This window comes from Azolla caroliniana, unplaced genomic scaffold (assembly GCF_043228905.1).
Source record: "Azolla caroliniana isolate FFs.n. ecotype wild unplaced genomic scaffold, voAzoCaro1.0.p SCAF_1, whole genome shotgun sequence".
Lineage (NCBI taxonomy): Eukaryota > Viridiplantae > Streptophyta > Polypodiopsida > Salviniales > Salviniaceae > Azolla > Azolla caroliniana.
In genome coordinates, this window is record NW_028230436.1 from 25,810,195 (window position 1) to 25,882,283 (window position 72,089).

Consider the following 72,089-nt stretch of genomic DNA (forward strand, 5'->3'; position numbering starts at 1 on the left):
AAAACCCTCGAGCTAATCTCTCGGGGGTATTGGTGGCCACAACCATGGAAGCTGGTCAAAGAATACATAAAGAGTTGTGAGGTTTGTGCTCGCTCCAAAGCCATTCATCATCGGCCATACGGCTTACTACAGCCGCTTCCATGTCCTCGTCGTCCTTGGGCCTCTATCTCTATGGACCTGATAACTGATCTACCCTTGGTCAATAGCTATGACTCGGTGTTGGTCGTTGTCGATCGGTTTACGAAGATGGCTCACTTCACTCCATGCTCCAAAACCATTTCCGGAGAAGGAATGGTGCATCTCCTACTCAACAATGTAGTACGCTTGCATGGACTCCCCGATGATGTCATCTCGGATCGCGGACCCCAGTTTGTCTCTCACTTCTGGCAGCGCCTGCTACAAACTTTAGGCATCTCTGTCAAGTTTTCCTCCGCTTATCACCCCCAAACTGACGGGCAAACGGAGCGTGTCAACCAAATCCTTGAGCAGTATCTTCGGTGCTCGGTTAGTTACCAACAAGATGATTGGGTCAACTTACTTTCGCTCGCGGAATTCGCCTACAATAATTCACTCCATGCATCGACTGGCGTCACTCCCTTCTTTGCCAACTACGGTTTACATCCTCGCTTCAACATTTCCCTTCCTACCACTTCCGTGAACCCTTCGGCGGAGGATCGTGCCCGCATTTTGGAAGAAGCACATCATGATTTATCCTTGGAGCTTAGTCTTGCTAATGAACGATACAAGAAGCAGGCTGATCGCCATCGATCTTCCACTCCACACTTTGTCGTTGGAGACATGGTCTGGTTGTTACGTCGACACATCTCTACTACTCGTCCATGTGCGAAACTTGACTACAAGAAGTTGGGACCATTCCGTATCATCGAGTGCATCAATCCCGTCGCCTTCCGGCTCGCCCTTCCATCCCACTTCCGGATTCACGATGTTTTTCATGTCTCCCTCCTCGAACCCCATTATGCTTCACAACTCCCAGGACGTCAAGCCCCACCACCACCACCTGTGCAATTGACGACAGGGGAGGAATACGAGGTCGACCAAATCCTTGACTCGCATTGGCACCGTCGACACTTGCAATACCTCGTCCTATGGAGGGGTTACCCCATGTCTGAGGCCACATGGGAACCATTGGAAAATTTACAAAATGCCCCAGAGGTCGTCCAAGATTTTCATCACCGATATCCCCACAAACCAGCGGCCGATTTGGGAAGGCGGCGGCGTAAGAGGGGGGATAATGTCAAGATTCGAACTCTTGACACGACCATGTTATAATCTACTATTATGAGTTAACCAAGATATCTAGTACTAGTTATGTATGTAATTGTTCCTTATTATTTTGCTAGCATCATGTGCATAGTTGCTCCCTTGTAGTATTTACACTTGGCACATGCATGCATACCGACATGCTCTATTGTAGATTCACATGCGTGCAACAAGTATGCATGCCATGTAGTATAAATAGAGGAGTTCACCTTGAAGGAATTCAAGGTGAACAACACCAGTTATGGAGTCTTTCCTTTAGTACTATCTTCTTTCTTGTCCATTTGGTTATCTTCTTCGTTGTCTCTTGAGTTTATGATCCGTGACATGAAGTATGCGTTGTCGTGAAGATTTTCGGCAATAGTGTGAAAATCCCATAAAACGTACAAAATCGAGTATGAATCATGTAATACAATAATTGTGAAGATAACATTTTTAATATCTAAAGTACAAAATGATGGAGGTTTCGAATGCACTTTATTACACGAGAAATGGACAACTAAATGTCAAGATATGAGGGTATAAAGTTTGTGAAAAGAAAAGAGAAAATTGTGAGATATCCCACATAGGCACGACAAATACGGCTCTCATCATATATAAGGTGGAGCAAAAGATATTATCTTTGTGTCTATGTGTGGAGCATAGAGAGTTCAAGGTAACTTGAACTTAGAGTGGAGGTGGCTAGCTACTCGTAAAGGGTTTTGGCCAACCAAAACCGGACCCGCGATGGAGCCGGTGATCCGACGGCATCCGACCGCAATCCGATGGCGGCATGCGGCACCGGTATCCGGCGTCGGCATCCGGCGACGGTATCCGGCGGCGGCGTCAGCATCCGGTGGCGGCACCGGTATCCGGCGGCGGCATCCGGCGTCGGCGTCGGCATCCGGCGACGGCATCCGGCGAACCGGCGACTAGATAAAATAAATATATAAAAATATATACATATTTACATATACAAGGAGGGCAAGTATGGATTCGAACCTTGCACCTCCAAGTTAGGAGTCAAATGGCTTACCATTAAGCCATAGTATTTAGTTGAAATTACATTTCTATCATTGTACTTTTACATGTAAATTCTCATCCATGAGTGCTAAAATGAGTGACATGGTTAGCATGCACCACATGTAATACTTAAGCGCCAAATGGCAAACATGCAATTTATGCATGCCTTGTATCCTCACATGCATCATATGCATGAGAGCATCTATAAAAGAGGGAAGGGGGAGGAGAAAAACACGGTTTTTTTTTATGAAAATTAAGAAGAAGAAATTCGTTATCAAATCAATCGTGTAATCTCATCTTCTCTCTTTCCCAATCTTTCTTAAGTACTTTCTCGCCAAACGACTCTAAATCCTTCTGGTCCAGAACCCCGGCGGTTCCGCCTCACGATCCGCGCGTAGTGACGGATCTTCACGACAGCGTCATTAGTGGTGAACCCGACGTGAAAGAGGCGGTAGGAAGGATCAAGTCGAGATTAATACTTGGAGATGGCGTCCTCAAGCAACCAAGCAGGAGAGCTCGAAAAGATGATGCTAATCGTCGAGCAAATGATGAGATCTTGGGACAACGACGCGAGCGTGGAGAAGGCTGTCGATCGTGTCATAGAGCTCGAGGGCCAATTCGATGGAAGGAACGTTACGAAGTTCCTTGATGCATATAAGAGGGAGATGAATCAAAGGGACGTGTCCGAGGCACGTCAAATCGCAAGCTTCAAGAGAGTTGTCGCCAACAACATCCAAAGACGCGTCATCGAGCTTCAAGAAGGAAAGACAACATGGTCCGAGTTCGAGAAAACGATACTAGCGGAGTTCGTGACTGAAGACTCAACGAGGATGACTCGACATGCCCTGATGAAGTGGATAGAGAAGAAGAATAAGAAGATGAGCGTCTCGAGGGTGTACGACGAATTCGACCAGATGTTTAGTCGTCTCCCCAATACGGACCAAGTATTGCTTGAAGAGGACAAGACTTTGTACTTCTTGAAGGCCGTGGACATAAAGGATAAACGGGAGTTGGGGACTCTTCTCGAAGATGATACCCAAGCAAATGGGCCGACTTGACGGGACCGACTACCACGGAGAAAGCAAGACCGCTGAAAGTAGCTGAGCCGTTGAGACAAAGTAACGTGGAAGAAAAGAAGATTGATGACGACATCATTGAAGAGCTAGCGAAGAAGTTCGAGAAGGTCACTCTAGCCAACATGAATCGTCAGGGCCCTAAAGGAAAAGAACCCTTTAGATGCGTGTGGTGCGATAGCATGGACCACATGAGAAGGGATTGTGCGAGCCTTCGAGAGGCGATTCGACAAAATATCGTATACATAGAGGACAACATGATCTGCTCAAGCGAGACTAGAAGACCCCTACGGGTGAATTTCGGAAGAGGAGGAATGAAGAAATCTATGGAGGATGCCGATGCGACTCATGTGGATGCGATGCACTATGCTACGTCGGCCGGAATAAGAGTCGGGAAAGACAAGACTGAAGCTGCTAGAGCGGGAGCAAAGTTTTGGACTTCCGTTCTCGAATATGAGAAGAAGGGAAAAGTCACATTGAACGAGGTAGAGCTTGCGGACCGAAGCGTTCAAAGCATAACCGAGTGGTCGGATCCGGTGGATGACAACACCATACTCGCAGAGGTGATGTGCGACAACCACGAGGTGTTCGTCGAAGAAAAGAGAAAGAGAATAGAAGAGCAAGGCCCATCTAAAAGACATGAAACAAGGAACGCGAAAAAGAAGGACGATGCGGAGACGAGTCGACCTTTACAAACGGAGGAACGAGAATCAAGCCGAAAAGGGGAGCCGAGCATACGAGTTGAAGAAACGGTTCGGCCCATGAAGGTTGGTGTCGAAGACCCCACTCGGAGGACAAGGACCATACCTACCTATAAGCTAAGGTCGGACATAGAGCAGACGACGGACCTAAAGAAGATTCTCGAAGAACGAGTTCTTGATAGCCACGTAACTTTGTCCTTGAGGGAATTGCTTGGCATTACGAAGAAGGAGTTCCATGACACGATCGTGGACCTTGTTAAGAGAAAGAGACAACAATCGGACGAGGAAGAAGAGAAGCCGCAGAAAGCAAAAACGAATGCCATAACGATGGCAAGAGACGAAATCGATGAAGATATGGTGGACAGCCACTACACTCGATCTCATTGGGCACGAGCGACAACGGAGACGCCGGTGAAGATCGGGGAGAAGAAAGAGACCGTCGTAGCCTTGATCGACCACGGTTCGGAGATCAACCTCATGTCAACCGACTTCTACAAAAAGGGAAGATGGCCAATCAATACAAACCACGGATGGAAGATTCGCGCGGCAACAAAGTCTACGGAGGACTTGTACGGAGCTTGTCCCAATGTCAAAGTCACGATCGGGGATGTGGAGATGGATCAACACTTCTTCGTACAAGAATCGGCGTCGCATCCTGTCATCCTAGGGCAACCTTATATCACATCATCTCGGATGGAGACCAAAGTGTTCGATAATGGAGTAGCCTTCGCACGAATAAAGAGTCTTGACAACCAAAGATTGGTCCAATTCCTAACAGTGCGAGCCAATCATGAAAGGAATCGAGATAGTCTCGGAGGCGAATCCTCGGATTTTTAGAGCGGACTATTGAAGCATGGGGCACAAATAGTCCGAGCAATCACAAGACCCCACAAGAAAGAAGAGCACGTGGATTGCAAGGAGAAGCAACATGTGTCACACCTAGTGGCGCATGTAAACTAGTACTACCCGACAAGAAGCACAAGAGCCGGATACAAGAATTTGAGAAGATGCTGAAAGAAGAGAACATAATAGAAGAAGGGGAGTTCGTGACTCATATTATGGAAGAAGCCTCATTTAACGACACCATCGGCGAAATCGAGGACGTCGTGGACTTGAGCTATCATCACAACCAATGCGTGATTTCGGTTAACTCTGTCAACATGTACGCTATCATCGATGAATACCGTCATGGCATCTCGATGAAGGAAGCTGACATCAACACGAAATATAAAACGGTGCATAAGAAGATCAAGCTAGTTGCGGTTCCGCTACCGGAAGATAGCTGGCAAAAGATGAAGGAAGTCGCTAACGATCCAAGCTTAAGAGATCCGAAGAAGATAGGTCATGACTTCACCAAAGAGACGAAGGGGAAGCTACGAGTTGGAAAGGAGGATTTCCTTCTCCCTGAAGAGGAGCGAATGTTTCGCGATATGCTTGAGAGACATGGGAAGGCTTTCGCATTCTTCCCACGAGAAATCGGATGCGCCGACACAAAGGTTATAGAGCCAATGGTGATCTTCACGGTGCCTCATGTGCCTTGGAATTTGAAACCGATACCGGTTCCGAGAGCACACCTTCCGAAGCTGATCGAGCTCTTAAAGGAGAAGGTGAGTATGGGAATTCTAGAACCGTCGAATGCTCCTTATTCCAATAGGTGGTTCACGGTGCCGAAGAAGAATGGATCATTGCGATTCATCCAAGATCTTCAACCCGTCAACAAGGTGACAATTCGAAATGCCGGAATCGGTCCGAGCGTGGACGAATTTGCCGAAGCGTTTGCGGGCCGGTCCATCTACTCCATTGGCGATCTCTACTCCGGATATGACCAATTCCAGTTGGCGATCGACAGTCGGGACATTACAACCATGAGGACTCCGATCGGGCTTGTGCGGATGTGTACCTTACCCCAAGGCGCAACGAACTCGGTGGCTCATATGGTGAATGCCATGAATAAAGTCTTGAAGGATTGCATTCCGGACATCACAATGCCATTCTTGGATGATATTCCGATAAAAGGATGTTCGGATGAGGAGAAAGATGAATCGAAAGATAAGGAAGGTTGTAGAAAGTTCGTTGCGGATCATATGAAAGATTGCGAGAAGGTGCTTCAAAGGCTCGAAGATGCGAATTTGACATTTTCGGGAGAAAAATCCGCATTCGGGCAACCAGAGATCTTGGTGGTAGGTCACTTGTGTGGAGCATACGGCCGAAAGCCCTCGCCATCCAAAGTGAACGCAATCCAAGACATGAAAGAAGAATGCGAAAACCAAACGGAGGTTCGAAGGTTCCTTGGAGCGTGCGCGTTTTATCATATATGGATTCTTCACTACGCTCATGTCGCCGAACCGTTATATGGACTACTAAAGAAAAGAATAAAGTTCGAATGGCGAGACGAGCACACAGAGGCGATGCAAAGATTAAAGAAACTGCTTCTTGAAGCTCCGGCACTAAGGAAGGCCGACTATGCCGAAGGGAAGCCAATTTACGTGACCGTAGATACGAGCCCAACCGGAATCGGGTGGGTCATCAATCAAGAAGGTGAAGATAATGCGCGATATGCCGTCCGGTTCAGAGCAAAGGTTCTCAGCGAACGGCAACAAAGATATGCCCAAGTCAAGCGGGAACTTTGGGGTATTGTGTCGGCAGTGAAGACGGACAAAGATTACCTAATCGGGTCAGAAGTGATAATAGAGACAGATTGTCTCCCAATTCTCGGAATGGTCTCGGGATGTGCGACCCCAGATCTTGCTATGCTAAGGTGGATCGCCTACATCAAGTCTTTAAACCCAGAAATCCGTCACATCGCAGGGAAGAAGAACGCCATGGCTGACATGCTATCGAGGGCAAGATTTTCAAACGGAAGTAACATGGTTTCGGAAGATGAAGATGTCGCCCTCGACTTCTTCAAGATGGCTCGATTGTCGGCGGAAGACCAGGACACGCAAACCCTCCACGCCTTCAACGAGAACGAGTACGAAGGAGAGTGGTTACTCATCAGTAGATTCCTAAGAACATTGACGGCAGATGCTTCGTTGACAAAGGAGGAGGCCCTACGAATCCGAAAGAAAGCTTACCGATACTTCTTGAAGGGAGGATTCCTTTGGCGACATCCAAAAAGAAGGACAGGAATACCACGTCGAGTGGTGGTAAAGAAAGAAGAGCAAGAGACGCTAATGACCGAATTCCACGAGAGTGCTTGGGCAGGTCATAGAGGAACATGGGCGACGTTCGAAAAGTTGAAGGAGAAGTACTGGTGGCCAAGCATGTACAAAGATGTACTCCATTTCGTGTCCACATGCAAAACTTGCCAAGTATATTCAAATATATGTCATCGTGATGAGTTAAAGCCGACATACCCACTCACCATTCATTTCAAATGGATGGTGGATCTGGTCTCGATGCCAATGGGAGTGGGACAAATGAAGTACTTAGCGCTCGCAAGGGAAGACTTGACAAATCAAGTGGAAGGACGAGCCTTGACAAATAAGACGACTTCAACCGTTTGCAAATTTCTACTTGAAGATGTTGTTTGCCGATATGGATGTGTAGGGAAGATAGTGGCCGACCGAGGGGAGTTGGACGCGCACGAAGCGACGGAGCTCTTCGAAAGACTAGGCGTGAAGCTCTCCCTCACGACTGCCTACAATCCGGAAGCAAATGGGAAGATCGAGCGAGGGCATGGACCTATCGTTAAAGCCATCGTACGGGCATGCAACGGTCGAGTCGGGAATTGGCCACGACTATTACCCTATGTCTTGTGGGCCGATAGAACGACACATAGCTCGGTGACAGGGTATATGCCGACGGAGCTTATGTATGGACAAAAGCCGATTATGCCCATCGAAAGGACGATCGCCTCATGGGTAGCGATACCGTGGGAGAACGAGATGAACCGAGAAGAGTTATTAGCGGCGCGGATAAGGCAACTTGAAAGAAGACCTGAAGATTTAGAAAAAGCGCGAAAGATGATGAAGGCAGCCCGAGTAAAGAACAAAGTTCGGTTCGACAACACGCATCGACTTCGTCCCAAGAAGATTGAAGAAGGGGATTGGGTTTTGGTCTACGACAGCACCCTTGACAATCAACATAGTACAACAAGGAAGTTCGCAAGAAGATGGTTCGGGCCGTATGTGGTGACAAGTGCCAACGATAATGCCACATACCACCTTGCGGAACTAGACGAATCAAGGTTGGTCGTACCCATTGCGGGAAAAAGAGTAAAGCTTTTCAAGAAAAGACAAGACAAGGATCCTGACCTCGATTACCTCGACGATGAACATAATAGGCCAGATGAAAATGAAGACATGGAGGAATCTAATTGATCATCGTAGCCGAAATCTCACTTCTTCTCTTCTTGGCACGTACCGAAGGACGTGCGGTTTGGTGGGGGTGGATGTCGTGAAGATTTTCGGCAATAGTGTGAAAATCCCATAAAACGTACAAAATCGAGTATGAATCATGTAATACAATAATTGTGAAGATAACATTTTTAATATCTAAAGTACAAAATGATGGAGGTTTCGAATGCACTTTATTACACGAGAAATGGACAACTAAATGTCAAGATATGAGGGTATAAAGTTTGTGAAAAGAAAAGAGAAAATTGTGAGATATCCCACATAGGCACGACAAATACGGCTCTCATCATATATAAGGTGAAGCAAAAGATATTATCTTCGTGTCTATGTGTGGAGCATAGAGAGTTCAAGGTAACTTGAACTTAGAGTGGAGGTGGCTAGCTACTCGTAAAGGGTTTTGGCCAACCAAAACCGGACCCGCGATGGAGCCGGTGATCCGACCGCAATCCGATGTCGGTATTCGGCGTCGGCATCCGGCGGCAGCACCGGTATCCGGCGTCGGCGTCGGCATCCGGCGACTAGATAAAATAAATATATAAAAATATATACATATTTACATATACAAGGAGGGCAAGTATGGATTCGAACCTTGCACCTCCAAGTTAGGAGTCAAATGGCTTACCATTAAGCCATAGTATTTAGTTGAAATTACATTTCTATCATTGTACTTTTACATGTAAATTCTCATCCATGAGTGCTAAAATGAGTGACATGGTTAGCATGCACCACATGTAATACTTAAGCGCCAAATGGCAAACATGCAATTTATGCATGCCTTGTACCCTCACATGCATCATATGCATGAGAGCATCTATAAAAGAGGGAAGGGGGAGGAGAAAAACACGGTTTTTTTTTATGAAAATTAAGAAGAAGAAATTCGTTATCAAATCAATCGTGTAATCTCATCTTCTCTCTTTCCCAATCTTTCTTAAGTACTTTCTCGCCAAACGACTCTAAATCCTTCTGGTCCAGAACCCCGGCGGTTCCGCCTCACGATCCGCGCGTAGTGACGGATCTTCACGACAGCGTCATTGACTTCAAGATAAGTATTATCTAGCACTAGCTTGTACCTAGGGAGTTGGTCATATTAAATGACAAGTCAGTTGACAGAAAAGGAATATCTCCACTACTATCAACTGACTTGCACATTTAATGTTATACTTAGACCAAACATAGAAAGCAATCCACTTTCTTTTCATAGTGGTTGGCTTGATTATCAGTCCCCACTAATTTTGTAGTGAGCTGGTCCATATCCTATCTAAGCTCTAAGGTGTGAGTGCATGGGAAAATTACCATTGTGAGCTACTCTCATATGTAATAGAAGTTTTGTTTTCATATATCTCATCTCTGTAGTTGTAACTCTATATACCTATCTAATCGATTCTCAATATTTCTAACAGATGAAGAGCGAAGTGTTTACACACTTCCAAAAATTCAAAAGCGAAGTTGAAAAGACAACTGGCTGCCATGTACGATGTCTTCGGTCAGATGGAGGAAAGGAATACTTCTCCGATGCGTTCACGACATACCTTCAACAAGAAGGAATTCGGCGAGAATTCACTTGCCTACACACACCACAACAGAACAGTGTAGTTGAACGCAAGAATCGACACATCCTCGAAGTAGCAAGGGCCATGCTAAATGAGAAGCATATGCCCAAGTCATATTGGGGCAGAAGCTGCAAATACCGCAGTCTACCTCATGAACCGGTGCACAACATCTAGAGTGCACGAGGTCACCCCGCACGAGAAATACTATGGGAAGAAGCCGGATCTATCCCATGTAAGGATATTCGGTTCCATTGCATATGTGCACATTCCCGATGAGAAGCGGCAGAAGCTTGACCCAAAATCAGAGAAGTGCATCCTCGTGGGGTACTCACTCGAGAAAAAGGGGTACAAGTGCTTCAACCCCTCTACTCGGAAGACTCGTGTAAGTTGGGATGTCGTCTTTGACGAATCGACATCATGGTACAAACCCGAGCCGACTCCTCCCAAACCATCTACGAACGACCTCAACAACACAAAAGATGATGATCAACTAAGGTCAATACTCGAAGAGAGTCCGATCTCAACCAGATTGAGCGGACCACAAGAGCCTCTCAGCAACCAAAGCACATCTCGGCCAAGTCCAAAGATGGACAAAGGGAAGGCCAAAATGCCGGAATATGAAGACGATCACTTCGACGGCAACGAATCGACTCATTCACTCGATAGTAAGTTCGATGGCTTTGATGTGCCTCTTATGAGGTCATCTGGAGTTGAGAAAGCACTCACATCGGCAAATGAGAAACTTCGTCGCTCCACCCGAGAGAAGAATCCAGTTAGCTGATTCGGCTACAACGACTATATGGCATACCACTATGCCATTATCATGAAGGTGGCAGCAGTTCGAGAACCGGAGAGCTTTGCCAAAGCCGCTAAAGATCCGCAATGGGTCGAAGAGATGAATGAGGAGATGCAAGCTCTCAGCAAGAATGAGACATGGGATCTCATCCCTCACTCACTGCACAAGAAGGCAATCGGCTGCAGATGGATATACAAAGTGAAGTACAATGCCGACGGTTCCGTCAACCGCTACAAAGCTCGACTTGTAGCAAAGGGCTACACACAAGCATAAGGCATCGACTATGAAGAGACCTTTGCCCCGGTGGCAAAGATGACAACCGTGTGAACCATGATAGCGCTTGCAGCAGCGAAAGGGTGGCACCTCCACCAGATGGATGTCAAGAACGCCTTTCTTCAAGGTGAATTAGAAGAGGAGGTGTACATGGTACAACCACCCAACTTCAAATCCAACATTCATCCAAAAGACGTCTGCCAACTCAAGAAGCCTCTCTACGGCCTTAAGCAAGCACCACGTGCTTGGCACTCGAAGATAACACAATATCTTCATCGAATCGGTTTCCGAATGAAAAAATCCGATAGCTCTCTATATGTAAGAAGCAATTCCGAAAGTCTGATCGTCATCATTGTATGCGTGGATGATCTAGTCATTGGAGGTGAGCATCTAGTCGACATTAACAAGGTCAAGTCCCTCCTCTCCAGCAAATTCGAGATAACGGACATGAAAGAGCTCCACTACTTCCTTGGCATCGAGTGTTAAGAATCTATTCCTAATCAATAGACCAAACTAAAGTAAAAGAAGGAAAATAGAATGGATAGAAGAACCCGTTCCACCCGACCACCCCCGAGCTATGATCGAGACATAGCCAACCTACCACCAACATCCCATACCGCCGGATATTAGGATGACTAATACCTTGGAAGAGATAAACACGATCGTCGAGACGAAAGCCTAGGCCGCACCACCGGTGTCTAAGACATCAACCTTCCGACGTAATGTGATTACGAGGGTAGCTAAGCCTCACATTTATACCTTTTCCTAGGCCCCTTGAATAGATGTGCCTTTCTAAAAGGCTCTCCATTCATTGGTTGTCCAAATCATGATAGTGCATGCACCTATCATTCCTTCTATCCAATCATTAGTCCCCTTTTTAACATTAGTGAACATACCCTTCACTAATGTAAATATTGGTGACCTACCCTCGCCAACGTTGTGTACATAACATACTCCCCTACTTCAAAAGATTACACTCTTGCAATATAAAGTGAGGAAATTGTGCCTTAAGAATATGCTTGCATTCCCATGTGGCATCATCAATAGGTTTATCCATCCATTTGATCTTGAATAGCCGAATCTCTTTAGAACGTAAACGTCTAGTACGAGAATCAAGAATTCGTTAAGGAACATGAGGTTTGTAAGAAAAATCCTCTAATGTTACAAGATCTTGGATTGTGATGGTGTTATCACCAGAGCCTAAAAATGGTTTTAGACAACGAATGTGAAAAACTGGATGAATACCAACGTTACGGGGTAAGGCAAGGTGATAAGCAGATGACCCAACTCGCTTAAGGATTTCAAATGGGCCACAATATCGTGGGTCTAACTTAGTGCACTTGCCCGTAGACAATGACGTAGAGTCAGTAGGGACACGCAAAAAAACTTTTTGACCAATAGTAAATGCACGAGGACGTCTATCCTTATCAGCATAAAATCGAGCACGAACTTGAGCCGCCTTGACATTCTCTTTGGCAATATGCAACATTTGGTTCATGTCTTGCAAAAAATTGCATGTACTGTCTAATGTATCACGATGAATCGTGACATGAACTCGAGCACGTGGCTGAAAACCATACATCAACATAAAAGGATTATATCCAATGGATGTATGTTTAGAGCTATTATAGGCAAATTCTAAGATAGGAAGGTATTGCTCCCACTTAGAAGGGGTTTTTGCTACATAAGCTCGAAGCATGTCCGCAATAATTTGATTAACTCGTTCAGTTTGTCCATCAGACTGAGGATGATCTAAGGAACTCATGCTCAATGTAGTTTCTAGTTTCTTAAAGACTTGAGTCCAAAAGTCATTAGTAAACTTGGAATCTCGATCACTAACAATATCCATCGGTAATACATAAAAACGAAATAACTCATCAACAAATTGATAAGCCAATTGTTGAGCAATTACCATGGTTTTGGTAGGAATAAATCTAGCCAATTTTGTTAGTCTATCAATGACAACCCAAATGGCATCATGACCCCTTTGTGTACGAGGTAAACTAACAATAAAATCCATCGAGATACTTTCCCATTTGTTGTAGGGAATATCTAAGGGATGTAAAAGGCCAACAGCTTTAAGTCGTTCCGACTTATTAATCTGACATTGGAAGCATTGAGTTACATATTTATGCACGTTAGAGCGCATCTTAGGCCAGAAAAAATACTCAAGATGAGAACGAGTGTGCGTTGTATTCCAGGATGACCAGCGGATGGTGCATCATGACATTCATGAAGAATTTTTTGTTTTACGTTTGGTAAATGTGGAACACAGACCTTTCCACTACGGTAGAGCAAACCGTTTGTAATGTGAAAGATCGCCTTCGAGGGTAGGGTGCTAGTATCGGCATCTAAACCAAATTTGGCTTTCGTCCAATATTTCGAAAAATAATTGTCATCAAGGTATTTCCCTCAAAGGTGATCTAAAAGATCAGATTTTATTTCCGTGAAGCTAAGCATGTTAACTTCTTTAATGCGACTAAGAGCATCCGCAATAGTGTTCATTAAACCCTTGCGATACCGTATGGAAAAATCAAAATCTTGCATAAGGTTAGCCCAACGGCCTTTATGACCAACAAGATCTAGCTGGTCACAAAAATACTTCAATGATTGATGGTCTTTTGTAACCACAAATTTATTTCCATAGAGATAGTGCCTCCATGTTTTAAGTGCATGTATTACCACAAACAACTCTTTCTCTTGAACTGAATGCAGAAATTGAGCAGCATCAAGCTTTTTACTTTCAAAAGCAATAGGGTGACCGCCTTGATAAAGAACGGCACCAATAGCATAATCACTAGCATCGGTTTCGATTGAGAAAGGCTTAGAAGGGTCCGGTAATAGAAGAGTGGGAGCCAAACACACATGCTCTTTGAGTGTCTCAAATTATTTGTCAAGTTGTTCATTCCATGCAATTGGTTTGACATACTTACGTGGATAACCTTTTAAAAGTGGTCAGTTAATGGCGTAGTCAATTTGGAATAGTTACGAATTGATTTTCGTAAAAATCCAACAAACCCTAAGAATGATCGCAGTTCACGAATATTACGAGGAATGGGCCAAAGTTTAACCTTTTCAATACAAGAAGGTTCAATTTCAACACCATTTTCCGTAATTAAATGACCTAGGTACACAATAGATTTTTGGAAAAAATCACATTTTGAATGTTTTGCATAGAAATAGTTGTCACACAACTTTTGCAAAACAAATCGAACATGTTGAACATGATCTTGCAAGGTACGGCTATATATCAAAATATCATCCAAGAAGACAACAACAAAATCACCAAGTTGATCTCAGAAAACGTCATTCATCGCTTGTTGGAATGTGGCTGGAGCATTAGTCAACCCGAAAGGCATGACAAAAAAACTCATAATGGCCATAGCGCGTACGAAAAGCAGTTTTAGGAATATCATCCTCATCAATGCGAATCTGATGATAACTTGTCTGTAAGTCAATTTTCGTAAAATATCGAGCCCCATGCAAACGATCAATCAAATCATCGCCACGAGGTAATGGATATGCATTTTTAATTGTCACTTTATTCAAACGGCGATAATTGACACACATTCGCCATGAACCTTCCTTCTTATTAACTAATAGAACCAGCGCACCCCAAGGTGATTTACTATACCTAATGTGGCCCATACTCAAGTATTCCTTAAGTTGTTTAGCGATCTCATCCTCTTCTAATCGACTAAGTCGGTAAGGTGGAATGCTCACAGGAGTAGCACCAGGAATGAGTTCAATTTGATGGTCCACATTACGTTTTGGTGGTAAAGTAAGTGGCAATTCGTTAGGAAACACGTCTTGAAAATCATCTAAAATAGAGTCGAGTAATCGTTGTTCATAATGTGGTAATGGTGTGGCGTCAATATTAAAATAATAAAATTGAAGCGTAGGATCAATTACACACGAATAAATTAATGAACTTGAATACTCACTTAAAGATTTAGAAGACACAAGTGAATGAGAAGGAAGTTTGGAACAGTGAATAAAATGTTTACAATTACTAAGTTCAAATGTGATTGAGTGATTAACCCAATCAATGGAAAAAGAAGGGTTTTTATTAAAAAATCAAGGGTATCCTAAAATGACATCTGTGGATTGTAGTTTCATAACATGAAAGTCAAGCTTCTCCAAACAATGCCACTAATGTATTTGAATTGGCAGTTGACAAACAATGCCACTAATGTATTGAACACTTACATTTGCCATTTGGACTTGATAGATATGATCACTTGCGTTTATGTGGAGTTCCATTTGCTGCACAAAGTGATCATTAAGAAAATTGTGAGAACTACCGGAATCAAACAAGAAATGTGCTTGTGTTCCATTGATATACCCGGCTACTCAGAGTAAATCATTAGGTTCAAGTAAATGTGAAGGAAAAGTGCATTCACATGAACTTAAGTGGTTGGTATGAACTTCAACAACATCAAAAGACTCACCTGTGTGACTCATAGATTTGTCTTGAGGAGGGGTGTTCATTGACTTCCTCTCAAGACGACGACAGGTATCCTTTGTGTGGCTCCGCTTCTTGCATATGCACAGAAGAGGTTAGGTTTCTTGGAGTCGCGGTCAAGAGTGTCATTGGATTGCTTACGATTCCCAGTGAACTTGACATTCAGAGTTTTGGCGAACTTGGGTTTATTGTGGTATTTCTTGGAAGTCTTATGGTACCGAAGTACAATGTTGACGGTTTCCTCGAAAGTTGTGGGGTCCTTGTCATGGACAATCCAATGGTAATCCCCATTGCGAATACCATTCAAAAAGCAAGCAACAAACCATTTCTCACCCGTAAGTCCCGATTTTTGGATCTGGGTCCAAGCATGATGCACATAATCCTCGAGAGAGGTAAATGGCTTACTCGACAACGTGAACAAGTGTTGCGCTTGTTCAGTTTGAGAAGGTGGCTGCAAAAACTGTTTCTTAAAAACATCAACAAAACCTTCCCAAGTTGTGGGTAAGTTCTTTGTAGTCCTTAGGCCGCGCCACCAAGTAGCAGCTCGACCACCTAACTCACGACCGACGTAACCAATTTTTACAGCATTGGGCTTGGGGTGGACCTCAAAGTGAGACTCCCAACGACCAAGCCAAGTGCTAATGGCCTCCTCGGTTCTTTCTTTCTTATCTCCCTTGATTGGCATTACTACGAAAGAAGGGTCACCTTCTTTCTTGGACGCAATAGTCAATTCTTGGAATTTCTTTTCCAATGCCATATTGGCCTACCTCATTTCGGCCAATTGATTCAAGGTAGTAGTGAGCAATTGCTCAATAGTGATCGCAACTTGTGTGTGAGATGCGGATTGGAGTTGAGAGGTCTCGGTCGGAGAGATTGCTCCAACAACGTTCAAAAGTTGTTCCATGATGCAAGTTGTGGGTATGAAATATAAATAAGGAGGTTCAAAAAATACACAAGCAAAATGAATGCTTGAAATTTTGATTGTAAGAACTTTACCAAGAAAGCATGTCACGTCTTTACCCCTCTAGACATATGAGATGTGATTCGAGATCCGATAACTATGGTAACACTATGGTGTTTTAAAAACCATGGGGGGAAACATAGCTAAGATGTCTTTCTCGGATCTCTATCTTGAATAATCATGGCGGCTCCCCGAGGCTCAACCATGGTTCTAACATCAACGTAGTTTCCTAGTTAGCCTTATATTAGAATGCCAACCTAACATGTATTGATATGGTCGAGAAAGTGTATTACGTGAAAAAACAAGTGCACTCGCGAGTAATATTCTAGTCTTGCGAGTAACAAGCAAATGTTATGGCAAATACGATAAAATAAGGCACTACCCATAAGAATAAAGCAGTGACGAAAACAAGGGTCAAAAAACCCATGTGTTACCTACTAAAAAAAAATGTCACAAATAAATGGATGGTGCGAGGTATGCACATATACATCCCAATATGGTGGTTGTAATTTGCGCAATTGTGACATAAGCCACAAATTGATACATGTGGCGGTGGTGTTGTGCGCAAAGATGTAGAACTCAAATCTATGAGTAAAACATCAATAGGGGAACTCATGTGGTTTTACTGGAGTTCTAAGGCTCAATAATATGAGTTAAACCTAGATGAGCCGTTGGAAAAAATCGTTCAAAAAACGGCATGATGCCCACTCAATATTAAAAAATAGTCTACATGAATCGTTACACCATTAAACGTACGTAAATAGTGTAGATGAACTTAAAATAAGGGCAAGAAAGAGAGTTAATTGTGGGTGGGTAAATGACAATTACTAGAAAATCATACAAAAGTGAAACGAAAATTTGTGTAATTAGAAATTAATTAGAATAATAATCAATTAGGTGTATGAATCATTAAGCATGCCTTAAGGTATGAAACCCTAAGGTAGTCGACATTCACCTCCTCAAGACCACCATCTCCCTAGAATCGGCCAATTGATGGCTCAATAAAGAGTAAAGTGGCATAGGTAAGCGACATATACCTCGTTAAGGCCACAACATCCCATAGAATTGGCCAAGTGATGGCTCAATAGAGAGTAGAGTGGCATAGGTAGGCGACATACACCTCGTCAAGACCACAACATCCCATAGAATCAGCCAAGTGATGGCTCAATAAAGGGAAGAGTGGCATACTCAACATCATATGCAAAAGGGCCATGAGGTGAGTGTGTGCGATTAGGGCAAACACGCTCAACCCGATGCACAAGAATAATTATTATCGTAAGAGATGGCTCAAGAGAGGGGAGAGTGGGAGATACATCGCAATATGCAAAAGGGCCATGAGTTGAGCGTGTGTGATTAGTGCAAACACGCTCGACCCGATGCATAAGTACATTAACATCGTATGATGGTAGAAAGAAGAAAGAAAAGAAAAGAAAACATAATACCACTTCCATATGACCAAGAAGAAAGCATCATAGAAAAGAAAAGAGAGATCGAGAAAGAAGAATATTGGGTTAAGAATGTTGTTTTGATCACGTGAAGAGCATGATGAGCCTTGTTAGATCCCCATCGCTCACACACAAAAAACATCAAAACAACAAAAAAATTGTTAGTAAATGCTCTGATACCACTGTTAAGAGCCTATTACTAATCAATAGACCAAACTAAAGTAAAAGAAGGAAAATAGAATGGATAGAAGAACCCGTTCCACCCGACCACCCCCGAGCTATGATCTAGACATAACCAACCTACCACCGACGTCCCATACCGCCGGATATTAGGATGACTAATACCTTGGAAGAGATAAACATGATCGTCAAGACGAAAGCCTAGCTTGCACCACCAGTGTCTAAGACAACAACCTTCCGACGTAATGTAATTATGAGGGTAGCTAAGCCTCATATTTATACCTTTTCCTAGGCCCCTTGAATAGATGTGCCTTTCTAAAAGGCTCTCCATTCATTGGTTGTCCAAATCATGATAGTGCATGCACCTATCATTCCTTCTATCCAATCATTAGTCCCCTTTTTAACATTAGTGAACGTACCCTTCCCTAATGTAAATATTGGTAACCTACCCTCACCAACGTTATATGTATATAACATCGAGGTAATTCGGACTCTAGCCGGGATTATGATCTCCCAACGACACTACATTCTCAACTTGTTATACAAGTTTGGGATGACTGAGTGCAAGTTTGTGGCAACACCTCTCGACCGAAACCTCAAACTAGATGCCAATTCTGGCACCACAGAGTGTGAGCCGACTCAATATCGACAACTGATCGATAGTCTTATCTACCTCATGATCACTCGACCAAACCTGAGCTATCCGGTTGGCCTTCTTAGCCAGTTCATGCAAACGCCACGAGATATTCATTTGGATTGTGCAAAGAGAGTGCTATGATACGTGAGTGGAATGATGGACTATAGCATTCTCTATAAGTCGGCCACGCCAATTCAACTCGAGGGGTACACAGATGCCGACTAGGCAGGCTACAAAGCCGACTGACGATCAACCTTTGGTTTCATCTTCTCCCTCGGAAGTGGAGCCATCTCCTGGAGTAGCAAGAAGCAACCAACAGTCGCTCTTTCAAGCACAAAGGCCGAATGCAGGGGCGCAATGGTGGCAACATGTGAAGCCATATGGCTCGAGAGGATATTAAAGGATATGGGCATTCCCATCAAAGATCTTATTCTCCTTTACTACGACAACATGAGCAATATTTATCTGGCTCGAAACCCGGTGTTCCACGCACGCACGAAGCATATCGAAGTGCACTATCACTTCATTCGAGAGTGTGTTCAAGCTGGTGATGTCGACCTTCAACATATCACTACGAATCTTCAGACAGCCAACATCTTCACCAAAGCCCTAGGAACCGACAAGCTTCGGCAATTCCTGTTAGACCTTGGATTGATGGTCCTTGACTTGCCAATCTTAAGGGGGAGTACAAGCGAAATCTGGATACTGTCTGAACCGGATACGAGCCGAAGCGGACATCAACCGAAGTAGTTGACCAAAGTTGAGCTTGAGGGGGCGTGTTGAGAATCAAGCTCAACCTAGTCTAGTGTGTGAACACACCCTTGAGAGTGTGCACTCAAAGGTCAAAAGTCACCACTCTTATCTACACATTAACTATGTGTCATAGAATCATATTCTATGACACATAACTAATGAGTTTTCACATTCCCCATGACCCATGAGCTTCGGTAGTTAATGAAGAGAGAGAGTGACTATATAAAGCACTCTCCTCCTACTTTGTAATTAGGTCGATTAATCTCCTTTGTAATATACATCTTCTTGAGTATTCTATTGTCTCTCTAATCTATCTTGTGTTTCTCTCTCACTCACTCACACACGCACTCTCTCTCATACACACACACACACACTCACAACACATATCTCTAGTCTATTCCGCTGCACAAGAATCACCATCAATTCTTTACAGAAATCCTATAGGGTCATTTTTTGGCTTTTGACATTGCCCATCAATAAAAGTAGTTCCCATAAATTACAATAGGATCATGTTTATTGTGTATGTCAAGATTGTAGATGAGAACAATATTGAATAAAAGAAGAAAGTATATGATTATGACAATATACATTTGGCCCATGCATTATAGATTGGAGATATTGAGCGTTGTAAGGTTATTAAAACAAAAAAGATGACATTAGTTTTGGTAATAGGGTTATGCATATATTGTTATAAGTGTAACCTTAAGGACCCATTCTAAAACTAATTTGAACGATTTAGGGGGAGGATAGTTCGGAAGTAGTCGCACTAGGATTTGGAACAAACCTATAATGACCTATGACACATGAGAATGCACGTTGATTTCGAAGCCTACGATGTTAGGCTATATAAAGGGGACTAGCTAAACCCCTTCATTATGTCATCTTGAGATGTTGTAGAAACTTTGTGGGTGACACAAAGCTCGTTTTGTTTTGCTTCACGATTTATATGGAGTTTCCTTATAGAAGGAGCAATTGGTTCATATGAATTTGAAAAGGGAAGAGTAAAAAAGAAGAAGCACATAGGAAAGCATGTGCATGCATTTTAGATGGGAAGAAACAATGAAAAGTGGATCGATTGCACGCGATTAGACGGTTCTTGTATCGAGAGGAGTATGCAAACAGGAAAGTGGGTCGAGGTCGCCCAAGTCGTCACATCATGATGAGACTTGACCCAGAAAGATAAACCTCACGAAAAGAGAGGAAGAGAAAAGGCATGAATGAAGGTTCTGGCGGTGGGTAACAATGGCAGCACGAAGCGCGCATGTGTAAGTAAGTAATAGGGTTTAGGGGTGTAACCCTAATACGTATGTACGTATGTATGTATGTATGTATGTATGTATGTATGTACATACACAGAAGATGAGGTGAGGATATAAGGAATGGAGAGAGTTGAGTATGTAGTACGTTCTCCATGTCCATGTTGGTTGGTTGTCCAGAATGAGTCTCTTAAAAAAAGATTTACATCGCCTTTTTTTGGTCCCAAGCAAGATTCGAACTCTCGCCGTTACATTACCTTTAAAAAAAAAAACTCTTCTTCTTCTTCTTCTTCTTACGTTTTGGCCACCGAAAAAAGTAAACCTCACCATATCTATCTATCTAACTATCTAACTATATATATATATATAAAAACAGCCACCCACACAGAGTCTCTGTCTCTTGTTTCTTGTCTCTGTCACCCTCACCATAATACTCTGCACACGCGCCCGCTCGCAGTTTGAAAACAGAAAACAGAGAACAGTGACTGAGCTCTCCGGCTATGGCGGCCTCCTCCTCCTCCTCCTCCTCCTCTGCTCTTGCTCTTGCTCTTGCTCTTGCTCTGCTGGCTTTCCTCTTCATCTCCTCCTCTTCTTCATTGCTCTGTGCTGCCTCCACTACTCACGTCGTGGGCGAGTCCTCTGGCTGGACCGTACCCGACCGCACCTCTGATTACTCTCGATGGGCCTCTTCTCGAACCTTCTACGTTGGCGACGTCCTCGGTGAGAACAGAAAAGAACTAGAAAACCAAACAAATCCTCTTGTCACTTCACATTGTTGTTGTTTTTTAAACTGCTCCTTTCGTATCTCTGATTCCGTTACAAATGTACGCCTCTATGGTACACGTTACTTCTGCGTAGTGTCTTTTCTCTTCTTCTTCTAAATCCGTTACGCATACTATGAACAGATTCGGTTTTTGTATAGGGTTTTAGAGATTCTGGTTTCTGATTTCTGGTTGCGCCATTATTGCCTTGCATACCGACGAACTGAATGCGGTTCTCTCCATATCTCAGCCCACTCCCCCTCCTCAAATCGTAGTGGTTCTGGGCTATGGAGATAAATCTCAAGCAAATCATTGCTAGCTAACTAGCAGAATCAATCGAAACTCACATTTTTAAGTTATACAATTTCCGCCCCCCCCCCTATTCTTTCTGTTATCGATCTTAACTGATCGGAAAAACAGATATAGGCTATGGAGATAAATGCATTACCAGAATCATTGCCTGTAATAGAAACGTGAAGCGAACCATGACATATGCTTCAACAGAAACCCTAAAACACGTATTTTTCTTTCTTTTCAAGCTCAACTTACATATTCCATTGCGCATATATATGTCTTTTAAATTTTAGAAGCTCTCTTTTATGCGACTTATCTTCGTGCTTGATCTTTTGGCAGAGTTCAGGTATGATAGTGCGGAGCACACAGTGCTAAAGGTGACGAGATCGAGCTACAGTAACTGCAATATCACAGCTCCAATGGCGACCTTTGCAGATGGGATGTCTAGGATCACCCTCTCCACCAGAGGCTCTTACTACTTCATCTGCGGTGTCCCGGGGCACTGCGATGCAGGCCAGAAGCTTCAGCTCAACGCAGTTCAGCGACATCATCAAGCTCAGTCCCTCGCATCTCTACCTCCTCCCTCGCCATCGCCATCTCCTTCCCTCTCTTCGTTATCTCCACCTCCCATCTCTGCAGGTGGACCTACCATGTCTTCGTCTTCATCATGTTCATCTTCTGCTCCATCTCCCTTTCTCCAGATTCTCGTTTCCTCCCTCTGTGCCATTTTTCTTGCTCGCTTTTGCTCTATTTAAGCTCCGCTTTCTGTTCCAGTCTTTGGTGTCCCTCTCACTGTTATCTCTGTTGTCGCCATCGCCATCGCCATCGCCATTGTCATTGATTGCCACCTTCATGGAACATTATGTCTCAGTCTCTTTTTTGTTCCTATTGAGCTTCGTCACCATTATTGGTCTTTTTCTTCAGCCTGGGGGTGTCTTTTAGGAGTCCTATCTTCCTGTCGTCTGTGTTCCCCATTGAAGTTCTGCCACAAGAAAGCTTCTTCTCCACTGAGAGTCTTCTGTTATAGGTCTTTGATTTTCTATTCTTCATCTTTCAATCCTGCATAGATTTTAGTTCTCCATTTTGGACCTACTTTGCAACTTCATATGTTGGGTTGCAATTGTATTGTCCCCATGGGCATTCATTCCACCATGGAAATGCAGAGGATAAACATGTTTTTCTTAGTTTTTTTGGCAATGGAGACCTTCAGTTTTTTGGTTTTGTTCTTTCAAAAATCAATTCATGGTAATGGAAGGTATTAAAGACTCCAATGGTGAATCGTGATGATGAACTCTTGTGTCTGCATATAGCATCGATTTATGTACCTGAAAAGATCAGAATAATGAGATGCACATATCAGAACAAGGAAATGGGCATGTTGTTTAATTACACCGGCCAAAAATGTCAAATGGGAATTGGTAACGAGGCCTAATGATCAAAATATGATTGATTGCATGTGGCTATGATGGGGTATGTCTGAACTTAGGGTTTTGCATTATAAAGAAAATATTTTCCATTGAAATGGAATTGTTGAGTATGGTGTTTATAAGATTGGAAGCTTTCTCTATTACACGAATCAAATGTAAAATCCTAAGGAAAAAGAATGTCAAGCAATTGGTAAGGATTTTGATGCATGTGATGGAAAATTTTAAGTGGCCATTCCAACAGTAGTCATGTCTTAAAACTGTTTGCTCTAGGCAATGCTGGATTCCGAACCATCCGAGTGTGAGATTATTTATGTGTGTGACTTGTTTTTACTGTCCAGTGCCCCTAATATATGTATGACCTTGCCTTGGTATGCTACAATAACGATCTAATTCATCAAGAGTGTGCAACCTTTGAACTACCTAGGCTTTGCCACCAAGACCTTGTTAGAAGTAGGAGACTTGTTCTTGCAACATTAACATACAATAGGTTAAACATCTTCCAGACCAAAAATACTTTGGAAACATATCCATTAGAGAGAACCTTCCATTAGGAGAAGGAAATGATATCCACTTCATATGATCAACATCATGGGAAGCTCAAAGATCCCTTAAAAGGTTGAATGCATGTAGAGAGGTAGTAGAGGTAGATTTTTATTGGTGCCCTAGGAGGCCAAATATGAACTATGAGATTTATATTATGTGGAAGTTAGTAGTAAATCTCTTTACATTCACGAGTTATAGAAATGAACATTGTAATTGAGAGTGCACATTGTGATTGAAAGAGAAATGTGTATATATTGGCCCATATTGTGGAGAGCAAACTCCAAAGTAAAGAAATGTATGAAAGTATAACACTCAAACTTGTTGAAGGGAAAATATGTTGTGGTGACTCAAGGCATTCACTTTGAGCACATGACTTCATGTAAGGGGAGTTGTATCTTCATGTTGATATTGTTGGTTGATTACCATATACCCAATTCATGGTGAATCAAGCAAGAGTGGTTGTCAAGTATTCTTGAACCTCTAGCTTCATTAATCCGAATCACATGAACTCTCACTTACCTCTCTTTGCAATGCTAACCTCGCTAAGAAGCTCATTATTACCCTAATTGGCTTTAGAATTAGAAACGGATGATAATGAACACTTAGATCATGTAATTAATAACCACACTTCAAAGAGTAAAATGATGCACCATACAAATAATTTGGAGGAATGATTAAGGTTTCTCAAAGCAGCACTTAACTCTAATAATTCAACTTACAACAAATGTGTGTGTGTGTGTTTGTGTTTTCAAACTCACAACCACGTATATATGTTGTTCAATGTTTCGTTTGGAATGAGAATGTAACACATGGGAGGACAATGTTTAAGGCTTCATGGTGGCAATTGCTGAAGTGATGTAGTTTTTTTATCACACTTATTGATATAAATGTTTGCTTTCACACACACATAGAGTAGAGTTTGGATTAAAAAAGGGGGGCTTAGAGTAGAAGTTCAAGAAGAATGGCTAAAAGTCTCAAAAGTGACTTTTATAGTTGTTTTACAAAGAGATTGTCCCCTTATGTTGCATGGATAGAGGTGACCATTCGGTGTAAAGATCCAAACCAAACTTTGTTTTATCCCCCCTTTTACTTATCCTTGCACTTAGTTAAGTGCTCGCACCAATGTTGACGTCTTCATGGTTTTGCTACATATGACACATACTTAACATATGCATTGTTGAATATTCTCCTTATTCGTGCCCCAAACACCCCATCTCAGATAAAAGAGAATATCAACTAACTTGCATGGAACCTATCTCTGTTCAAAGAAGATGACGACTTTTGTAGTTTGGTGCAACATCTGCAATAGAGTGTGTGAATATGTGATACATTGGCATTGCTAAAAAACTACAAAAACTCCCTCCTCGAGGAATGTATTAATGCACTAGAAGCAAACACACATGCCACCCGTCTTCCCAAACCATTTATTCATATGCTACCTACCATCTATATAAGGACCCAAATATATTGCTTTATTTATTTATTTATATGTCATGTTGAGTCATTTCCAATCGCTTCCCCATACAAATTGAGGAAGGCGATGACATAAGTTTTTTTTTTCCCAAAAAAACATTACTTCACATTTGTTAGCAACTAGAATACAACAGAGTTTACCCGAATCCACAATGGGATCAACATATACAATGTGGAGGAACAACTCCAAAACTATCAAACAAAAACAACAAAAACTCACTTGACCCTTAATTCCAACAAAACTTAAATAAACCCCATTTTACCCCGATTGTAAATCTTCCAATTAACTCTTTTCTTTTTCTTGCAACATTATCTGGGTAACATGACTATACTAACCCCCTTTTGCTTCAACTATACATACATAATTACAACCCATGTACAATATTGGGAGCCATCGGTGGAAACAACCACCTAGGCGCACGGTAATTCCACTTAGGCCTCGACGAAGATTTGACCATCATGGGAGAACCACTCCATTTCAGCAAGAACTTTGACCTTGCCCTTTCTGCTTCTTCCGATTCCACTTGAATCAAATCATACCGTCTGCGCAACCAAGCCACAAGCTCAAACAAGATATTTAACATCACCTCCCTGCATGAGAGCTTTCGTTGTTGAAAAACAAACTTACAGTGCATGATCCAGATGTGCTAGATCATTAACCACACAACCATAAGCCAAATCTCCTCAAAAGATTTAGAATTTGTGCTTGGTCTCACCCCATCACATTGGAACACGCTACCACCCTGCACTATAAATCCATGTCCTTGTGGGTTTTAACTGTTCACCCTAGCTTTCCCCTTTTAGAGACAATCCTTGTATGGAGCCAAAAGCATACACATGGTAAAACCTCGAGGGATGGGACAACGCGATATGGGCGGGGTCTTGTGTCTTTGTCGAGTTACCAGGAAGTTGACCAATGGAGATTGTTCCTTTCGGGTGGGGTGAATGAATGAATGAATGGGTGGGATTCTCTCACATTTACATGGCGATGGGATTGACAATTGAGAGTGTGTTTTTTCTTGTAGGCGTCATTTGTTTGTATTTCTTCTGAGTATATATATGTATACATACATATGTATATATGTAGTATGAAGGAAGATCTTCCGCACAGACAGTGTAGTGTGTCCAAATCGATCCATCGATGCACGGAGCGTTTTGAAGTGTCCTGCACGCATGGCCAAGACTCCTCACTCTCCTCGCCGTTTCCTGCTCCTCCTGCTCTACATTCTCAGCTTGCACGCCATCTCCATCTTCTTCTTCACCAGAGGTTTCCTGCTCACCCGCAATGAGCTCCCCCTCTACAGCCGGTGTGGCGACATCTACGCGACCCAAGCCACCGTGGACCGTAGTTCGGATCAATGCGATAGAGTTGCCGTTGAAGAAAGTTCTTGTAATTGCTCCAGTGTTTTGTCAGATTTAGAAACAGGGAATTGCTGGACACGCCCGTTAGTGAACAAAGTTGTAATCTTAGTGCTTGATGCCCTCAGGTATGCTTACCCCGCACACACTTTAGCACACTATTGTGCAGTTCGACGAATTGCAGATGTGAGCTTGTGAAGAACACAATCATTCAGTTTTTTTTTTTTTTTTTTTTTCCAAAATGAAGCTACATTCCCATTAGTTAGGAAGGATTATTACAAAGAGACTATACAAGGAGTCTTATACACGAAACGGGGAATCTCCCTCCGATCAAGTTCAAGAAAATGAGACTACTTACATAGCCACAATTATTCAGGTTTGTATATACATATGCATACATGTATGTAAGTAGGTGTGTATGTATACACGTGCATATATATTCCAAAGAAAAGGTTTCAAGACTGGAATTTATCTCATCAAAACAACTGGCAGAAAATGGAAATAATGCTGAAAATGGTTCCAACCACATGGCATAAATATGAATGCACTATCCCCATTCCAATATACTTGGACTGTCCACACTTAAACATGATCAGAGTGGAAAATAATAGAGTGATCTGAATTGATATCATTAAATTGGATAATGAAGAAGATGGGTCAACCCCATAATGTCTTTTGGTATCAAGATCAGAGAGGAAAATAATAGAGTGATCTGAATTGATATCATTAAATTGGATAATGAAGAAGATGGGTCAACCCCATAATGTCTTTTGGTATCAAGATGGCCTATTATAAGGTACTAATTCTACACCTGTCACATGATGGATTTATCATCTGGCCACCTTATATGGATACATCTAGCTCATGCACTCCTTAGTCTGATAGTGTAACTCAAGTCCTCTTCACATCAGTCAGAGATTAAGATAGGTAGATATATTCACAAATCTATGGAAGAACTAATATGCACGTGTGTCATCAGGGGTGAAATGAGAAGAACACTATATTTCCCATTATGCCAATTTTTATGAAATAAAAGGGTGATATCATGGTTTGTTCAAACAAGGCTTTGACCCATTGCATAGGCTAATATAACATCAAGAGCAATGGTGATTAGAACTATTCTTGCAAATAATCCAAGAGACATTGAGAGAACTTGTTGAAGGACAACAATATAAACACTATAGCTAGATAAAAAGAATCGACACAACTTTCTTTAGCTCCACCACTCATGCCACAAGTCAATCAAAGGTTATACAAGTATGGTCTTGACTAAGACACTCGCAAGGGACTACAGTGGATCGGGCAATAAAAGCTTGTCACCAATAGGACCCAACCATTTAAAGCACAACCTATGCCCCAGCCATTCACTCGGCAATGAAGGTGCTTCCCTCACCTTGGATACCTCTCTATCTTGGTTCGGCCCATGGTAGAAGTTTCAGCCTATCTAACTTCGTAATTTTAAATGCTTAGATAACATGACTCTTTGGTACCTTACGTCTAGTTATATTCATTTATTTTGGTTTGTTGTTCTCAAAGACAAGACAACATTTTAAGATGTAATCTAGGTCATGTTAATATATCTGTTCTTTTTCCGTTCTTTCTTCTGTTGGAAATTTTCACATAATCAAAAGATCTGTGAGATATATTACCTGTTTTGTCTATCGTAACTTTTTAATGTGCTGATTGTTATTATTTTGCTATTGTAGCATAATAATAACAATTTTCCCTTTTTGACCTTTTCGGTTCACCTTTCAGGTTTGATTTTGCTGCTCCCAGCAAATTATTTACTTATAGTAAGTATAATTCTAGTGCCCTATCTCCATTCAGGGAAAATATGCTTGGGACGAAATTCATTTAGCTCGTTTTCTAGAGCCCCAACCATGGATGGATAAGCTGCAAGTACTCCAACGACTTGCGTTCGAAGAGAGGTCAGCTGTATTGTTCAAATTTATTGCTGATCCCCCAACAACAAGCTTACAACGTTTGAAGGTTAGATTGTTGAGTTCTATTTCATAATAATTAGATAATGAAGTGAATAAAGTAGATCAGCAAGTTAATAGAAACATAGATTAGAATGCATCCCACACATGCATAAATGGAGCCATACAGAATGGTTTCTATGTTTTCCTTTCCCTGGAAAACATTTTAATTTTAAGAAAGATATATCTATCATAGTGTATATAAAAATACAGTCTCACACTCACGAGAATCTTTGTAAGAGGAGTATATGATGGATGGAAACTGCGGAAGTGGCATTGGTACCAATAATCTCTGGCATGAGTCAGGACAAGACATTGATGTCACAAGCTTTGGCACATTCATATTTTGGAGTTACATATATTGTAGTAGGGCCTCACACAATCTTATCTCATTGATGGCTTATCAATCGTATTTTATTTTAAGTCTCGATAGAGGACTCCAAGATGCTCAACCCTTAGGTGTTGTGGCCTTGCTTGTACAGTTGGGATTCACTGTCATATTTACTCAGGGGTCTTTGGCAGAATAATTGTTTGATTCATATCCCAAGCATCTATGCCTTACAATGGAAGTAAAGGTATAATGAGGAATGGGGAGAATGAGGTGGGTTGTATAATATTCTTATACATCAGAGAAAAATGAAAGGATAAGAACTTGGGAAAGGGATATAAAATGATCAAATTTGGTGTATGAAATTAACAATGGACTGATGAGTAATAAGTATAAAGTATTGGTAAGGGAGGCCAAATTCACCACATTTGTAACTAATTATAGTTGGAGGGTGGCAACTCCAGACCTGCACTCTCTTTCATCTTTATTATCTCTCTTTTACATTCTCTCTCTTCCTAGATTCTTCTCTCTCTAGAATTTGCAACTCTTTAAATGCCTTCTCTCTCTTCCACTTTTTCCAAGATATTCCCTCTTATTCCTAGTTTATTGTACATGTTTGGTAGTACAAGAGTCACTTAACTACCAAACAACCATTTCACCCACTTTCCCCAGTTTTGTATAAATAGGCTATACCAGCCTCTTTTGTAAAGACTTTTATTTTTGCTACTACTTACAAACAAGCTCTACTGTTTGGCTGTGTCTCTACTCTTTGCAACCATTTTTTCTACTGTTTTGTTCTAACAACTCTTCCACTGCTGCTATTAACAGCTTTTCTCACATGGTATCAGAGCAGTGAGGTCTCCATATCCTCAGCCTGTTTTTTTTGCCAAAGAGCACACATACCTATTTTCTTTTATCCCTCCCTCCCAACCCTATAGAGGAGGTTCTCTTAGCAGCCACCCTCCCAACCTATAGAGGAGGTTCTTCGTTTTTCTTTTCCCCTCATCTGAGCCTCGCCTAGCATCTAGGGAGGAGTAGAAAGCCCTGAGCATCTACCTACAGCTGCTGCAAATTGTCTAGTTGTAGCTCAAGTGGAGGATATCCATGGCCTCACATGCCACCATTGTTTCATCCACCATTCCCCAACTCCCGAAAGAGTCCATCTTGGATGGGAACAATTACTTGGATTGGGAATTACAAATAAAGACCTTGCTACAGTACCATTGTCTATGGAATGTAGTCAATGGTAGTGACAAGAAACCACCGGTAACTTTATCCTCTTCAACCAAATCAGTTGCTGGCTCATCTAACGCTGAGATTGATGCTTGGCTAGATAAGGATTCTCATGCTCATGCTTTCCTCATGTTTAATATTAAACCGAGCATGGCTTGTCAATTTCAAGATACAGATGAAGAGACAGCCAATGAACTATGGGCAGCCATCAAAAAGAGGTATCATCGAGCTAATCATGCCCAAATGATAGCTATTCAGAGCCAACTAGCAAATCTCAAGATTCATGACACTCCCAACATCATGGATCAAATAATGCAATTTGTTACTCTCTAAAAGGAACTAGTTTCTTTGGGAAGCAAGTCAACTAAGTTGAGTTTGTGCATTGTCTAATGTTAAAGTTGCCAGAGTCATTCTCAGCCTTTTGCGACACAATTTTTCTTCTTCCCAACACACTAAATATGAATACATTTCTTGGCATGCTACAAGGCAGGGCAACAAGGAAGAAAAGTGCTCAAACTTCCAATGAGACGCTTCTACATGCGAAAAGTAAAGGCAAGTGGAAGCAAAATGGCAACTCCTACAACAAACCCAATCCGAGACCACCAAACAACCCGGCCTTCAAGGAGGTCACCTGACATTATTGTGGTTACAAAGGTCACATTCAGCCCGACTGTGGTTAGTAGACAGTGGTGCCACTGCACACATGACTTATGACAAATCCATTTTGCATGATGTGAAGCCTAGCTCCTACCAAATCTCCATCGGAGATGCCTCAAGCATTGAGGCTTCGTTTGTTGGTAATGTGTTTCTGAACACTTCTTCAAATGATGAAGCCGTCGTTCTTCAAGATGTGCTACATGTGCCTCACATCTCTGCCAACCTACTTTTGGTCTACTGAATCACTAAGCAAGGTTATGGAGTCTACTTTGATAGCTCAGTTCTGGAAGTCATTGACACCAACAACCTACAAATTGTAGCTAGTGGCACACACGAAGGGGGTTTATATCGCCTGAAAGGTTCTCGTAGCCCCTTGGAAAAATCCAAATCTCATCTTCTTCATCTTCTTCAAGGCTCTCATGCATTGGTGGCACAAGAATATCCCACGTTGTGGCATGCTAGGTTTGGTCACCTCAACTACGATTCTCTACAAAAGCTCTCCTCTTCATAGCTAGTTGAGGGTTTGCCTATTTTCAAAACTCCCAATACCCCATGTGTTGCTTGTCTTCACGGAAAGCAACATCGAGAGCCTTTCCCTCATGAAGCCACTCACTATGCAACATCTACCTTGGAGTCAGTGCACATGGATCTTTGTGGTTCCATGAAAACCACTACTCTTGGTGGTGCATGCTACTTCATGCTTATCATTGATGTAATATCTTATTTGGTCTTATAGGCCATTTTGGCCTCTTAAAAGACGTTAATATATCTTTCTTTCTTTCTTTCTCAAAGACAAAAGCTACAATATACCTAACTTGAGAATCTCACATGTGCCAAAAACCAGATTCCCTCGTTTCTTCTCTTTTCATCTTATTTACTTTTATATTTACTGTGTAACATTTATTTTATTTTTATTTGTTCTCAAAGACGAGACAACACTCAAGATGTAATCTCTCTCATTTGGTCTTATAGGCCATTTTGGCCTCTTAAAAGACGTTAATATATCTTTCTTTCTTTCTTCTTTTTCGTAAGGTTTGGGTTTATTTTCTTGTAGAAAAATCTCAAGCCTTCACCAAATTTCAAGAATGGGTAGCTCTTGTGGAGAACACGACAACAAAGAAAGTTCGAAAGATCAAGTCCGACAATGGTGGAGAGTTTATCTCCCAAGCTTTCCACCATTTTTTCTCTCAACGAGGCATTGCTCGCCAATTTCTACACCCAATACTCCTCAACAAAATGGAGTTGTGGAAAGGAAGAACCGGATAGTTCAAGAGATGTCTCATACAATGCTATCTCAATATGATCTTCCTCTCTTGTTTTGGGGTGAAGTTGTCAACACAGCAGTCTACATCATCAACTGCTGCCCAACAAAAGCAGTTCCTGCAATGACCCCTGCGGAAGCATTTATAGGTGTAAAGCCCTTAGTATCTCATTTTAAAGTCTTTGGTTGTGATGCTTATGTTCACATTTCAGATCATAAAAGGACTAAATTTGAGTCCAAAACCAAGAAATGCAAATTTCTTAGTTACAACACACAATCTAAAGCCTACAGGTTATGGGATTTAGAATCAAAGTCCCTAGTCATCTCTAGGGATGTTCATTTTGTGGAGTCTAAACCGGATGACAGTAGGATTTCACATGAGTTCACGGTTGAAATTCTAGCTCCTCCGGAATCTCCTATTTTACAAGATGTCTCACCTTCAAGGCCCCCATCTCCTCCTACTCAACCCCTAACTTCACCAACAATTCAAACCTCTCCCTCAACTCCACTCGTTTCCCCTCCCTCTACACACCAGTTTCCACCACTTCCCCCAAGTGGCTTCAAGCCACATTTCGTGATTCTCATCTCTCCGATGCTGAACATCATGAGTATACATCTGGTTCTCCAACCAACATGAAAAGAACACGTAGGTCACAACGGCCTCTTCACTCATGCAACTTTGCCTTACTGTGCACTGTTGTGCAATCACAAGAATCCACAACAGCAAAAGAGACCCTTGTTCTTCCAAAGTGGAAAGCAGCAATGGAAGTTGAACTTGATTCCATTGAGCAGAATCATACATGGGAGTTGGTCCCATGGCCTCAACATCGACAATTCATTGGACTGAAATGGATTTTCAAGACCAAGTACCATGTTGATGGTACTTTGGATAAGCACAAGGCACGTTTAGTTGCAAAAGGTTGCTCACAAGTGGAAGGAGTGGATTACGAGGAAACATTTGCTCCAACAACAAGGTACACCTCTATTCGATGTGTGCTTGCGCTTGCTGCTCACCACAAATGGCCCATCTTTCAAATGGATGTCAAGTCAGCCTTCCTTAATGGTGACTTGAAAGAGGAAGTTTATGTTGAACAACCTCCAGGTTTTGAGATTTCAAATCGGGAAAACATGGTCTACAGGTTACACAAAGCCTTGTATGGATTAAAGCAAGCTCCGAAAGCTTGGCATGACAAAATTGATACCTTCTTTCTCTCACTTGGGTTTACGCATTGTTATGCTGACAACAATCTCTATGTCTTTTCCCAAGAAAATCTGCTATGCTTGATCATATTATATGTTGATGACCTTCTAATTACAGGGTCCCTTGTTTCTAAAATCGAGGAGATTCGTGCTGACCTCAAAACCACATTCGAAATGACTGATCTAGGACTTCTCCATTGCTTCATAGGTATGGAGGTCTATCAATCAAATGGTGGTATCTTCCTCAGCCAACATAGGTATCTCAGCCAGCTCCTTCAGACCTATGGCATGTCAAATTGCAGGCCACTCTCTTGTTCGATGGATCCTAACTCAAAGCTATCTCGTGAAGATGATTCTCCCATATTTGAAGATATCACCAAATATAGAAAGTTAATTGGGTCTCTTCTTCACTTACACCAGGCCTGATTTGTCCTATAATGTGAGTATTCTCAACCAATTCTCAAGTGCTCCGAAACAAAGTCATTGGCAAGCAGCAATACGAGTTCTTAGGTACTTGGCCAACACACTCGACTATGGTCTGTCTTTTAGAAGTGGCATTGAGTTTGTTGGCTACTCGGATGCTAATTGGGCAGGTGATATTGATTCTAGAAGGTCCACATTTGGCTATTGTTTTATGTTAGGTTCATGCTTGATTTCTTGGAAATCAAAGAAGCAAATTTCAGTTTCTACTTCATCAACAAAAGCTGAATATTGAGCCTACTTGGATACTTTTTGTGAATTGCTATGGTTAATGCAATTATTTTATCACATTGGTGTTTTGCAAGACTCTCCTATAACAGTTTTCATTGATAACCAAAGTGCTTGTGCCTTGGCACATAGCTCGACATTTCATGGTAGAACAGAACATATTGAAGTGCACTACCATTTAGTTCGTGAATTAGTGAAATCACTAGTCATCAACTTAGCATATCGTCCTACTCAAGAAAATGTGACTGATTTATTTACTAAGCCCCTTCCAAGGCAAGCCATTGATCAGCTCTTTGGTCGACTCAATGTTGGACTGCCGTTCTAGAGCTGAGAGGAGGTGTTGAAGGGTGGCAGATCCAGATCTACACTCTCTTTCATCTTTATTATCTCTTTTTTACATTCTCTCTCTTCCTAGATTCTTCTCTCTCTAGAATTTGCAAGTCTTTAAATGCCTTCTCTCTCTAAAATTTGCAACGCTTTAAATGCCTTCACTCTCTTCCACTTTTTCCAAGATATTCCCTCTTATTCCTAGTTTATTGTACCTGTTTGGTAGTACAAGAGTCATGTAACTACCAAACAACCATTTCACCCGCTTTCCCCAGTTTTATATAAATAGGCTATACCAGCCTCTTTTGTAAAGACTTTTATTTTGCTGCTACTTACAAACAAGCTCTACTGTTTGGCTGTGTCTACTCTTTGCAACCATTTTTTCTACTGCTGTCTAACAGCCTTCTCACAGCTTGGCTGTGTCTATTTTGTTCTAACAACTGTTCTGCTGCTGCTATTAACAGCTTTTCTCACAATTATTTTGAATTGGGCTGTCTTTTAGGGGCTAACAACTGGTAGTCTTCCTACCTTCATTGATGTTGGGAACAGCTTTGGGGCGGCAGCTATTGTGGAGGACAACATCATTAACCAGGTTTCTTGATATTATTTTATTTAGTCTTTATTTTACTTGAACAGCTTTAGGGTGGCTGCTATTGTGGAGAACAGCATTATTCACCAGGTTTTGTGATGTTAATTTGTATTTTTTCAGCTTTCTAGCAATGGAAAAAGAATCATCATGATGGGGGATGATACATGGCTGCAGTTGTTTCCAACAGAATTTACAAAAACATATCCCTTTCCCTCATTCAATGTCAAAGATTTAGACACTGTAATGACATTCTCAACCTCTACAGGATGCTTTTTATCTCTATTGCTATATTTATGTGAAAGTAAAAGTTGCCCAAATATGTTGGTGATGTATTGAAATGATTGCTTGCAATATGTGAAGTGTAAACAGCAACATGGCATTACAACATATTAAAATCCAGGACAAATAGCTTATGAACACAGCCAAATTTCTTGTGTTTGTAGGGTTTAAAAGTCAACTGAACTAGAAAATTTCAAAACTATAAAATTCTTAAAAACCTGAAGTAGCTGCTCTGGTTTTGAGTTTCTCTTAAAAAGACACAACTCATATCAATGCTTGATGTGAAAACAGGTGGACGATGGTGTGGTAGAGCATTTGTTTCCTGCATTATATGAAGACAGCTGGGATGTGCTCATAGGACACTTCCTAGGAGTGGTGTATTTTTTCTCTAAATCCATTCACATATATTGTTTTTGTGTAAGGCAAAAGAATGTATGCATACTGAACAGAGTGATATTCAGGATCATGCGGGCCACATTTTTGGAGTGGAATCATCACACATGGTTGATAAGTTGGAGCAGTACAACAAAGTTCTGGAGGTTTTATTGCTGCTATATGTCAACTTGAGTTCTGGATGTAATTGTTCGCAAATGGTTTTGACCTTTATAATTGCTCCATATTTCTTGCAGGATGTTATATCTGTACTTCAGAATCATTCGTTTCCAGGTGGGCTCCATGAAGACACATTGCTTCTGGTAATGGGTGATCATGGCCAGACATTGAATGGAGATCATGGTGGTGGAACAGCAGAAGAGGTAGATCATATTTTAATATTTATTTATTCATGTAAATGTCAAACTATTATATACGAAACATGCCTGTATGTTTCATTTTGTACTCTTTGCAATTTAATTTATTCCTCTACTTTTCAGAATCATTCAAACAAGAGTTACTTCTGGTTGAAGTTTTCCAATTCGCTGATTTTTGTTCGATATGAATTTTATTAGGTGGAGACAGCATTGTTTGCATGGAGTACAAGATTTCCAGTTCATTCTTCTCTACAAATTTGTCCATGCACTGTAGATTTGGTAAGTAAGGTATTGTGGAGTAGTTTATAGTTGAATCACACATTTAAATTCATCATAACTTGTAGATCTATTTCTTGCGTTGAATTTTTTCTTTTTGTTTTGAGGTCAGAACTAATAAAAATAAACAAAGGCATTTACAAAATGAGTATATGCCTTAAGACCCACGTTTTAATGAAACTTGTAAAATGTTTTGTAATGTAGCAAAACCCATCATTAAGTAATTTCTATCAGAATGTACAATATACATAAGAGAGCAATATTTCTTGAGGCACTAACCAAACTGTCAAAGTTCATCCATATGAGGTATACTTTCTATTTCACAATGGCATTCAGGAGATCAAGACATGATTAAAGCCAAAAGAAGCTGGAGACAAAGAAGTGTTACGTGGACACTCATTGAGTCTTTAGAGAATTTTAGTTACCAATTTCCACCTCTATAAACAGGGGTGCTTAAATCTCCCTCTACTGAACATATATGCATATAGAGAAATCTTCATCACGGACAGAGTGTAAAGGTACAATGGTTCTTTACAGAGACAAAATACATCTTTCTACTTAGGAACCTCTTCAGACATCCCAATGATAGTTCAAATATTTCTCTGCTGATAGAGCCATCCAGTTTAGATGCTCTACACGTCCACTGACATAAGAATTTTCTCACAGGAGGTGTGGTACAGAGAGTATGTGACATCATTGATCACCATGAGAGACCCTCAGGAGGGGCAGAGTGTGGGGGGTGCAATGGTCTTTTACAGAGATAACATACATGTTACTACTTAGGCTCTTCGTCAAAGATCCTAGTGACAGGATACCATTTTCCTCTTGATAAGGCCCTCCAGTTTGGGCGCCCTAAACTTACAGGGACATGAGTCTTCATACAGGTGTGATCTACTTCATGTTGGTGGTGACATTCCCAGAACAAACTTCTATCTTCCACGCTCTCTACATTTACTTCGTTTCAGTTGACCTTTTGAATCTGCCATTTCTTCATTACAGAATTACGACATTGTTCATTTCCCTTCACATTCATATTTCTTTGTTTGATTTTCTAGTTGTGGTACATGTTTTTGTGTACAGTGGCATCTCTCTCTCTCTTACACACACATTATAATTGCTCTCAATTTAATGTTCTAGCTCTTTGCTGTTTTTGATGGATTTCATTACTTTGCAGGGAAAGGAGAACAATTCATGCATATGTGACTTTCAACAGGTTGGTAAGTTTTTATTTATTTGTGGGTATATGTATTTACTGTGGAATGAAGATGTTGTGACAAATTACATATTTTTGTAGCTTGATTTTGCTGCAACATTAGCTGCTATTGTGGGAGTACCACTTCCCTTCGGGAGGTAGTTATTTTTCTATGCCTGATTAACTTGATGACCTGTAATTCTAAAACCTGCATTAATTCATATTCATGTATTATAAAAATGTAGTTCAATTATATAATACCATGTTTTTGATTAAAATGTTGTTGCTAGCTTATAAAGATGCCGACTGCTAATAATCAGTCTAGATACATTGGCTTAAAGATTAAGCATTGAGATCCTACTTTCCCATTTTCTTAAATACGCTTTCATCTGGAATGCATCAACAAGCTTTCAATTATCAACAACTCTTATTCTCTGTTGTTTGTTTGGTTAAAAGTAAAATGTTAACTGCATGGCTGACTGAGTTATTTACTTCAAAAATGTAGCATCGGACGCATCAATCCACAGTTATTGAGTTTGCTAGGTGGATCATGGCCAACTCGTACTGTTCAATCTTCTATGAAAGAGGAAGATGGATGGCTTAAGTTAAAGTGGTTGGAGGGTTACCATCAGCTACTACGTCTTAACGGCTGGCAGGTTTCGTTCTTTTTGAGACATTCACAATGTTCATTTAACAGATGATTGAAGTTTTTTTATTGTGTCTATTTAATTTTTAGACATTTGTAAATATTGAAATGCTAAAATATTCAAACTGCTTGCACAAAAAAAAAGCTCAGAGGCGCGTCTAACATTTCGTTACAGCCTTCAATAATTGAAGGACAAAAATAATAAATCTATATGACCTAGAAAATTAGTCTTCTGGGTACAAAAGGAAACAAAGGTATTTTTGTTATTCTAAGCAGATCCATTCAAGTTCTTCAACATGGTCCAAAAACGTGTCAGAAATGCATTTGAATGACTAGAATGGGTGCACAATAACCATCCCTGAAATGATGAGAGGAGGCTCAGGCAAGGAAACAAGTTAGGGGATGATAAAATGGAAAGCTCAAATATTTCTGTATCTCATGTCTATGAGCTGCAAAAAGCTTTAACATATTAAGCATAAGATTCCTTCCATCATCTCAAAGGCCCCATCTGAATTGATGTTGAAATAGTATATGTGAGCATGTCTCAAGTATAGGTTTGAACCATAGATGGTTGGGAAACTCCTGGAGATGTAAAAAATAGAATGCACTGTTGCATTGTGAATCTTTGTGATTGTAAAAATCCACTGTTTCATGCGTGCGCCAAGCATAGACATCCAATATCACTATGTGTGCAATTTTGATTAAGGACCGCACAGTTTAATGGTTGTCTGATAGTCCAACATTCATTTTTAATGTGAATATTGGAAAGATCTGCTTCAGACAACTTCCAAAGACTTAAATTGGGCCTAGAAGGGAGTCTTGTCTTTGGGTGTGTCTTGAGAAGGGGTGCTATGTTTTGTTAAGACTCCAGCCTCTTTAGGTACCACCAATGCTCCATGATGTCAAAGTTGAAAGCTTCCATTAGGAGAAGACATTTGAGACCTAGAAATCTGTTAGATCTGGAGTTGGACGTCATGTAAGGTCTAATTTGTGATACTTGATGGTTGAAAGATGATCTATGTGAGTTGAGGATTTCTGTTGGGAAGTGCAACTAAGTTGATGGAACATTGAGACCCCAATTTGGAAAATTGGATATTTTACCCAACCAAAAAAACATTCTGAGGTCCGTTTTACAATAATATAAAATGTATAAATATAAAGAAGCAATTGATATTCCAATTTTAATCTAAAGGTAGAGTTCGTCACCTAGCCATCCAAATTTAGTGCTGTATATATCTCATTAGTAAGGCAAAAACCTTCACTCAAAATTTTTGTGCTCTCTTACTATCACGTTTTCTTTACTGTGAGTTATGTGTACACGTTTGCGGTTGGAATTGAATTATTTTCATTTGGAATTATTTGAGATGAGCTTTGAAAGAAAGTTTTCATAGCACCATATGCTAAGATGACAGATGAGGAAACCCAGTTATGGATATGGGCATGTACCCTTCACAGATTCATCAAATCATTTTCATTTGGAATTACATCAGAAAAGTTTTGAGCTATGCCATAGTATCATATTGTAAGTTGACAGATGAGGAAACCTGATTATGGACTGGCATTAGGGGACAGAATATCTGGCATTAGTGGAGATAACTGCAGACAGCGTTGCTTGGCATTTCCTCCTTGGGATGAATAGATTGAGAATCCTGTAGTGATCATAAATCAGTGGTGACACCAAACAAGTTGAGATAGCAGAAGGAGCCCATTTATGTACAAGAGTTGGCAATGCTTTTGGGCCTTAAAGTTGTGTATAAGGTTCAAATAAAGTTTATGTCCTATAATAGTGCCCTAGTACCATAGATTTTCATTCCCTTGTTTATGAAACCATATTGCTAGCTTCATCTATCATTCAGGGTTTATATGCAGTCTTTTAAGCCCAAGTCTGCTTTCAACAATTCCCATCCTTGAGCCCTCATAATTCTGTAAATGAACCGGTCTACAGTTAACCCTAGGCACATGCTATGATTCTTAACTCTCAGAAACATGCTGTCATCATAGTATAACTTGTGATGTAACTATATAATGCATAAAACTGAGAGTTATCATCAGGACACGATGGTAAATTTGATATGTTTATATGGAAAGAAACCTCGGAATCAGGCAGGTGCCATTTGACCACATCTGATCCTGTAGAGTCTCCAGATCTGTTTCCTCTACCATTTGCATATGTTTCTGTGATTGATATGTACTTTATTAACACGAACTCTCCTAAGGTTTCCTTGTCTCCTGATGATTTAACGTACATTAATTTTTTTTCTAGACAAGACATTTAAAGAAATTCAGAAAATTCAGAAAATTCAGTTGTTGGTTTGTTTCTTAGGTGAATCGTTACTTTGAGCAATATGCAGAATCAGTTATGAATGGGTTCTCAACAAGTGATCTCCGCAAGCTACAGATGTTGTATTCCCAAGCTCAGTCAGCTCTACCACAGTTTTCGAATGTCCAGGAGCCTGGTAAAGATTTGAATGAAGCTATGGTTATGCTCTCTGATGCAGTTGGGAAGTACACTAAGTACCTAGATGCTAGTGCATCACTTGCACGATCCAAGTGGACCCAATTCTCAGATGACATGATGGGATTAGGCCTAGTGATACTTTTCATTGCTGTGATTATCCAAATTAATGCAGTGTATAAAACTGGGGGAGTCGACTCTAATATAAATTTTGAAGATTGCAATAAAATATTTCCTCTTCATGAGATGCTCAAAGGAAGCATTGTGTTTGGCATATCCTTTGGCATCTTTGCAGTTTTATCCTCAATAATGATATCATCTCTATCCCAAGCATCTACATCCCTATCATGGAATCAAACAATAATGACCATCATTGGAGGAGCAATCTTTGGCTCGGCAAAATCATTAGTATTTCCTGGAAAGATAATTGCACAGGAGAATGATTGTAAGAAGATAACAGGAATGCAGACTTTCATTAACCTGGCTATATCAGATCCCCAAGGAGCTGTAGTAATTCTCTTTTGTGTGATGTATGCCTGCAGCTTGCTTTCAAACAGTTATATATGTAAGCTTGAATCTGCACGGTCTTAAGCGTTATTTTCTTTGCTATATCAAGAGTAATGAGCAAATATTCTGATAATGTGCGTTTATTTTCCTTATTCTGATAATGAGCATTTTTTTGTAGTGAAAGAGCAGCAGGTAGTTACATTTTTCTTAGTCTCTTCTGGATTTCACAGTTTAAGACATGCGATACAGAAAAAGTCGAAAGCTCCACAGGTAAAATTGACACGTCCCGATTGACTAACCCATTGATGCTGTTGATATATGATGGATACTATCTATACCTCTCCTTTATTAGGCACACATTGATCTTTGTATCAAGCATTGTGGCTATAGGTTGTAAACCTGTATACTAGACAGATTTCCTAGGAAGAGGTACCTTGGAGGAGATCTTGAGGTCTACATGGTGTACATTTCAATATTTCACCTTTTTTACTCCACAAAAGATGAGAAATGCCATTGATAGGTTACAATTTGGAAAGACCCAAGGTCATGATGGCTTGTTTGCTGAACTTTTATTTGTCTGTGACACGTTGCCCCCTCTTCTTTCATAGAGCTATGTGTGAAGGTTTCCCCAGTAGATGGACAGAAAATAGTATTGTACTGATCTTCAAGTGCGGAGATCCCATGATACCTAGCAATTATAGTTTAGCAATACTTGGCTAAACTATATAGTTCAATCCCAAAGTCAGAATTGAATGTATGGGCAGAGAGAAATGACTCTTGCGCAGCTGGACAGACAGTTTTCTGAAAGGGGCTCTCAATGTCAGATAACAAATTGACCCTTTGAGTCCTTATTCAGGAGGGAAGAGCGCATAAAAGGAGAATCTGCTGTTGCTTTGTGGGATTCTGGAAAGCTTTCGACATTGGACTGTGCAATTAGTTCATGTAAGGACTAGAAGCCCATGGAGTCCCTATAGATATGCAATAAGTACTATATGAATCAGTGTCAACAAAAAGTCTGCTCTCCTATTGGGTCATTAGAGGCCGTGGCTAACATGAGTTGTTAAAGTGGGGTCTCTATCACAACACTTGAAATGGGTCACAATAGATCAGGAATAGTAATGTGTCATGCCCGTTGGCCACAACCATCTGTGCCACAGTCCTTATTTCCATATGATCGAAAAATAAAGGCCATTATCACCCAGTACTGAAAGTACTTCTTTCGCTTCGGAGATCTCTCTGTTTTGGAGCGTTCCATGTCAAACATTTTTTAAAGGCAGAAGTTTGGTCATCTAAGTTCAGAATCTATAGGCCATTTTGGCCTCTTGAAGGATGTTAATATAGCTTTATTTCTTTTCTTTCTTTTTTTCATCTACTGCTGATACAAGTGATTCGCTTTATGCATTGGTTGTTTTTAGTAAGATATTTCTTTGGCATGATATCTGATTATTTTTGTAAGTGCAGGTCATGTGCTTTCTCGCAATGAATTTTCTTATGGGGCGCTTTGGTTCTAACACTGTTTTCAAGGATGTGGAATTTCAAACAAATGAAACAGTATCATACTTGACCATGTCAGCTGTTATTGAGCAATCTGTTGTCATCTGCTTCACTCTGTACTTGCCATTGCTTGTCTTGGGCTTTTACACTGTTAAAAAGCTGTGGAGCTCTTGTTTTCTGCAAAGTAGTTCTTCTTGGGTCGTGTTCTTTGGTGTACCCCTATCATATATAGCCTTAATGCTTCATTGGTTAGTTGGTGACCTTGTCAAGCTGCATTTGCTTTTCATTCCTGAAACTGCCAAAGAACTTGTGAGGTTGCGGCTACCTCAAATAGTTTATTACATTGTAGCTCTTCAGACTTTGTTGTTGGTTTATGAGATCAAAGACATTGAGCACAAGAATACGAAAGTTCGGCTGAAAAATCTTCTTGAAGATGCTGCCATGTTGTGTATTGCTATATGGGGCAGTCTGATATTACTGCTGCTTGGGAGGCAGGGACCCCTTATCACTTTGATTGCTGCTATAGAAGGTAGACAAATCGGTTTCTACAGTTTTGACTCTTAATATATTCATGATTGTTCCATTTAAGTTGAACCAGGCCTCAAGATTTCATTATTTTCCCATCTTAACTTGGGTCAGTGGGTATTTATGCGTCAGTAGAGGATATGTATAAAATGGTCAGCCATGCTGAACGAAGTCTAGGATTTTTTTTGAATACATATGATGGGATCTTCTATTCTCATGTGCATATAAAAGCTTTAGGAATGATGGTGGAATATTCTGTTTTCATCACTGCAAATGTCAGCGTTCCAAACTTCATTGAATTTTTTTTATAAATATTATACACATTCTTAATGTGAATTTCACAGTTATACAAGGTGTTGGTTGAAGCTTCATATACCAGAATCTTATGTCTCTTTTCTAGGTTGGTCTCTTATGAACATGCAATTTCCATGTTCATCTCCATTGAAAGTACCTGCTGTGGATGGAGTATACAGTGTCCCAGATTACTCTTTTGCAAATTTTCAGTGGAGTCTTTTTGCAGTACAGATATTCTTTTCAACGGGTCATAGGTAACTGTGCATCAATACACTTCATATTTTAGGATGCAATTTGAAAATTCCCCATGAATTCAATTGTTCTATGATTACTGCTCGTTCCATAGATGTGCTTTTGATGGACTACGATATGCTGCTGCCTTTGTAGGGTAAGGATGTTATTTTTTGGGTGCATGTATAGAACCATGTATTTTCACTGATTAATTTATCTTCATGCTACAGATTTGATCAATTCAACGTATATCGTCAGGGAATTCTTCTTGGGATTGATACATTTGGAGCTTCTCATATACTCCCCGTGGTTGGACTAGCAGTGCTGGTTGCAAAGAGAAATTCAGGGACTGGAATGTTTTCCTCCAATGCATTTTATAGGTCACAGTTTTTTCAGGTTCTTACACTGCCATTTTTTGTATTATAGTAAGCTATAATCCATGATTATTTACTCTTGCTCATGCTAGTTATACAAGGTGGCATTTTTTGTATTATAGTATGCTGTAAGCTGTCATTATTGTACTCTTAGTCAAGCCAGTTATACGAGGTCAAATTAACACTTTGTACACGAAGGTAGATACATTATTAGTGAAAGAGGTAAATCTTGACCAGAAATAAACTAGAAATCAATAGTTTCTGTTCCAACTTCTAGCCATATGAATGTTTACAAAGTGCATGATTGAAAGTTTTTAAACAATCAGGTCTTAGTTTTCAATCCATCTTTGTCCCAAATTTCTGGCAACTAATTGGGATGTTCCAGATATAAGATGATCCTCTAGATTCAAATACAGCTTTGTACGTACCAAGAATCAGGCACAAGGTGCCCAACAGTAAGGGATTTTGTATGCTCCTTTTAGCGATACAGATTTTTCTTTTGGAAAGAAAAACATGACCTTATAGCAAATTGGCAGAACATTTTGGCCATAGAAACTAAATTTTAAGTATAGGCAAAACAATCAATGTATGCCTGACCTTTTGCATATTTACTAGGATATCCATTAGTTTTCAAGACTTACCAGAATACCATTTAGCTTTTACTGCTTGACATTCAAGTATAGGGCTAAACCACCAATTTACAACTTTTTGCATATTTACTAATATGCCCCTCAGTTTTCAAGAATTTCCAGACAGCACTCAATTTTTACTGCCATACCCTAGACAATGACATTCTATTTTGTTTATAAGAACACAAAAATTTAAAATGTATAACTCATCTTGTATAATGCCATTAAATCCTAAATTTGACGTGTTCCATTTGAATGTAGGCATTATTAATGTATGGGCTGGTTCGGACGGTGACAACCTTTTTCACTACTGTGTGCGTAACAATTCAGAGACGTCATTTAATGGTATACTGCCTTCATTCGTATCTTTTGTTCTTTTGTTCTTTTTTTGTCGTTTCTAATGTGTTTACTCTCTTACTTGATTGTTGATATTTAGGTATGGGGATTATTTGCTCCAAAATTTGTTTTTGATGCTGCTGGCTTGCTGGTGACCGACAGCATATTGTTTCTCTTCTATGCATTGTGCCTTCCTCTTCTTAAATAGACAGTCCAAGTTTTCTTTTGTATATATTCCTTGACCTGTAATATTCCTCATATATGGTCCATCATGTTTCCAAGTTTGATGTCACCTTTGTATTGAGATTCCCTCAAATGATGATCTGGGAATTACAAATGATAGTGAGTCAATGCTCATAACTAGTAGATGAGCATCCAACAAGACTTACGTGAATATGGGCCATTGCTCTCCAAACCATCAAATGGAGTTCAAGCCACAAAAGGCAATCTAACCATAGGGTGCTTGATCATTGTTGTAATATCATTGCCATCATATTCACAGAGACAATCTTGTTCTCGATGTCAATATTTATTTATTGATTTATAATTATTAATAAATAAAACTTTTACGATACAAACACCTTCCAACATTGGTGCAAACCAAATTTGATAAATAATGCCTGCAGGTAAAACACAGTGACTTATTGGGCGCTGATTGCTGTCCAATGTAAGTTAGTGTTAAGCATTGTTAAAGAGTTCCAAGAAACCTCCTTTGTTAGTTTAATGTTGGCTTTATGAATTAAAGATGGTTCCTTTGCAGATGGTCAGTGATTGCTTGATATCCATATTTAAATGAGTGATGTACCCCTTTTGTGCAACAAAAGCCCCTTTCTAGCACCTCATCATTGTGTGCACCACCTTAAGGTCACCTGTCAATGCACTGGGAAGGTTGGGGTATTTGTCTCGGTCATCTGTGTGACTTTTCTTACTAGAGTATTGCTTGTATATCTTTATGAAATGTTTGGATTGAGAGCATTCATCTTGCCAATTTCGTAATCGAAAAGTTGCATTCATAACATTTCTGTCTATGGTTTTGTACATAAATGAAAAATCACTTTGTTTGGTGTCTTAAGGCAATATGGAACTAACAAAGAAAATGCTAATATAAAACTTTCAAAGAAAATGTTTGCATTTGGTAAACAAGTGCTAGGGTTGTCTCTATTATGTGAAAAAAACTTATTATAATGTTGAAAAGCCACTCCTCCATAACCCTAGTGTGCTATCAGCAACTCTTAAGTGGCACTTATCTTAGTAGTAGGATGGGTTGCATGAAGGTCATGAAGGCCCAAGTCAAGGTTGACCCTTCACATATGGTGATTGCCTTTGCACTTGATGGATATTTACAAGCATGTGCATTCTTTGTGGATCCATGCACCATGGCTTGATACAAGAATCCCTAAAACTCATCTCACTTGGAGATGTTGCCCTATCCCCTTAGTGATGATTGAATATGACGTTGCAACACCTATGTTGGGATATCACAAACACTAGAATAATCATTGATGATCGCATTGTAGGAATTGCTACTCTAGTAGGTCATTGCACATTGTGGAGTTTCTTTGGACATGGAGTATCGTCGTGTTGTTTAGGAATGCAAAGGTGGTTGTGATAAAAAATATTGCCATTAATAGCCCCAACCACAATCAGGTGCTTTCAACAAAACTAGGTTGGGCATTTGAGCAGCCATTGCCCACCAATGCTCACTTTGCTGATCAAACATATATGGGTAAGTTTTGATCAAACATATAAGGCAACTTGGCTAGTAGGGACACTTGCGGGACACTCCAAATACAAAGAACTTTCCCACATGGCCATTAACTTGACCATAATGACCATTGGTGAGAATGGTTGCAAGACAATGGAGAACATCATGGTAGACTCTCGTGAGAGCAACCACTCCATGAGATATGTTCAATTGTGTTCAATGATATTTGGCTCACCCTCCAAATTAGTGAAATGAAGCTATCTTTTAATCTATCGTTTTGTTTCCATGGCTTGTTGAACCAACTTATGGATGTCATTAAAAACTTAGGTGTCTTGAGATTGAGAAAGGATCCTAACAACTAGGTAATTAATTGCATGAGAATGTTGTGCTACATCATTCTTGCTAGTTTGTTACAATGGCAAACATGGAGGATAATACTTTCTACTTTTACAAGAATTGCAACAATATGATTGCTTAGTTTCAAGAGTATAAAACCTATCCTCGGTCAAATTGGAGGCTCCTTAAAAGTAAAACGTAAGATTAAAGACATAATTAAGGTTTTTCGATTATTGACATGTGTTTTGTTCCATATCGGGATGAGGAAGAGGAAGGATCCAATGCAATTCCAATAGAGTAAACCACAAGGTCTCATACGCAATGGGAGTTTGCTTGTTTGCGTCACCACGGTGTATTCATCCACATTCAAAATTTCAATCCTCGTCCATACTGACATCCACCACCATGGGAGCTTGCTTACTTTGTGTTACACATACAACGTGCATCCACCCACGTGTGTGTGTGTGTGTACAACATACGCGATCTGATCCTTTTGTATACATATCAACATAGGGATTCTGTAGGCGCAAAAAAGATGTGGCACGACGATGCATGTATGTGTGGCTAGGGATGGGGCATAATATTTTGTGGCGTCCGCCCCCATTTGACTTGGCCGGCCGGCCGGCCAACCGAAGAGTAAAGCACCTTACCCTTCATCATCTTCTTCTTCTTCTTCTTCCGACGGCCAAGAGGAAGAAGAAGAAGAAGAAGAAGAAGACGGCGGCCGGTGTGTGTGTGAGGAAGGAAGGATCCGATGGAAACATCCAGAGTCTTCTAGAAAGACAAAGGAGTAAAGCAGATAGAGGCAGGAGAAAAACGCGAAGACTTGCCGAAAGCAGAGATTTTTAGGGTTCCGTCGTTCCCGTTCTTACTCTGTGTTTCTTTCTGTGCTCTCTCTCTCTCTCTCTCTCTCCCTATCGCGCGCGGATCATCCCAGAACCTCTCCTCTCTCTCTCTCTCTCTCTCGCTCGCTCACATGGTATGCGTTTCTCGTCGAACTTAGATGATTTTCAATGGTGTCTTCTCTTTATCTTTAGGATCTCCGTATAGAGAAGGCAGATATGAAAGTTTTGACACAGACGGATTCCTTTAATCTTCTATCTCATCTGAAACCATCCGATTGTGCTTTAGGTGTCGACGAACAATACATGGCCGTTTTTTTCTATGCTCTGAGCATCCTCTCACAAAAAACTTTGGGAGGGGGTTCGGTCTTGTTCTAGCTGTGTTTTAGTTTTTGATGAAAGAAAAACACCCCCCCCCCCCCCCGTGTTTCTCCAACTGTTTCATAAATCAGAAGGTGGGGCTTGGGGGTGTAATGATTTACCCACCCAGGGCCTTGTGAGTACTGAATACTGTTAGATTCTGAAAGGGATTTCGGTTTTCAATTGCGTATGTAGCTTAGGTTTTTGAGTTCCTGCGGAAGGCGAGTAGTTTGATTGATCTCTGACCGTGTTTGGAGTGTGTTTCTAACCACTCGTGTGACTTGAGTTTCAGAGTTTTATGTGCTTATTTTTTCTTTTTCCGGGTTTCTGGCAACAGGCGACACCATTAATCGCTGGAGTGGCCGTTGCAGCAGCGGCATTAGCAGGAAAGTATGGCATTGAGGCCTGGCATGCGTTCAAGGCGAGGCCCCGTGTCCCTCGGATGAGGAAGTTCTATGAAGGCGGATTCCAACCTGTCATGACACGCAGAGAGGCCGCCCTCATCCTTGGCGTCAGGTAGGCGTTTTTGTTGTTGTCTGCACCTAAAAACAATTGATAAATAGCTCCCTTTTCTTCATTCTTTTCTTATAGCGAGGGCGAAGGCTTCATATGACTATAATCAGCATGACGTATATTTTATTTAGTATCTTATTCTATGCTTGAACATCCATCAATTCGGTCTTTGAGATAATTACGTTTGGCCTCATTTTATGTAATTCAAGAAAAGAGAGTGTGTGTGTGTTTGTGTGTGCATTGATCATTCTGATATTCAAAGCTTGAGCACAATATGACCTGAAGGTGATTGCATGTGAATTTCAAATTTTGATTTTGTCATTATATTTTGAAATATTCTATTTTATGCTTAAATTTTAATAGATTGAATGCGTGAGGAGAGTTTCTATCTGTTTTAATTATAACATAGTGATCATGTTTTCATCTGCATCAAATGTGGTGATTCCTATATGAACAGTTAATTGTCTCTTGGCACTAAAGATGCTCACATCTGTTGAAAATACTGTGACAAAAGAAGTTAACCTCATCTAGCTGATAAGTTCTGGTTTCGTTTGCAGGGAAAGTGCAGCACAAGAGAAGATTAGAGAAGCGCATAGGAGAGTAATGCTTGCAAATCATCCAGATGCTGGTGGAAGTGACCACTTAGCGTCCAAAATCAATGAAGCAACGGACCTCCTGCTTGGAAAGACCAAGGGAAGTGCATCTGCTTTTTGATATTACTGTATATGGGTAAGTGATTACCAGGGAACATACCCTCTCTTAATGATGAACGTGTCAAGATTGGAATCATCCTCAATTGTTCATTTTGTATTATCGTACATTTGCAATATTCCTGTGCTGTTTGGAGTACTTGTTTCCATTTCTATGATTTTCTATCAATGAGGTTTTTTAGCAGAAGATGAGTTTATTAAGTGATTCTTCTACATCCTTTTTCCTGTTATTAAACTTCTAGTAAAGAAAAACTGACTGGAAAGTCCATCAAATTAGTCGACTCCACAGGTTATGTTAGGGTAGTAGAATGTGTGACAATAAGATACATGTAATCAGCGTTTGAAGGTCTATCTGTTTGTCCTCCTAATGTTGAGCATGTGAGTCTTATAGCAGTTAAAGACTCGAATGAGTAGCCATAAACTTGACTCGTATGCTTATCTTTTAAATTAACCTGATAAGTTTTATGTCAGCTCTTTGAGTAACAATGTATTATATTTATGATGAAGCTCTAAAGCCTTAATTAATTCTCTTTTGCAAATGTTCGTATTTTTAGTGGTATTACATTTATGATGAAATGGTATGGTCAACCCTAAACCCTGTTATTCAAATAAAATGGAACCATATTAAGTCTTCTTTTGCGGCTTTTCCATACTCCTTTCTGAACTGTGTTTGAAAGGTTATTCATAATTGACGATTTCTATGAATCCTCTCTATGAACCAGTCCTAATTGTGCTGTAGGAAACCAATTCAAAGAGCTGAAAAATCAGATGTAAGGTAATCAACTCACATATCGAAAGCCATGCATATTCCAGGATTAAAAACAAATGATTTTCTGGTCCATCCTTTTGTAATATGCATTGTCTAAATTCTTATTGAACATGGTATGCACCTCCCCTTTCTAACAATGAAGTTCCAGCCCACCCTTTCATAATAAGCCTTGTCGAAATTCTTGTTGAGCTTGGTATGCACCTGCACTCACCCTTCTCTTTCTATTCCATTCTAATCTTGTGAGGGCATTCATCTAATTTTCGAATTCGTCATGTCTTCTTTTGGTTTCAAAGTTATTGGAAAAGCATTCCTCAATCAGGGCTGAGAATTTAGTAAGAAATGCTTAAAAGAATAATCACGCGGTGATTGTATAGTTTGGCTAATTAGGGCTTTAGCAAGTCCAAAATTAATCTGTCTTGGTAAGATTTTCTATTCCTGACTTGGTTAATAGTTTCCATGTAATATTTTCCTATTCTCTCTACTGCCTCTCTTTGGATCCTGCATGTCAACGAATCATTATTTTTCTTTTCTACTAGTGCAAAGCATGCATAATGACTGATCCATGCATAGTTTGTCTTTAATTCACTGGTCTATGCTTGCAAGTCACTGTGTTCATGTTCTTCGTTTTCCTTGTGAAGGGGTCATAAAAATTTCTAATACCAAGGTTTTCATTTGCTGGTTGAAATCTTTTTCTTTTGCTTCAGAGTTGTTAGAAAAGCGTTTACTATAGTACAGAGTCATTTGATGAAATAATGACAATTTAGGTCATTTGGGAAAATAACTAAAAGCCTCTTAAATTCTCAGGTTCCTCTCTTACATTCTGGTCATGGTTTTGTATTTCTTCTTTTCATTTTGGAGTTGCTGCTATTGAAACAAACAGTCATTGTGGTTGGCCCATGTTTCTCTTTGCGTAATAACTGTTAGTTAGGTGCTTTGTTGTGGCTTCTAAAATTTTCTGATACTGTTACATTTGCGGATTATTTTTTCTGGATTTAATTTACCTATGGATCATGAGTTTAATTTATTTTTGCATCTGAACATGGTTCATGTGGCAGGTAACAGCTGCGAATAAACAAGGAAAATGCTTGATATTACTAAATCGATAATCTCACTTTTTGGATTTGTGCAACAGCATCAGTCTACCACCATACTGTAACTTTTGGTGATGATCATGGTGCTGGAATTGGTATTCGAATGTGCTGTTTATGATAAAATGTGGGTATTTATGGTTGTGCACAACCCTGAGACTTCTGAACAATCAGAATCATTGTATAATTGGTGTTTTTGTTTTGTTTTATATTGCATCATTGCATTAAAGAAGTGGCACATTTGCACGTGGAAAAGAGAAATTTTGTATATGAACCTAATGCTTTTTGCAATCCAAATAAGCACTGTAACTACATGAAAGTTCAGGAATGTTACTAACGAATTTGTTTCTTTAGACTTCGATTTTTCATGTTTTCATGGGCTATGAGTATGAAAAAGGAGTAATGACGTACATATGAAGAGCTAGAGACAATAAGCATTTGTCATAGTAAAAACAAAAGGTTAACCCACATAATATTTCAAAAAAAGTGGAAACTAAACACGAACAATGTTAACCCACAAGATATCATAGAGCATGATATTCATTGATCATTATTATGTTATTGTGGTCTATCCAATTATTTTATTTGTCATGCATTTATTAAGTTTTGACTATTTTATTTGTCATACCTTGAAGCGTAAGGGACAAAAGCATTTTCAGCATTTAGTGCATTTAAAAATCATGCAAAAACCCAAATAAATCATACAATCCAAATCATTCATAGTGATAATGGAGGAGAGTTTGCCTAATAAGAGTGGGGAAAGCTTTGCCAACAATAGAGAATCCTTCATAAAAAATCAGTGCTGTACACCCCTCAACAAAATGGGGCTGTTGAGAGGAAGAATTAGACACTCCTTCATGATCCAAATGCTAGCGATGCTAACAAAACCCCTCCTGAAGTTATACCATTCACAATATGGTATGTCCGATCTCTTGGTGTGTCAGATTGTAAAGTCTTTGTAGTGGAGCATGCCTATAGACATTCAAAAAACAGGTCAAATCTAGAAAATCATTGCATCAAACAGAGATTTATTGGATACAGAGACCTCTATCAAGTAAAATTGCCTCCCTTAGTTAGTTAAACATTGTATTTAATCGATCTTTTAAATTTGATGAAGAGTTTGGATGATTAGAGTCCTAATCCTTGGTATACAATATTAGAAGAAGACTACAAAGGAAAACTTTGAAATAAGCAAAAACTTATAGAATCTTGGCATGAAGAAGTCAACTAAAAAAGAACACAATAGAACCTCGATGAGAAAGAGCAATTGTGTAGAATAACTCATGAAGGACCAAAATCCACCATTAGAACACGTACTAGAAATTGTCAAGCAAAATTAGCACCATTAGACTATATGACAAACATGTTACATACAAAGGGGTGTGTGGTGGGCAAGGGCACCAATAGCAAGACCAAGGGATACAATAGAAATTGTTAACAAATTCATCACGAAGACACCTTACTAAAGTTGCTAACTAGGTCAAATCAAATGCATTCCCAAATGGGAGGATCTCTATGGAGGAGCTTGGAAGATATGGAAAGAAAGGGACGAGCCCAACTCAGGCACTACAAGGAGCTACAAAAAATTCATTTACATCATCATGGACCCATCAAGCGCTGGAAGGTGCAATCAAGTTCACTACACCATCATCGACTAGTGTGGCTTCTGGGATAAGCGAGGAAGCTACATGCAACAAGGAGTGAGCCCAAGTTCCCAACACAATGGCTACACTGACATACCAACACAATAAAAAGATAGAAGGGAAGGAGGCATACCTAATACAACCACCAGCATAATGGACGGTCTCTCCAACTGCCCTACAATCAGATGTTGACTCCAGATTAGATGATTGAAGAAGAGGAACATTGCACACACAACTCAAGAGGAGTAGATGAGGGAGGGGTTAGAACACAATTCAAAAAGGGGCAAGAAAAAAGTATACAAACTATTGATTGAGTGACAACATCACGAAAGACCTCTAAAAACATTTTGTTGTTGAAGTTGAATCTAACATATCAAGGCATTTTGTAGTACCACATGGAAAGATGGAGGGGATATTGCAACTATTATTGATCTCAAGCAAGCATTTCAAAGCACGGATAAAATGCTATCAAGAGTTTTCTTGGAATACATGTACAAAGGTATTAGAGCATAGGGATACTATCACTACCCCTAGCAAGTATGTGGATAACATATTGGATAAATTTGATCTCAAGCAAGCATTTCAAAGCACGGATAAAATGCTATCAAGCGTTTTCTTGGAATACATGTACAAAGGTATTAGAGCATAGGGATACTATCACTACCCCTAGCAGGTATGTGGATAACATATTGGATAAATTTGACATGAAAAAATGTTCTCCGATATCTACACCACTCACAGTACCATGTAAACTATTATCTGCGGACTCTCCTCAAAACAATGAAGAAGCATGTTTAATGAAGAATATTCCCTATTGTCAAGTATTAGGAAGCCTCGGTACTTGTGAGTTGCACAAGACTGAACTCATCATTTTCAATTGGTTTTCTCTCCAAATTTGTGGAAAGATGAGGCATTAATCTTTGGGATGCACTCAAACGACTACTATGATACTTAAAGTGCACACAAAATATGGTATTCACTTACAATACATACTTTAGGATAAAAAACTCCAAAATACAAGCATGGCTATCAACTCCACAACAAGGATGGACTGATGTAGATTGGGGAGGATACATTGTTTCCTCACTTATTTACTTTTGCATGTGGTAAAATCACATGGCGCATGAAAAGCAAGCTACTATCACCCTCTCCTTCACAAAAGCATGTATCACATCCACAATTCAAGAATTGGATATTTTACAAATTTTCAAATTCAAACTATGGTGTGACAATCTATCATGTGTGAAAATCATCAAGAACTGAAAAATTACCGATCTAAATAAGCATATTTGAGCTCGGTATCACTTCATGATAGAACTTGTCGAAGCTCATAACCTCGACATCAACTATACCCCTACCCACAATATGTGGACCGACTTCTTAACCAAACCAATTCAAAGTATTAAACATTGGAACTATTGCAAGTATATTGGGTTGAGACTCTGTCACGAATCAACGGTATTATCTTTAAAAAGGGAGGAGTTTTGAAACTAACTACAATAAAATAAAAAATAGTTTAGCTAATTAAAATTATTAGTATCTAAAAAATAGATGTGATTGTTACAATTGTAACAATCACATTTTGATATGTATTTAAAGGATAGAGCACCACACATTTCTATGTGAGTACATCTGATCACATATTTACAAGTTCATATTTTAGTTCCAATATCCATTTAGTACTTTCTTACATCTTGTGTTCATCTCCTTCCAAGTTATAATCGCTGCAAATTCAAGTACCTACCTAATTAACTATTAAGTGCTTAAGAGTAATGGTGAGCTTGGTTGTATTCTTGACGATCTCAATGAATCCTACTTGAAGAATCCTATCAATCTCTTGCTTTATCCTCATTGTATAATTTGGATTCAAGAAATACTAGTGATATTGCACCAAGATTAGATTGGTCTTAAGTCACAAAGTTTATACTTGCAAAAGTCTTGACCCAAACTCCTCGTGCCCTCGTATGACCAAGAAAACACATCCTTGTGTTTGCAAAAAGGTCAATAAGTTGTCGTTGGAATGGTAATTATGGGTCCTTCATGATGTGAATTTGCTATCATGCTAGGTTCACAATCTTTGGCATCTATTGGAAGCTTGCATGTCTAGCTTCCTAAGAAAAATTTAAGATCCATTTCTTGTATGCATGTTTGTTGCAAGTAAGGAGATATTGTCGGCTAAATTTGTGTTTGATTTCTTGTGTTTTAGTGAGTTAAGTCATCCACTAAATTAATCCCTATATTGTCTTTGTTATTTAAGAGAGGTTCTTGATGAGGGAGTTCCCTTAGGTAGCCTAGGATATCTCATTAGATACCCTCAAAAGTGGTTGAGACCCACTTCTATTTCTATTGTTCATGAGATAGTTTCTTTTATGAGCTCTATCGTGAGATAAGCTCAATTTTCACATCTACCGTGAGACAAGTCTATTTTGTGAGTTCTATGTTGAGTTCATCAAGATGAACGATTGATAAAAAACATCTGTACTTCTATTAATCAAGGTACTTGCACTAATATAAGTGATTAGGTAAAGCACAATCAGTATCAACCATTTGTAGGGGGGAGAGAAAGGAGAGATGGCTCTACTCTAGGGTTAGGAAAGTGAAGAGGAAGTTGAAAAAGCCAAAAGGTTGGAGTGTATGTAAGTGCTTTTGTCTTTGCAATCATATTCCACATTCTAGTTTCATCAATACAAGGTTTCCTTGACCAAGGCCTCAAATTAAGGTTTCCTCAAGCCATTCCCTCGTGGTGATTCGGCATATGCCACTAGACAATAATGTGATAGCAAATCACAACTAAGGGTGAGATGAGATTGAAGAACTTCTTGGACGTCAATTTTGGTATTAGTTACAACTTACGCCAAAGAATTAGATTTGTATGAAGCACTACTATTAAACAAACTACTAGTTACTAGAAAGTTAGACAAAAAGATAAGCAATGCAATTAGCACTTAAAATCTAGACTTGGACAAAGACAATACATGAATGCATTGATGGTAAGGGCTAAGGGAGCCTTGGGGAAAGGCGGCCACACACTATGGTACATGTACCACAATCTAAATAATGCAAAACACAAGTTTTACTAATCAGGATCATGTTTATTCTAGAATCTACACCAATGCGACACAAGACCCCACAATTTTGGCATTGTAAAGACGAGCTTTAACACTACATGATTATGTTTATTTATTCAAATACTCGTGACTTGAGCCCACAATACATTAATTTTGTAGAGCACACACTTCTACACTACATCTTTATGTTTATATATGTACCGACATTTATTTTAGAATTGGTAACTTAATGCTATTGTCCCACCACATTCTTACTACATCACAGAGAAGTCTTTTTGAGAAATGGGCATGTCATATGTGCAGAAACTAGTGTCTATGCATGTGAGTGACAAATGAAAACGTATTCACTAAACACGCCACTATCTTTGAGGCATTCAGTTAGGAACCGATAAGCTTACAAAGTACTCCATCATTTCAATTAGCACGAGGTTGGCATCTATGCTATTAGGGCAGTTAGAAACAACACATTAATGTGTTAGTATGTAACTATAATTTTATACATTTGAGAGTTATGTATACATATATTTCTAAGAATCAAGACATTGTGTATGCTAAGACATTTTTTTATGTTGTCACCGAAAATAGTTTACCTCTAAATGAATTAGCATCCTCCACCAAATATTTCCCAAACGAGTCAATAAACATGAGGACACGAATAAGTTAATCATTTCTTGTAAGACCGGTATAACTAAATCTATTGAAAAATCACATGCATATTATACGTATGATACATCAACCTTCCATGGTATGTCTTATTACTTCACTATGTATATATATATATATATATATGTATATGTATATGTATATATCCCATTTTACTATACATATTATACATACGAAAGAAAATGGATTTATTTTTTTCCCCATTAAGACAAACAAATTACTTTTTTCCATTAAGGCAAACATCCACGATGAAACATGGGGGGTCAAGGGAGATGAGAACTTCAACCAAACATGTTCACTTAACCTTACCACATCGTCCATGAAAAGTGAAGGTCATCATGGGCATTAAAAAGAGACTATATCATATATCGTCTTTGTGCATATCGAAAACCAGCAAAAGAAGAACACCTGAGGATATAACATTCTTATGTTTTCGTTTTTATCGAGCTCAAGCCCATGTTATAAGCCCGACTAAGAGATGTTCAAGCAAGACCATGTCAAGTACTCTGACGTCCACGTTTGTATGTAGACATTAGAATTAAAATACTCCTTTAAATGAGATTATGTAGCATATATTAATACACGGTTGAGCAAGAATGCCTTGAAACACACAAGGACACACATGTTTGTATGTGTATATTAAAATTTGATATCACGCACAATATGTGTGCATAATATTTTATCTGGTCATTGTTATTTTATGATGCAATTAAGAGGCTACCCAAAATTCTTGTCACATGGGAAGAACTAATTTGTTATGATTTTTAATTCTCGATGAGCAGATTGGGAGCCTAAAAAGTAAATCATCAACAACCAACACACATTAGTTTACAACACATTGTTACGCTTTTGGTTGGTGTCGAACCGAGAAAACAAAAAAACAAAAATGCTCGATGACACGTACCCCCAAGCAATAAAAGTTCTATCGTTTATTTTAAAATTGGAAACCCACTATATAAGTGGAGTTGAGAGATAATAAGATGATTGAATTCGAATATGCCAATTATTTGTTTTAATGCAAATGTCCATGTTGTAAAGAAGCTCCATTCGTTTTCCATCTGATAGCTAGATGCTATGTTAAGTGGTCAAGTATCTCTAACTATTTTCACCACATCTATGTAGAATATGACGTTCATCTTGTCGTGAACGTTAGGGTTAACGAGGTGACTTGCATGTCATTGTTCATCTTTAGGCCTTGACATGGATGCATGCAGCATATGTATGCACATGCATATACAAGTTCATTTTAATGATATTAGTGATATAGTATTGATGCACACACAAACTCACATTCATTAGACATCAATATTCTACAAAAATGGAGACAATGGACACATCTGAACAAATTCTAATCTATTGGAACCTCTAAATCTTTTTCTGAAAATGGAGACAATGGATTTCTATAGTGGTGTCATTTATTATTTAGATTAGCTCCAATTGGTTCTCTAAATCTTTTTCTGAAAATCATCACTATGAAATCCATAAATTTCTAGCATGCAATCATTTTACCTTTGGTTGGAGTGGGTTGGTTAACAACACACATGCAATGAAGATAACCATAAAGTATTTATCTATCTTGGAAGTTCTAAACTCGTTTTATTTTGTTTCATTCACAATCAAGACTAAAGCTAAAGTACGATAATTGCAAACCACCCCAAAGGCTCCTAGGCTCACCCCAAAAGGAATGGCTTTTGTTTATCTATTGCCAATGCCTTGAGGATAACCATGGTAATTCATGAATCATGATGCACTAACTTATTTATCTTTCATATTTTTATTGAATAGGCAATATTGTTGTCGTATTGCTTGGCACTTTCTTTGGAGCGAACCTGTCTTGAAAGTTATCTTTGATGTGGCTTCTTGTTGACTCATGGTACGATACTTGTAACAAAAAATGTGTGGACTATGGTTAAGTTGCATTTTTATCCCTCAGTTTTTGGTTTATGCTTGAGTGTATGTTGACATATTCTCTAGTTCTCATATTTTTGAAGGTTAGCTTAGTTAGACTCTCTTTGATTGTTGGAGTGAAGTTGGATTTGATCTCATTGACCTTAACAAAGTGATTGATGGTCGAGGCCCGAGGGTTACTTGTTATATATTGTCGTAAATATGTTTACATTATCCATCACCAATTATTGTGAGTTATTAAACACACGAGCATTGGTGTTGCTGGCGACAATTTGTCGAAGATCTACTCATGGATTTTTAGGCTTTGGGGAGTATCATGCTATTGGGCAATTATTGTTTCAACTCTTCATGGGGTAAGATTGCCTTTCATTTAAGAAAAGATGATGATGCTTGAAAGGAAAGGAGAAGAACTCTTAAGTTTGATTCTCTTCAACAATGATTCACGCAAACTTTTCTGATTGCCTCTAGTTCCCATTTTCCTTAACTTTTTCTAGATTCCGTGCATGACAATACAATCTTGCTTTCTATACATTTGAGCATAAAGGTGACACAGAGAAAGAAAAGCCTCTAAGGCCGATTAAAGAAGGAAAACAAGACAATTGAAGGCCATTGGTCAATGTGCAAAAGCATAAAGATGGAAGTCATATTAGTGTGGAATGGAGAAAGCCAACTCCTTGGGCCACAATATTGATGTGCATCACGAGTAGTCTCACTCCCTCTAGGTCAGAGTATGACCAATTGAATCTAAGTGACATTATTTTTTCCGCTCATGCCATACATTGAATCTCCAAGTGACATTCTTTGTTTTTCAGAAATGGTAATTACGAATAACAAATGAATCCAAAGTGACATTGTTGTTTACAAATATTTTGATTTCCATGGAATCCAAAGATCTCATCTATAAACTATATACATATACAAAACACACACAAAGATTTGTGGTATAAATCACTTGCCTTTATGAAACAACATTCTTTGTAATGAAAAATCTGGTTATGTTGAATCGATAATCTGATCAAGATTTTTTTTATTTTTTATCTCTCTCTCTCTCTCTTTTTGGTGCTTGGGGATTTGAGGTGTGACCAAAGCCAGCAGTTTGGAAGGAGACAGAGATTGTAGAATGAAATAAGATGTGAAAAAATAATAATCAAGATTTCCATTTTGAATAAAACAATGAAGAAAAAAAAAACTCAAGATTCTCGCCTAGTAATATATGTATGTATGTATGTATGTATGTATGTGATTCAGAGCTTGAGCATCTTGACCAAGACCCCCCAAGGGGGGGGTAAGTAAAGTAAGCAAGCAAATGACCCCAAGGTTTTGAGTCTTTTGACACATCTTACCCACCAACACACACACACACACACACACACATGAAGACCGCCATCCCGGTTACGAACCAACCAAGGAAATGAATGGACGAGTCCGAGGGACCTTCACGATTTTGATGAGAGGAAGGGAGAGAGGCACACCGCCAGTCCGACTGTCTTGTGCACGCCCAAAGTAGTTGGGTGGACAATGGAACCGAGTAGTTGGGTGGACGAGGCAATGTGGGTGGGTGGGTTGGTCACGCGTGCATCAAAGGTCGGTGGGTCGGGGTTGGTCGGGGTCGGGGTCCGAGGAGGAGGAGGAGTGGGGTTCGGGAGGGGGGAACGGGTTTGCGGAATTGGACGAGGTAAAAAATAACAAGTGAATGGTCCAAGCACACTATAATATAAGCCTATGTTTCCGTGGGAGGAGCTTGGGGGGGAGCGGCGGCGGCACGGGTGGGATTTACGAGGGGGGCGGGGGTGCGAGGGGCAATGTGGAGGTCAGGTCGAAGGGGGCCCAGAGGCGGTCGAGGGGGCAGGGGCAGCCGGAGTCGAGGCGGGACCAGGGCTTGCCCTGGCCGCTCCAGTGGAGGAGGCTGACGGGGCCGGGGTGGAGGGGGCGGCAGCTGCCCGTCACGCTGTCGCCCCCGAGGCCGTGCTGGTTCCAGCGGTGCGCCACCGGCTGCACCGAGCCCGCGAACACGAGCAGGAACGGCGGGAGCGAGCCCAGCTCGTAGATCCTCCTCTCCTTCTGCACCTCCATCCACTCCTCTATCCTCCTCGTGCAGTTCCTGCCCCTCCACCTCCTCAGATCCATCACCATCACCCCTGTGTTGAAGTAGCAAGGCTCCCGCTGCCCCCCATGGAAGCTTCTTCCATTCCTCCTCCTGCTCCTGCTCCTCCTCCATAGCTCTGCCCCCTCCTCCCAGAACGATGGCGAGAAGTACTTGGTGAAGTTGGCATGGCAGTACTCCGGCGCGGCTATGGTGTGCGGCCCCAAGCTCGTCGACCACAGCTTGGCTATGTCGTCCACCACCACCACATCCGAGTCCAGGTAGATCACCCTCCCCACGCACGCCTCCAGGATCTCTGCTAAATAGTTCCGAGCGTAGTTCAATGGCTGCTCCAATGCCTGCCTCACAGACGACGATATCCGATCCTTCACTAAACTCGAGTTGAAATGGTAGATCTTGAACTTCAGTGACGGGAAGCTTCCATGGAGCAGAGACTGAAACACAGAATCACTTCTTCCTCCCCTTCTTCCAACGTTTCCTCTTCTGTTTCTTCCGTTTTTGTTCTGATCGTCTTCTATTTCTTCTATTTCTTCTTCTTCTGTGACTAGGAAATGGAAGACAATGTTCTGTGGACAAGAAGCATGTTGCAGAATAGAGAAGACCGCTGCCATGGAGCCTCGCAGATATGCGACATCTAGAGTCATGGCAATATGCACAGAGGAAGGATCGCAGACATAAAACCCGTCATTGGGAGAGGGACAGCCATCTCCATTGTGAAACGACGGAGCTTCTTGAAACCTGAGTGATCCTAGAGCACTACCTCTGGTCATTGTCTGTGCAGAATCCGAAATTTGGCTATGGCCGGACTGATCATTATCATCATCATTATCCCCGTGGTTTTGGCTAAATGTCATGTGATTTGATCCGATGTTCCGAGCTCGATCTCTATAATTCTCTGATGTAACAGTAGAACTGTATAATTGCAGCGATGGAGACAGAAGAAGAAGAAGAAAAAGAAGCAATGAGGAAGAGACGATGGCCCATAGCCTTACGGATCGGCATAGCAGAACTGATCTTTGTATATATATTTGATCAGACGTTTTGTTCTTCTGCGTATAGCACATTGAATGGATATGACTTCCAGAAAAACTGCAGACGAAGCGCGAAGGAGAAGATGACAGAATAAAGAAGAGAAGCAATAGATCTCTAAGGTCTGTGAGGGCCGCCATAGCTTTTCTCTGCATATAGCACCCTCCTTTTTTTTCTCCTTCCACATTATAATAGTTCGATTCCTTACATAAGAAGCCATGACCTGCACGGCCTTCATCTGAATGAAGCCATCCATCAGTTCCTGCTTCTGTTTCAGGAAGAAAACGTCGTCTACATTGATAATTAAGTATGGTTTCAGCCTCGCTTCCTCCCTTTCCCATTAAACAAAATGATATCGATCTTACATTCAAACTACGAAAGCTCTTCTGATCTGTCTATAAATTTCATCGCCATGGACTGAATCGGAATATGTATTTGCAAAGACCACAGAGAAAGAGAGAGAGAGAGAGAGAGAGAGAGAGAGAGAGGAGAGGAGAAAGGGAGACAAATAAAGAATGAAGGAATGACAGGCGGATGAAAGAATGAAGGAATGACAGGCGGATGATTTCCTGCAACTACCAGAAGATCGTCCCAGCGATCAGATCTTTTGAAAAGAGTTTGGAATGAAGAAGATATACAGAAGGAGAGAAAACAAAGAAACAAGGCTGTGGAGAAAACACGAGTTCCATCGATGGCGGGATGTGAAGCTTCAATAAAAGAAAGTGAAAAACACGTGAAAGGTAGAAGGCAGAATTAAATAAAGCATAAGAACATGGATGAAGCAGAGAGAAAACAACAGAAAAAGCTTGATCAGTTTTGAAACAGGAGATGGACTCGATGGTTTACAGCATAACCTGATCCGTGGGAAATCGTGAGGCGTATCAACAAAGAAGAAAAGGAAGATGATGATAAAGAAGATGATGATGGCGATGAAGGAGAGATTCCGGAACGACGCATCAGAGGCGAATCTGTGGTGAAACTAGGAAGTATTCTGCTGAATGTCATCAGAGGTCGTCGGCAGTGGCGATCATGAAGAAGAAGATGATGACGGTGGTGGTGATGTTGAAGACAATAGAGGATATTGAGAAAGTAAGGGCACCGGGTTGCAGATCAAGATCAGTGGGTATATTGCAGATCAAGATGCAGAGGTTATACAGCATTCCGCAGCAGGCGACGGCTATGGCTATGGAAGTTTAAGAATGGAGCAAGCTTAGCCTGGTAATGAAATGCAAGCAAAACATTACATTGCGTGCAGGGGCGGTGAAAGACGCGATGCTATACATTTGCCACGAAATCCTGTGTGTGAGAGAGAAGTTGCGTGTTGGCGATGGCTATGATATATAATATAACGCTGATGAGCTTATGCAGAGGGATTCGATCAAATCGATGACGACGATGAAAGGAAATGATGATATTTTTGCCTTCCGTCTCCTCCTTTCTTTCGTTCTTCCTGCTGCTTCTGAACTGTTGCTGGTGTAAGGTTGGATATGGCTATGGCGAAATGTGCACAGAGAAGAACAGAGCCAAACAGAACAGAACAGAACAGACAGGTGTTATGGATCTTCTTCTTCTTCTTCTTCTTCTTCTGTTCTTTCTCTTTTTCTTGGTCCCCTTCATTTCATTTCATTTCTCTTTTTGCTTTACATTATTTTTCACGTTTCTTTATCTCTCTGTCTTCTGTTTCTCTTTATTTTCCCCCAAAAACATTTCCCGTCGCCTGCCTTTACCAATGTCAGTCCAGTTAAGTCAAGTCAAGTCAAGCCAAGCCAAGCCAAGCCAAGTCAAGTCAAGTAAAACGGTCTCGAGCTCAAAACCCAAACTTTCACATCTTTAGACTTTAGTTAGACAAAGCGAACTCCAATAAACAACTCGCCCGACGCCAATGTCAAATTTTTCCGTAGGTATGCTTTAACTCCATGTCTACAATTACATATGAAAACACTTGACTATCCCCAATCATGACGCGACCCATAATACCTTGACCGACAAAAGACAATCTCACACACTCATACACACAACTAGCATGTGAGTTCTAAATGAGTGCCTAGTATAACTAAACGATTAGGATGATGTGATGCGTTATACTTGCGTTATACTTGCGTCATCATTCGTCTATATAATTCCTCCATGCGTAAGGCTTTCTTGCCATGCCAAAGTATTACGACTTGGGAAATGTATAGAGGCTCATCTTTCACACATGATCTTACATCTGTTGCACCAAACCACCATCCCATCCTCTTTTCCAAACTAGGAAACCATACATCATGGATACATGGTAGTGCTCATCCCTTCCTTTGCCATTTTCACATTGCATCCATTTGACTTAGCTCTCGTTCTCTTTGATGTGAGATGGTTTGTTGGGACATACAACGGATAACAGAGGGGCGAACACATCGATCCTCACCATGCCTCCACCATTGCCACACCTCCACGAATGTATGTATGTATGTATGTATGGAGAGATGTAAATGTTTGTCATAGCCATATGTAGTAGTACCATAGAATGGAACAGGTGCAACTCCACCAATCCACCTCCACTTCTTTGCCCTCTTGGTACTTTGAGTGTAAATAAATATTATCGTAAATAATGAATACAAAGTATGGTATTTAGCATACTTTTGTGTTTACCATACTCGAATTATTGAAACATACGTGCATGTGAATGCATGTATGGTATGTATGGTTCATATTATCATGATATAGCATGGTATGGCTTTAAAAGGATTTGAAGCCATAACATTATGTCACATGGGTTAAAGCCCTACCATTAAGCTATACATTGTAATACAAAAAATATTGTTTTCATTTATGATATCACTTAGGAAATCCATGTATATTCTAGATTTCTCTAGAATGTTCTAGAAATGTCAACAATACTCCTAGCCACATTATAAAAAGAGGCAATTTGGTTCAATGTTAGTCTTAAACCTCTTAGTTATTCTTGTATCTTCCTCCTTATAATATATATCTTCTATTGCCATCATCTCTCTCTCTCTCTCTCTCTCTCTCTCTCTCTTGTGAGTTCCACACCATCTTTCCCTCTTAAGTACTCATAGTACTCATCCTCCTCTACCTATAGTACTAATTCCCTCTCCGTCTTTAGTACTATTCCTGACACATATTATGCTTGTGCTTATTGGCTTTTTGCATATCTGCATCTCTTTTGTCTATTTGGCTTTCCATACACTATCAAGATGGCCACATCACTCGTGTCTATTGGCTTTCCACGTGCTATCAAGATGGCCATTCACTTGTGCCTATTGGATTTTCGCATACCCATGCTATGTATAAACCCATGCACATCGTGGTTTCTTCCTTTTACCTCACAATAAGTTGATGTTATTGTTTCTATTATTGTCCATGTTTTAATCTCACCTTGTTCTATTCATGTCTCTACTCAATTCTTGTGCCTCTAACTAATGTAGACCATCACACCTAGATGACTCTCCAAACAATATGGAGGTTGAACTCTCCCTATGTGGTCAAGCCAACAAGTTTGCTTTATCAGTCACTAGCTTATTGGATTCTCCAATTCTTTGATGCCCTTTGTGTTGCCTTCTAATACAAATTTTAGATGAAACCTAGTTATTCGTTCATGAGGCCTTTTTACATGTTGCTTTTATACTTGACTTGTCGTTAACTGTACCATTGCATGTTGCCCTAAAATGAGTAGCGTTGCACCCAAATACCCAACATGGTTGCATGGGACAAACCCGATGTCACTAATAAATGAACCTCTACATATAAATGTGGCCCTAATGGAGTTCACAAATGATATGTTTGACATTGGAACACACATATTGGATGTGGATTCTATTCTTGTGTTGGCAATACACCATCTCCCTCCCTCGCCCCCTCGCCAGAGCTAAATGGATAGATTGTATTATCATCAAGGTTAAATATGACCTATGATACCAACAAGATTACATTTTCATGAAATACATGTGAAAGTGAGTAGCAACTCTCAATGGTCAAGAACTATATTGGTGAATGTTGCAATCGAGAGTGCAAACTATGACTATGAGCAAATTTTGTGCAAAGATTGGGTTCAGTTGAAGATGCGTGGAAAACATAGTTGAATGTAATCAAAGGCAGAGCATTGTGTCAAAGTGTGATACCCAGATTCTTAAACGTTATCGTGACGACATGCATGTGTGTGCCAGTTGAGCAAGACCATAGGGGTCTTGGACTAGGGAGACAATCGGATAGAGAATCTTGAGGGCTCACGCTCGCCAAAGAACGTATTAGACAAGCTCTTCGAATGGTCTTTAGTCGTCTGAAGCACTCTCCAACCTTAGGGCTCGTTGACCCTCATTGACCTTAGGGGTTGTCAATCTTAGGGGCTTAGGGGCCTCATTGACCTTAGGGACTTGTCGACCTAAGCTCCTTAGACTTAGAGCTTGAAAATGGGAGGTGCATGGGCATGCCCAAAGCAACCCCAAGTCACAAGAACAAGTGAACGCACAAGAAGAATGCTAAGCCTTACACACACGACGTGAATGTTATGTTAGGAATCGACCGACCACAATCGGTTTCACATTTGTATTCAGGTGCAGAAAACAAGAGAGCTAATACACAGACAGAAAAACGTGAAGGTAGAAAAACAAGTACAAAGAGACAAGATTTACCGTGGAAACCCGAACTGGGAAAAACCATGGGGGTCCACAAACCCCAAGAAACAGAATCACTAAGTAGGGAGAGGAATACAGGGAGACTCACAGGCACCAACCTCGAGCTCGTCTTCGTCTAACAAACGATGATCGAGTTACAACTCACACACACTCTCTCTCACTCTCCGTTACAGAGGCTCCTACCTTCTTGTAACTCACAACCTAATCATACAACAATGATCTACACACCCACATAAAGTCTACCCTAGTTGTATATATACTTATACAACTTTATGGCTATCTTCTCCAAATCGTGTCACCTTCCGTGACTAAGGCCTTCTGGTCGGCATTGGACTCTTGGTCCTTCCGGCGAGCTTCTTCATTCAGCAAGCTCAACGGCGTTGCCCAATATGACAACGAGCGTTTCCTAGTTGTCTGGAAGGGATCCCAACAACAATAATGCTAATACCTCGTTGGCAAGAGGTACTTCTAGAGAGGTGGTTTGGTTCATCAAACCTTGGAAGGCATTGATGTGCTCTGCCATACTGGAGCCATCCTGGTACCAGAGTCTCATGATTTTTCGAAATACTGAGACTTAGTTCACGACGTTCTTGTTTTCGAATATGACGCCGATCTTCTTCCATAGGACGCCTGCTTTTGTTTCTTCGCCGAAGTTGTTGTATAGACTCATGTCTATAAAACACCTTATATATGTGGCCGCCTTCAGATGCAACACCTCCCAAGTCGCTGCATCGATCTTATCTTGTCTCTTATCTGTGAACTACACCGGCAGCTAGAGGTCTTTGCACATGGGCATGTCTCTCATCTTCGACTTCCACACTGAGTAGTTGGACCACAACCGGTTTCACATTCGTATTCGGGTGTAAAAAACAAATATGTAGATAGAAAAATGTGAAGGCACAAAAAAAGTACAGAGAGACACAAGATTTACCGTGGAAACCCGAACTGGGAAAAACCATGGGGGTCCACAAACCCCAAGAAACAGAATCACTAAGTAGGGAGAGGAATATAGGGAGACTCGAAGGCACCAACCTCAAGCTCGGCTTCGTCTAATAGACGGTGACTGAGTTACAACTCATACACACTCTCTCTCACTCTCCGTTATAGAGGCTCCTACCTTCTTGTAACTCACAACCTAATCATACAACAATGATCTATACACCCACAAAAAGTTTTCTCTAGTTGTATATATACTTAATACAACTTTATGGCTATTTACATACATTGCCCACATGGGGCCCATTCCGACTACATTAACCATTCGGTTAAGTACGTGCCCACTTAAGTGTGCCATTCTATTAAGTGCGCACTCTATAGAGGTCAAAATCCCAATCAAAAAATTTACATTGTTTCATGATGAAATTACATCTAACCAAATTTAAACTATGTTCCAAACATTAAGAAAACAATAAAATCATACAAAAATCAGATTTATTGTACATTGAGTGATACGTATGCTAATTAGCCAATTTCACATTGAGTGATATGTATGCTAATTAGCTAATTTCAAATTGAGTGATATCATCTATTCATCTTCGTTCCCTCCTTCCTACTACTTCCTTACCCCATTACTCTTTCTATTGCTGCCTGTTATTGATGCTTCTTCTTATTCTTCTTCCTTCTTTTCCTTATTTTGTCCTCTACCACTTCTTTTTCTCGATTCTTATTGATCCTAATTTGTTTCGTTCTTCTTGTTCCATTGCATCTCCTTGATTCTTCTTCTTTTATAGTATGTATTTCCTTTTCATGATGTTTGTTGGTACTAATACTCCTTCCCTTCTTCTAATGAGTTCTTAATTCTTATTATTCCTTCTACTTCCCCTTTCCCTCTTCATCATCTTCTACTTCCTTCTTTTATTTCTTTCTTGTAATTCCTTCTCCTTGCTCCCTCTCCTTTTGATTCATCTTCTTCTTACTTTATGCAGAGTTCTAATTCACGCAAGAAAACACAATTTTCATAATATATTTCCGCCTATAAAGCTCGATAAACTAGATTGCAGAGTAAAAAATAGTTGCTTTTGAGATGATAGTTCCAATTGCTCAGCATCCATAAGAGAAAAAACTTGCAATTTCACATTAAAGAAAAGGTTCTCCTAGGGTTTAAACCGTGAAAATCACTTCCATTAGCTAAAAATTTCAATAAAAAAATTAGAACAATCTTCAACATACGAAATGCTCAAGTTTTATTGGAGAATAGAACAACGATTAGATTACCACAATAGGTGAGAATGATCAAGTTTGACAGACAAATTAAAAATTTGTTTAGCTTCCTATGAGTTAAAGTTCTGTTGCAGAAGAAAAACCAGAAGAATGGTTTCTACGAAACAAGTTTTGCATGAGAAGAAAAGAAAAATTGGGGGAAATTTTTTTTGTGTGTAAAAAACCCTAAGTGCGCGACTCGGTTAAGTGCGCACATTTTCCTTCAGATCAAAGTGCGCACTTAACCGAATGTTTACTGTATTTACAAATATAGTCTCCCGAGTTGGCTATCACCTCGATTTCGAATTTGGCCTTGGCCGAGTTACTCATCAACTCGGCTCTTCTCTTCCCATCCAGAGGGACCTGTTTCCCAACATGTTCAAATGTCTTTGTGGAAGGTGAGGTGCATTGGCGTGCCCAAATCAAACCCCAAGTCACAAGGACAAAGAGAATGCATGAGAAGAATGCTTACATAGAAGACACAAATGTTCGAATGGCTTTGTGAAAGGGGATGTGCATGGGCGTGCCCAAATCAACCCCAAGTCACAATTGCAAGTGAACGCATGAGAAGAAGACTTACACACAACACGAATGTTCGAATGCCCTTGTGAAAAGGGAGGTGCATGGGTGTGCTTGTATCAACCCCAAGTCACAAGAACAAGTGAACGCATGAAAAGAAAGCTTACACACACAACACGAATGTTCGAATGCCTTTGTGAAAGGGGAGGTGCATGGGCGTGCCCGAATCAACCCCAAGTCACAAGGACAAGCAAACACATGAGAAGAAAACTAACACACAGAAATTTGGAGCAAGGATGGCAGACGAAGCAAACACTCGATTATAACACAAGAGTGCCCTTTATAAAATAGGGTTTTCGATTACAAAAAAGAAAGAGGGGTGGGGGTTTACAAAAGTGGCAATTTCTAGTTAACCATGAGCTCAACAAGGGTAAGGAGATGGATGGAGCAAAATGGTGTATGCCCTTCAAGACGAAAGCTATATCTGAACACCGAAGCACACGAACCACCAACGACAACCGCATGAACCACCAATGACGAACACACGAACGGATGAGATGAAGAAGGGAGAAGAAAAGCACTCCCCAAACAAGAAACACCAAGAAGAAGAAGAAGAAGAAATCAAGAAAACCTAAAAACCCCAATCTCCTCCAATATATTCAAACTCCACACCTTTAGTACTAGTCAATGGTTCTAACCACTTCTCCATTCACATTTCCTACTAATAAATATATTTACACGACTATATGTGTATAATATATCTCCCTTTTCACATGGGCTTTGCATATTTCCTCTCTCTTACGTTTTTGCCCCACGCCATATCACGACAACGTTGCTGCGAAGATGCATGTGTGCGTGTGAAACATGCGCAGGGCCACTAGTATACTGTATACATATGTGTATGTGTACGTTACTTGTGTGTGTGTTGAAGTTTGAGTGTAGGTGTAGATGTGAAAATGTGTATTCGAATTTGTATTTATAAGTGTATGCATAAGTAATTAAACGTAGGAAGCAAATATAAAATTTTATTATATACGTATATAGTGTATGTATGTATTTGCCAAGCCTTGGAGTCTAAAAAAGAAGGGGAACTAAAAAAACTCACAAAATTGAACAATGCCCCCCCCCCCCCCCCCCCCATTTGAAAGTAAACCTCCACAAAGTTAGATTTTTTTATCTACTCTTTGGGCGTCATCATTGGACGGGACACCAACTTCGGTTAGTATAGCGGGTTCGACTCTCATCGTTCGAAATTTACTCGTATCTTCAAGGTCGGAATCAAGATCCAAAAATTCCTAGTGACCCTTGAGGTGAAATCTTTGTGTTGGTGTGGTAACCCAGAATTTCGTTATTCATTGCCCTCTTGATTCTCTACCACAAGCCCATTCGAGATTTCAATAATACTTTCGCCTTCATAAAAAATTTGACCACCTTGCCATGAGGTCTCCTCTCTTTTCTATAGGCTTATAGACCCCCCAATGCAAATAAGAATAATATATTTCCTTTTTAGCATGCACCCTGCTTTTTCACCTTGCATGCGCTCCTTTCAATCAAGCACTTGGTGTGAGCAAAGTGTTCATATCCATGTCTATCCATTCACACCACTCTTGTTTATCTTGTAGACATCAGCTTGAGCTCTCATAGTCCAAACATGACTCAAACCCTTAAACTTCTGCTCCTAAAGTAAGCTCTTTTCAATTGACAGTCTTTTTGTTAAGTTTAACTTTTTATCTATTTCATGTCCTTCTTGTTATATCTTTTCCCTATCCTTCAATCGTTTACATAATTTTAGTTTAACTTATTGCCTCATGTGCACTCCTCACATCATGACAATGTGTTTCAGGCAAAACGTGCACAATTGACTACTCTCATCACTTGTGGTGCCCCAACGCTTGTCTCACATCTTAGTGCGGGTGAGCTAAGTGACATGGAAACAATGGTTCTAATAGATGATAACTAGATGGGCTCTAACATGTATTGATGTGTGTGGTTTCCCCGTTGGATGAAGAATATGGATTTATAGTTAGGTGCAACATATGTAGTATAATGTGTGGAAGTGTGGGTGTCCATATTTTTACCATGTCATGATACATTGGCATTAACATCTGGACATTTGAAATAGGTAATATGTCGCATTCCTTTATTGATAAATAGGTGAGATGTCAAGAATTACCATTTTTGAACAAACTTTCAAGAATATATCACGCATGCGCACATGATTTTTAAAAACATCACTAAAAAAGGCAGTTAATATTTTTAAGATTAAAAATTTAACCGATATTTTCTCAATTCATACACAAATTTATCCTAATCTTAGATAAGATGATGGGAATGCATCCAACTATAATTGCAATATGCTTCATTGTACATAATGTTAAATTCGAATCAAACTTAACAAATTTAGAAATGCAATTTTGTTACTATATTTGTCTCTAATCTTATAAAGATTTCTATGTCGATTTTGTAAATAGAATTTTTGGATTAATTAGAAAAACTTTCACAAACAAATATCTCACGATATACCACGCATGCCCAAAAACCACTATAAACATTATATGCCAATCATACATGACCAACGTGAATGTATTATCATGTAAGCAACGACGTTGACTTAATATTATTGTGTTTACTCGAAACTAAATTACCAAGATTAAAGACAACATAAATCATAGAATAAAGACTAAATCCAATTATATTAATCGAGAAACAATTATAACCAACATTTGTCATACAATCGATAAGTTAAAATCATCTATTCGATGGAAATTATACTTGCCACATGCTTTACTACTCAACCTTTGTAAACATATGATAGACACATAAAGTTTGAGACACCAATAGGATAGATTAAAGAAATTATACTCAAACAAAAAGTTCATATATTTCAATACAAAGTATTATACAATTCACCCCATTAAGAGCTCTAGAACAGGCTGCTCTCCAAGATTAGCTGATAGTTGTGTCGTATCCACTTGCTCCGTCTACTCAGTTGAATCTTGTCTTTGTTCAAACTCTAGAACATCGTTGAGGTCGACCATGTCCCCTCCTTCTTCATCTATAGGTTCCATCGGTTTCATGGAGGTCAGTTGAAACATCTTAGTTTCATTTATATGCTTTGCCCCAACCTCCTAGTCCTGGTCGGGACAAT

At 40.1% G+C, this 72,089-nt stretch overlaps 3 protein-coding genes and 1 pseudogene across 5 annotated transcripts; 3 read left to right on the top strand and 1 right to left on the bottom strand.

Annotated features, from left to right (window-relative positions):
- Nucleotides 1-21,228: 21,228 nt before the first annotated feature.
- On the top strand, nt 21,229-22,805 carry LOC147869279 (early nodulin-like protein 14). The gene is made up of 2 exons (XM_087323959.1): nt 21,229-21,448; nt 22,123-22,805. Exons 1-2 carry the CDS (start codon nt 21,229-21,231, stop codon nt 22,536-22,538), a joined length of 636 nt encoding a protein of 211 aa, XP_087180085.1. The 3' UTR covers nt 22,539-22,805.
- A 3,533-nt stretch (nt 22,806-26,338) lies between these two features.
- Nucleotides 26,339-45,374, top strand: LOC147869280 (uncharacterized). 2 transcript variants are annotated; one of them, XM_087328009.1, is made up of 20 exons: nt 26,339-26,713; nt 28,341-28,378; nt 28,456-28,574; nt 34,781-34,870; nt 34,988-35,107; nt 35,438-35,521; nt 35,608-35,685; nt 35,776-35,901; nt 36,094-36,183; nt 37,346-37,384; nt 37,466-37,521; nt 37,869-38,019; nt 40,333-41,029; nt 41,150-41,241; nt 42,433-42,994; nt 43,391-43,538; nt 43,631-43,672; nt 43,746-43,911; nt 44,780-44,863; nt 44,955-45,374. In XM_087328009.1, the coding sequence occupies exons 1-20, from the start codon at nt 26,400-26,402 to the stop codon at nt 45,060-45,062; spliced, it is 3,204 nt and encodes a 1,067-aa protein (XP_087184135.1). In that variant the 5' UTR covers nt 26,339-26,399; the 3' UTR covers nt 45,063-45,374. The 2 variants fall into 2 exon arrangements, with proteins under 2 accessions (XP_087184135.1, XP_087184144.1); XM_087328018.1 differs by having other exon boundaries at nt 36,094-36,174.
- Nucleotides 45,375-47,772: 2,398 nt separating this feature from the next.
- On the top strand, nt 47,773-51,528 carry LOC147869281 (mitochondrial import inner membrane translocase subunit TIM14-1-like). 2 transcript variants are annotated; one of them, XM_087328038.1, is made up of 4 exons: nt 47,773-47,874; nt 48,435-48,613; nt 49,168-49,339; nt 50,060-50,210. In XM_087328038.1, the coding sequence occupies exons 1-3, from the start codon at nt 47,872-47,874 to the stop codon at nt 49,322-49,324; spliced, it is 339 nt and encodes a 112-aa protein (XP_087184164.1). In that variant the 5' UTR covers nt 47,773-47,871; the 3' UTR covers nt 49,325-49,339; nt 50,060-50,210. The 2 variants fall into 2 exon arrangements, with proteins under 2 accessions (XP_087184164.1, XP_087184156.1); XM_087328030.1 differs by lacking the exon at nt 50,060-50,210 and adding an exon at nt 51,145-51,528 and having other exon boundaries at nt 47,775-47,874.
- Nucleotides 51,529-60,217: 8,689 nt separating this feature from the next.
- LOC147869282 (putative galacturonosyltransferase-like 6 pseudogene) lies at nt 60,218-62,041 on the bottom strand (annotated as a pseudogene).
- Nucleotides 62,042-72,089: the final 10,048 nt, after the last annotated feature.

What these genes read in the sequence shown, in the direction of transcription:
- LOC147869279 (XM_087323959.1), top strand. Translation starts at nt 21,229, where the DNA reads ATGGCGGCCTCCTCCTCCTCCTCCTCCTCCTCTGCTCTTGCTCTTGCT. An exon ending in CTACGTTGGCGACGTCCTCG is followed by an intron (nt 21,449 to 22,122) that starts GTGAGAACAGAA and finishes ATCTTTTGGCAG; the next exon opens with AGTTCAGGTATGATAGTGCG.
- LOC147869280 (XM_087328009.1), top strand. Translation starts at nt 26,400, where the DNA reads ATGGCCAAGACTCCTCACTCTCCTCGCCGTTTCCTGCTCCTCCTGCTC. An exon ending in AGGACAACATCATTAACCAG is followed by an intron (nt 34,871 to 34,987) that starts GTTTCTTGATAT and finishes GTATTTTTTCAG; the next exon opens with CTTTCTAGCAATGGAAAAAG. An exon ending in CTGTAGATTTGGTAAGTAAG is followed by an intron (nt 36,184 to 37,345) that starts GTATTGTGGAGT and finishes ATTACTTTGCAG; the next exon opens with GGAAAGGAGAACAATTCATG.
- LOC147869281 (XM_087328038.1), top strand. An exon ending in GCCCTCATCCTTGGCGTCAG is followed by an intron (nt 48,614 to 49,167) that starts GTAGGCGTTTTT and finishes TTTCGTTTGCAG; the next exon opens with GGAAAGTGCAGCACAAGAGA.